This window comes from Strix uralensis, chromosome 7 (genome assembly GCF_047716275.1).
Source record: "Strix uralensis isolate ZFMK-TIS-50842 chromosome 7, bStrUra1, whole genome shotgun sequence".
Classification (NCBI taxonomy): domain Eukaryota; kingdom Metazoa; phylum Chordata; class Aves; order Strigiformes; family Strigidae; genus Strix; species Strix uralensis.
Window position 1 is genome coordinate 38,239,198 of NC_133978.1, and position 65,752 is coordinate 38,304,949.

Here is a 65,752-nt window from a genome sequence, read left to right on the forward strand (position 1 = left end):
CACAAGGCACACCATGCTGTGGTGTAGACATGGCCTTAAGGGCTTGCAATACCCAAGGTGATAGGCTGGATGGCTTAATGGACTATCTTGACACTCGTCTCTGGGAAGCTGCAGAGGCACTACTTGAACTAGTGTCATCTACGGCTCTGCAAAGGCAGAGCTGATGTGTTTTCAGAGCTCAGCCACCCCTGCGTGACACCAAACAGTGGAAGTGCAGTGGTGGTTGGAGATGTGTCACTCCTCAACTGGATGTAGATACCTTCTTCCACCTTCAGTCCCATGATCTTCTGCAGTGGGGACAGAGGGACCTGAGGCTTTGACTCTTGGCCCAGCAGTAGGCTTATGTTGGCCTGACAAAGGGGTCTTGGTCTCTGTTCTCCCTGAGGTGTGTCCAAAGTGAAGGGCATGAAGGTGTGGAGGTCCCTGTCTGAGGACCCAAGCTGACAAACCTCTTTTGGGACAGGGAGTGGCTCCAAGGTAGGATTTCAGCAGTACATCCAGGTCCAGGTGAAGAGACTGTCTCACCTTCATTTCCAAAACTGTACAGATGAATGGTGGAAAACAAAAAGGAAAACATAACTTGTCTAGGTCTCCACAGAAAAACAGCTGGAGAGAGAGGAATAGACTCTTGCAATAGAAAACGTGCTTGTGTGGACATTCATGGGTGAGGAACCTCACATCAGTGGAGCCTTGAGCCAGACAACAAATACAACATTAAATATTTGTGTCTGATAGACTCCAGAGGAGATCTCTGTGTGAGTTCTCTTTCAAGGCCATTAAACAGTGTGCCCCTACTTTTCCCCCCAGATGTCCCTGTGAATTTCAAATGCTTCTTGCTAGGTAGTAAGTATATTACTTGTACTCTTTAGATGAAAGGTGCTATAAAGTGTGCACAGATTGACCATATAAACTGTGCTTCTCTTGAAGCCTATTAAGTTACCTAAATTTAGAGTGCACTGTAAATCACGTAAAATAGAAATTACATGGTGATTATGCATCCTGTGAAAAATGTGGGTGAGAAATCACGCCTTTGATTATAAAAGATGAAATGTAAACTGTATGCAGTCCGATGTAGCTTGGCTCATTTATATTGCCCACCATCCTGGTGTGTTGGTTATGAAGAGGGAACATATGAAGCTGAGTGCTGACAGAGGTGACAAACTGCATTTCCAGAAACAGTACGGCTGCCTTTATGGGCATTAGTCAACAAACTGAAAGGCCTACAATGAAGGGGAAATAATAATAAAGAAAAGACGACTTGGCAGATTAAAGACAAGGCGGCTTCTCTGAATGTGACTCAAAGCCTGAGGAAATCCAGACCAACACTTCAGCACAGTAATGAGGGGAAGTTTTTGTACTGTAGGCATCTTCCTCATCTGTGCTGAGGTGTGCAAGGCTCAGAAGTCCTTAAATAAACCTGGGATAGACAGTTTAAAAAAAAAAAAAGAAAAAGATACATATGTAAAGCATAATTTGTTTTGGTGAGAAGTACCTCTAAGCAGATGTCAAACAGTTTATCTGAGAGTCTGAACATTGTCATTTTCTGAAGGATAGGCTGTAATAAGTCATTGAAATTAAACACAGTAACCTGGTGACTTTAATGAGTTTTTAAATCAAAGGTGCACAAGCTACCTGCAGCTGAATTAATATTCAAAAAAAAGTCACAGAACATGCTGGATGAGGCACCAGGCCTAACCAGAAGAATAATTGTGTTAGAGAGCAGTACTGGGAAAAAGCATAGATTATGAGTAACAGGTAAAAGTTCTGTGTGCTAGATGTCATTAAGGGAATAAAATGAGAAGTAACAAAAGTCAAATTTTGGGGAAGGATTTTAATACAAACAGCAAAAGCTTGTTTAGCCAGGTAGCTATCGAAAGGAAAGAAGATAGATTACCATGCAGAAAGGATATTATAGAGATTGAAGATAATCCATATAAGGCCCAAATTTATTGGAAGTTCTTTTTTTTAGAGATGAAGACAACAAACACTGCAGAAAAAAATAAATTAAGAAAGTGAATGAGGGTATGAAAATGGAAATTACTGCATCAAACTGCTTCATAAATGCAAATTATATAAAACAATTTGCATCAGAGAAAGCCAAAGAAACTGGCCACAAGAAATGACATCTGACACCAATTATTTCTAAGAAATGCATCGAATTACAGGCTGACAACTGCAGATAAAAAAATAGCAAATAACATATAATGAGGAAAGGGGAAGAAGTAGTGAACTTAACTTTTCCATTAATGCCACTGAGAAAAAAAATGTCTATTTTCATGTTAATATAAGACATAATGACATAATTCTTGAAACAAAGAAGCAAACCACATTACTAAGCACTGTAATTTGCTGTGTGTTTGGATGCACTATATGTTGCAGTACCTGAGGATATGAAAAGAACTTTGCAGATGGCACCATTCCTATAGATGTGCACAGCAAAAGATCAGTGTATAGTTTCTTTATACAGCCAAAAATCGCAGATATTCACAACTCTTATCGATGTGCAGGTATGAAGCAATTGTGGAGTCCAACAGATCTCTCTTGTGCTCAGCATATGTCCTCTCTTAGAAATAAGCACGAGTTATGATTCCAGCCAAGCACACAATACATGGAAAAGCTTTCATAGAGATGATAGGATCCTTTGAGTGAGTTTGCTGGTAGCACGGCTGAACAAAATACAAATGCCACACAAGTATTAATAAATATTATGAAACTAGCCACAGTTCCTCCCAGTATAAGCACATGACAATTTTAAGCTGATCTTTCTCATTGTAACTGTAAGAGAAGGGGAAGATGGAAGTCAACAGAGTCATGGAGTGAGATATTACTTATCGTGGCCATTGTAAATGGTTTCCCCAGAGGCTGTAATTTCTTTGAGGAACTTGCTCATTCTAATTCATTTCACACACTAATCAAGCCTATAATTTATTCTGCAGATATCTGCACTTCTGTGGTTTGCTTTTGGACGTGACTAATAGTCCTCTGGGGTGGCATGTCTCATGGAGTGTCCCACTGGGAAACGTGAGCCTGCCCAGGTCCTGCTGAACAAGAGCAGCTCAGCACTTTTAGGACTGTGCTTGGGGATACCAACTTCTCTGTTTCCAAGTGGGCAATCATCTGATGGATGGGAGGCACTATAGTCTGGATTTTGGATTTAGCACTGAACGATCAGTTATCCCAAGCAAGTCTTTCCAAGATGAATACTCAAGTACCTCTTACATGTTTTTCAGCAAACCAGTGGAGAGCAGATGACTCACTGGGGAACTGGTTAAGTAAAACAGAGATTTTTGGGATCCCATTCTCTTTTTTGAGAAGAGGCCAACATTGAGTCATTTCAATGAAATTTCCTGAAATGGAGGTACGGAAGATGCAGCCTTCTGTGCTTTCCTGCTTGGTACTTTGGCAATTACTGCTGCCCACTGGGCTCCCTGGACTTTACTGCATTTAAAATGGTGGAGTGATCTTTTCCTCAAAGTCACAATGTGGTGTGATCTGACGGTATGGCAGGGTGTCTGGTGTGCTCTGGGCATGCCTTACAGCACATGAGCACTTACTGAGCTTTAGCAGAAAAATAGATGCTGATAATCCAGAGGCATATGCAGCTCTCTGCATCCTAATACCACCCCAGAGACCTTCCCAATCACACAGGGAGATGCCCAGATATGAGCTCTGAGAGCAAAGGGTTTTCAGCTTGCAGTTTTAGATTTAGGTGCCAAATTCCACCTAAATCCTTATTTAAGTAATTTAATCCTGTATTGAATCTAGTCTTCAGTTGTCTCTGCCTTAGTTCACCTGTAAAGTATTTTTGTCCTGAGGCTGGAAGCCTTTTGGAGGTAGTGCCTGTTGCCTTCAGTTTGTAGAGAAATTAGTATAGCAGGGCCTTGAGATGATTTCACGACTTCTTGGTATGAGCTAAGCCAGGAAGACAGGGTCAGAAACACTGATGCCTTACATTTGTGCAATATGAGTATAAAATGTTATCAAATCAGAACATAACAAATGGTGTGGCGGATTACTTTGCAATGAACAAAGGTTTTTACCCATTTGCAAGGGTAAAAATGCCCTTCAGTGGCTCTACTAATTGTGAGACTATTTTACAGTCGGGGAATTTTGCCCAAGAATCTTCCAGCCATGTAAGAAACACAAAAAAAAGGAAAACAGGTAAGACTGAGTATTCGGGACAGACCTGCATCAGGAGCTAGGCTTGTTTGAGAGAATTAAAATCACAGTTTGTTCAATGTAACCAGACAGTGAGTATGCAGTCTTTGGCTGTTTATAACTCACAAATAAGGCAAGCAGACAGCAAATATGGCCAGGGGCCAGCCATAACAGAGCAGTGGAGTTTTATTAGCAAGCCTAGGTGGACATGTCATTTGATATATCCATGTGTGAAAGTATTTTTATCATCAGTATGTTGAAAAAGGTCACAGAAGCTTTAAATATTAAATTAAATAAAATTAAACCTTCCTGAAGATAGCCAGATCCCTCAGGCACTTGGAGTCTCTCAGTGGTTTAAACAATAGATGTAGAGAAAAGTGGACTAATCACAGGGGACTTCAGTCTACATGAAAAAATTCAACATAGCCAGCTTTACAATAGTTAGAAAAAGAAACATCGTTTAGATACATATGGCAATTATCAAGCAATAGAGAATAATAGCTGCTTAATTATAAACTTTTGCATGTAAACTTTCTGACATAGGAATTGAAAAGTAATTCAGTTCAGTTAAAACGTTGCAATCAGAATAATTACATTGGATCATATCTCGGTTCCATTGACCAGCTAATCCCATCAACTGGGTAATTAGCCAGCATTAATCAGTTAAACTCCAGCAGAGGTGTTAGTTGGTTTAAATCACCTGTATTTATGTCTTGCAGAGATAGTTCAGTGTTGTAAAAATGAAATAAAATGATGACATTTCAGGCATTTCAGTTTACTCTTTATTGAACTGGGTTTCTTCCTGGAAATACTTGCTGTGATGTGCCATGGTCTGCCTTTTTGCTGAAGCCCCAGAGGGGCTGTGACAGTCCCTGACTCGGCTGCTCTGCAACTCCTGCCATCCCTGGAGGAAAGCCACCCATCGCAGGAGAGCTGCAAGTCCCATGAGGGCCCCAACAGCATCAGCACACTCATCTTTCACTTTCAGAGCGGAAAGTTTCCATCCCTTTTTTTCTTTTGGCATGTTTGTCTTCAGTTAATAGCTTTATTTTTTATATATTTTTTTTTTTTTTACAAAATCAGTTTATGTAGGAAGCCCATTTTTTTTTGGTCATTTTTTCATATTCTTCATTAAAAAAATAATCAGTGGAAAGGTTTAAACACTACCAGTGGCAGCTGTTTTTTAAAACAGAAAAAAAATAATTTTCTTCTATTAAGTGCTTACAGACTAAAACTTTCAAGCAATGCAAAATAAGGGAAAAAATATAAATAAGTAGTAACTGTGTTTTCTTTGAAGGCACAACAGTAGCCATAACCATAACTCAGGTAACTGCCCATAAATGATTTCCTTGTGCCTGGGAAACTGTGGCTGATGGCACCAGCTGGGAAGGGACAAGGCAAGCATCCTTAAAGATACTGATTCTTTCAGACATTTCTTATTGCTTACTCATCCCTGTGCTCAATAATATATTCCTTGTGAGGCTTTCCTAGTTGTGAAAAAGTTAGATACTAGTAGCAACGGTTTAACCTGCCTCTCCATTTTACTGCATTCAAGTAGCCTGTTAGCTTCTATTACTGACTCTATAAAGAATTTACTCTTCTGCAGGGAAGACATCTATTCATTATTGTTATAAATCCAAGAAAAATTATTTCCCCCCAAAATTTCTCCTCGCTTTTTTTAGGTCTCAAATACCTTTTACTCCAATTTTCTTTATTTTATTTGTAGGTGTCAGTGAAAAGACATAGTTTCCTCTAGAGCCAAGTCAATATTAAACGATTGTTGTATTATTTTAAAATAACTATAATGACCTCCATGTTCTGCGTGCAACTTTATATTCAAGTTGCAAAGAAGTCTTGACGGAGTTCATGAAAAGTATACAACAAACAATTCATTAACATTATATTTCCTTCCCAAAATGTGTTGCTCAAATGTCCTCAATCTCTGCATGGTGTAGCAGGAAGCCAAGGGGAATGGAAATGTGAAGCTATGTAGCAAATCACCATAATGGGCTATTTTGCTCTGTGAGTTTTGTATTTGAATGTAATGAAATTGGGTGGACCTGGTAAAGGAGACTGGTGAACGAACTCGTCCTGGACTCTCTTACCCCTGTCTGCCTACTGTGCCTGTCAAGGGTCCTTAGAATAGGTCACAAATTATTGTTGATAATTGAAATTTGAAAAGATAAATAAACTGCAATGTGTGTGTGATAACTGTGGCAGCCTGTTGCTTCATTTAACCAAAATACAGGGGATGAAGAAGCTGAGAAGGAGAGCAGAGAAACCTTGATCGCTCTGGTATGGAAGAGTCCCGTGGGTACAAGCAAGGTATAGCAGGATCACGGATCACTTGTTCTGTAGCTCTTAATGTAAATTCACATTGTGTATACTTTCAGAATAGAGTCGATGATTTTCTTCTTGTCATTGTGTTTAGGTTTTTTTGTACTAATGAGTCTGCTCACCACTGTCCATTGAAAGCCCACATTTCCAAATACTCATATGTTAAGTATTTGGATTTAAAATTTCCATGACAGAAGTCACTTTTACAAGGACATTACTACTTGAAGAAAGAAACTTGAGTTTTAAAAAAAGCCAATAAAACTTCCTCTTGCTCAGTGTTTTCCCTTTCCTTTTTAATCTTTTCATCTATGTCCCCTTTTGATTTTTATCTTGCTGTTGGGAAAGACAGTAGGGGGGCTGAGCTCTGATAAAATCAAAAGTAACTGTTTGTGTAAGCATTTGAACTCATCTTACACTTCAAATGCAAGGAGAGCAAGATTCCAACCTTGTATTTCTACAGACACTGCTAAGAGAGAGAGCAGAAAACCTTGGATTGGAAGGCAAAGATTTTATGTTCTTTCATTTTCCCTTGTGCTGGAGAGGAAAGGTCTTTCCTACAGACTGATGCCAAGACTCATGCAGCTTGTGACACAGGTGTTTTCTCACAGACCTCTGTGCTCTTCACCTTCTACAGCAACATGAAATGAAACTCTTCTCATGTCATCAATATTAGGGAAAGCTGTGGTGATTATAAAATTGGGAGAAAATTAATTTCAGCCGTCAAAACATAACCTTTCTGTGTGCCTTTCTTACAGAGAAACCTGGAAGAGTACAAAGCCCAGTGAAGACTCTGTAATTCTTATTTTCATTGCAGCTTTTGATCTGAGTTTTTCTGGGGAATGTCACGGGGTTTTTTACATTTTTAATTACTCCAAGGAGAAAAGTTTTCAAAATCTCATTTGAATGACAAAATCTCATTTGAATGACAAAATAGCTTTCAATTTAGCTGATGTAAATTAATAACTTAATGGGCAAGAGTTTTCTGTTTGTTGATGAAAAAAGCAGTTTTACCTTCTAGAAACAAAACATTTAAACCTTCATGCTTTTTGCAAGACTTGCAAATACCCAAGAATGTTAGTCTTAAAAATGCAGACAACAATGCTGAGAGAGAGTGAAAAACAAGTTGGGTAAGAGTACAACAAATATCACTGAAGTAACACTGTGGAGTAAAATGTTATTACCCATTTTAACGTTTCATTAACTGTCTGAAGGTATATATTTTCAGTTACCTTTCCTAGAGCAGCCATCTGTTTTTCTAATCTGAATTAATCTTGCTTATCATTCGTCTTCTTAAAAACAAGAATAAAACCGGGACTCATTCTTAAAATCACAACAACCTTTTGAATTGCTCCATTTTCAGTTTCTTTAGAGTAATGATATTCATTCAAATTCATTCAATTTCTTTCTTTTTTGGAGCAACTGATGCAGTTCTACTGGAAAATATTTATTCCCTTGGCTAAGGACAGTGTTGATACCTTCTTTAATTTAGGTTCTATTTTGTCAATGGCAAACCATAATATTTCCAACATATAAGGAGTGGTTGCTATACACTATGCTGCATAAACAGGCATGAAAATAAACCCATTCATTCAGAAGGAAAAGAAGAGGTGGGGCTGAAAGAAGGTTTCCAGCCCTCTGAGCCAAATATTCTTCTGCTTAGGTCAAAAAAGCAGCCCCCGCCCTCCACCCCAAACAGAAGCAGTCTCCTTGTGTATCGCCCACAAATACTTGTCAAAATAAATTGTATATTATGTCTTTAGGAGAAAAGAATAACCAAGCAATTACAAACAGCTCAGGCTAATTTTAACTCTCTTAAACAGAATTAATTAGTCTACCTCAGAAAAATACAAGTCATCAACTTACTAATTTTTTTTCAAATATTTCTATAACTTAGTAAGAGGAAAAATTCCAGAAGAGCAATCCATAGCTGCAGATGCAGCTGCCTAAAACATGAAGAATATAATTTATTTCTATGTGCCTTTGACATTTTTCTTGGGTGAGAAAGAAAGATTTTTAAGCTTCACAGCACAAATATCAAGACTGTAGGATCTACATATATCTGTGATAGACTCATTGTGTATTTCACTCTGTGAGATGAAGCAGAAGAATCAGGACAGTCTTTTTGGCCCATCCTTTATGTATCCTTGGTAATTTTTTTCAAGAGTAATGGTTTGTCTGCTTTCAAGTCTAAAAATTCCCCTGCACATACCATCAAGAGATTTTTGCTGCTTTGCGCTGACGATTCAAGAGATATGAGAAATCCATCTACTTGCATAGCAGAACTCAATGGTGTAAGCAAGGAAGAAAGGGTAAGAAAAAAGGCATGCAATCCTCTTTTTTATCTTAGGCACTTTTTGGCTGGCTACAAACTTACTGGAATCAGATGTCCAGATTGTGTCATACAGATAAACTGAAAAATTTTATACTAGATTTATTTGCAGCCTGGATGTACCTGTGGGTTTCCATTGTAGAGAACCAGTCTACAGACTGCACCATGCTTGGAGAGAGTCCTTACTGCTTGGAGTAAGACCATGTGTTGTGGATCCTGATTTAGGATCCTGCCAACTATGCCAATTTGTTGAGGATGAGTGTTTTGATCCCTTAAAGAATTACTGTCAAAGGTATTAGCAAAAGCAATGAATTTGTAAAAGTGCAACTTAAAAGAGTTTGATGACAAGGTCATCTGACTACACAGAAGAAACGTACAAAGGAAAATTGAATTAGAATCAATTTAGAATGTTTTACACAGAGATCAGAGATGCAAAAAGGTAAGGGAGACCCTCCCATTGAGTCACGAGGTTCAGAATGGACCCACTTGCTTTCTAAACTCCTTCTCAGAGAGGAGTCTAGATGCAGCTGGATCCAAACTTAGTCCCAGACTTGGTCAATGGTTTATGGTTAGTGGAATTACCTACGTGGATTTCACTAGACATTCATTCAGCATGCTATCAGTCACTTACCGGGGATCTGTTGTGAATAAGGGCTCTCCACCTTGGGTAAGGAAGGATGTCTTAGTCTCAGGTAAGGAATCTCAAACCTTGATGTTAAAGAAGTGCCTTCTATCCAAGTGTCCGGTGTCAGTTCACTCTGTAGTTTGAACCCCAGGTTTCTCAAGGCAGAGTCTCAGGCATCATATCTTATAAAAATAATAATATAATAGAGTGGTACAGCAGCAGGATCAACTTGAGCTGGGTGCCTCCGGAGAGGAACCCTGAACAAAGAAATCCCCAGGCAATTATACCCTTACAGACTGTTCACCTGTCCCTCACGCACTCTTCACACTTTCTTCATGCACTTTCCATGCACCATTTAATCCAACAGTGGTTCTGGTCTGAGATCTTCTGTTCTGATTCCTTCACTGTCTCCAGACAGGCTGTTATCTTGTCTAGTTGCAGCTGTTGACAGTTGTAGCCTTGAAGCCTCCTTATCTTCTGGTTTGTGCTGGCTCTGGAGGCCCTGTTTTGCTTAAGTAGGTACATGATCAGTAAATCTAGGTGAAAGTTTACAGCTTGTGGCCTAAGGCTTCAGCAAATCTAGCTACTCATGCTAAGTAAGTAAAGCTAAGCAAACAGCATGCTAAATCGCACAATATTATAACTTTAAGTGATACATTCTATTTAAAACTTACTTATTTAAGCTAAATGACTAATATCTCTTAATATTGAGAAGTGTCCCTGCTCAAGGGGAGAGTTGCCTGGTGTGCAGTCCAGTTGATGTCCAGGGAGGGCTCCAACTGGGCTCATTCAATCATCTGTCATTGGTAAAAGATCTCGTTGCTTCGAGGAGCAACCCTAAAAGATGTTCCAGCTCAAGAGGACATCACCCCTACGCAGTCATGCTGCCTAGAAGGGAGACCTCAAAGGCAGCTCATTTAGGCTGTCATATTTATGGGATAAAGTGGTTGGTTTGTAGTCAAACTGCATGCAATGGAAGAGGCGTGCATGAGACTCCTTGTACCCACAACTTTCTCTGTTCCTCAATCTTGGAAAAACCACCCACTTTTCATGTGTTAATTGTATGATCAGTGTTCCAGTATGCATTGGTGCTTGCTGTGTTCTGTTTCTTTGTGGATTACCCAGAGGACTTCTTGTCTCAGCTGTGGCCCAGGCCTTTACCTCCTTTGGAGCCTGTACTGAACTGCTCCTAGTTTGATTAAGGCCTGTCAAGTGCATCTGTCCACTGTGGTGGCTCTGTGGAAGGGGAAATCAGAGGAGTAATTCTGTGCAATATCTCTGTGAGACCAGAAGGGTCCATGTGTTAAAGTCTGCACTCCAAGCTATGCCAGATTCCTGGACTGTTGATCTGTACGCATCACAACTCCTCTGGAGTCAAATGAAAAGGACCAGAGCTGCAGTGAGTTGTGCAAATCACAGCTTGATACTCTTCCAGGCTTGAAACAAGGAAGACAGTGAAAATATCACTTATTCCCCAGAAGTCTGTGTGCCATATGGAAGAGCTGAGATCATGTCTAGAAAGACCGAAATGGGAGCCTCCAGCCAAAAGAGAGCTGGAGAACAGCAGCTCCTCTAAATAAGAAACTGCACAAATGTGTGGTCTTGACCACATTAGGTGATGTGAAGCATCCCACAGACTGCTCCCCACACTGCTGGGCTTCTTGGTGTTTGTCTGGACCACAGTCAGGGTGGTTATTGCCTTCTCTTTCTCACTGAGCTGCACTGGCCCAATTGGGAACTGGGAACACAAAGTAGAGTCCCCAGCACATGAGTGGGACAGAGGGGCGAGTGCCCAAAACTTCAGTGTCTTCTGGGGACTTCTAACAATAATTCCTTACTGCAAAGCCCAGTTATGCACATTGTTATCTCCTCCCTGTTTCCTTTGCTCCAAATGAGCCTTCAGAAACACTTTCTGGGAAACTAGTAATGAAAATGCATAGTGATACAAGAGATTATCAGAGTTTCTTTTTTGTAAAAACGTTCTTATAAATAAAAAAGGTCACTTGCACAAGTATTCACAAAGACAGTATAGGAGGAATTACAAAGGTGGCCTGGAGGAAAATACTATTTTTATTCGGGTAAACAGGTACAGATATTTTTACAAACTGCACACAGCTGGCATTGTGCTTGTGTATATATATATGCTTGTGTGTATATATATATAAAAATAAAAGAAAATGTGCCAATGCCAACCCTCAAGCACACTGAGGACCATTGTGTCAAAAATGTCCTCATGAAATGGAAAGCAAGGCTGGTAAGAAGCAACAACAATAGCTCTTGGTGAAGTTCCTGAAGGGTTTGATTCCTATTTCTGATCACTGCTATGGCAAAGCACCTTTTTCTTTTGGGTTTTTGGTTTGTTTTTTTTTGGTTTTTTTGGTTTTTTTTTTGTGAGGGTTTCCTCGACAGTCATTGTCTATGCCCTTAGATAGACTGCAAACTCTTCTGAGCCAGGAATCTCTCAAAATTGGCAATATCTGCTGTGATGAGGATTTGATTTCAGCCATTCCTCTGCTAAAATCAGTACCTCCTGAGATACTGTCCTGTATTCCTCAGATTTCTGGGAGTCCAAGGCAACTGGGGAGACAGTTCTTCCTTTGGAAAGGTTGTTGGACCAAAGCTATAAGGAATGGTATATCCAGCAGTATTGCTTCTGTTTTCATGGGTGTGCTGATAACAAAGTTTTGTTCTAATGAGAAACAAAATGACTCAACTGCAGTTGCCGTGTCTACTAGCACATGCACCCCAGGGATGTGTGACTTGTCACAGCATATGGAGAAAATCTGGGGGAGCCTTCTGGGAAAGTGTTAGTAGCACCTTCTGGAAGATCTTGTAGGACCCCACTCTGAAACATCCCACAAACACCACTGGTAGTGGGTGTCTCCTGGACTCACACACACATGTCAAAAGCCACATGCTATAGCCTGGAGGACCTTCAGCTTCCTGGGAGCACTTCCTGGGAGGATATAAATAAAGAAGGCATTTCATCCCAGAAATACACATGAAATAAAGATACTTGATAAAAATAATTTACAGCAGCAATAAGAAAATATATGTGATAAAAACCCATTCCAAATCTAAACCATTCTCCCAAACTGAAGACCAACCACAGACAAAACAAATAACTAGAAGCTATTTACAAGGAACCAAAAACATCATGAGAATAGGGGAATAAAATATATTTTGAATAGAACAGTATAATGTTATTGGCAACACAATGGCATACAAGCCTCTGGAGGTGTCATGCTGTCTTCTTTGATTAAAAGCTTGCACAGAAACATGAGTATTAATTTAGAAAGACTGTTTATATCTTCTGTCTCTCCAGAATATTATTAATTGAAGTATGCAAAATTAGGTCTTCAGAGCTTTTGCAAAATATTGTAAGCAGAAAGTCTTTATGTGGAAGTATAAAGCAAGGATTTCAGAGAGTATAGGAGAAGTAATTAAGTTCTATTGCTTGCAACTTTATTCATTTTCAGGAAGAACTTCCCCATAGAAGTGGACATAGGTACTTTTCTTTGTTTTTCTTACAAATATTTCCTGAGGGAAGATTAGCAAGATACTTGAATTAATCCTAAGGAAGAAACCATCTCACTACTGTAAGTGACCTGAAAATCTGAACTTGCTCTCTTGGATCCTTAAGCTATACAACTTCAGAAACAGTAGTGAGACAAGCAGCTTCAGAGGGGGTGTCACCCCATCTGAAGACAGGGAATAGTTGAAAAAATGTCATCTACAACAATTTCCTTCCTTCAGCTGGATGTGGAGGTAAATTCCACATTTAAAATAACTGCACGTAGGACAGACACATACCTCTCTGACCATCTTTTCTTTAGTTACAGCATGGGATCCATGATGAGTTTTATTTCTAGGTTTTTGGTGGTATGGGAATGGATAAACTGTTTTACATTTCTCCTTTCTTTTAGGGTCTGAAATCAACATCCACCATTGCTTCTCTACCTTTTTAAATTTTAATCCAAACCCATCCTTTACATACATCTTGCTACTTTTAAGAGTTACAAATCTGGGACACAAAGACAGAAAGAAAAAACACTGCATGGTTTATACCGTGGAGCTAACCTACTCTTGCTCTTTGTAAAGTCATTCTCTTTGACCAGGCATCACAACCTGGCCTGCAAGTTTTTAAATGAGTAAGAACCTGCTGGTCAGAGTCATTAGGCAAATTAGTGGAGTTAATAAGTGTATTGCCTCTGCCATGTAACAGGTGAACACAGTTAGCATCTGGTTAGATATATGACTACCTAAATTATGTGACTTCCCCTATACAACTACTAAAGCAGGTATCAAGAAAGTGTGGTTGCCAGTGACAGACCTGGCCTAGAGAAGAGGAAATGCATGAAAGAGAGAATTTGGGAGCTGCAGTTTCTAACTCAATTTGCCTGGTGTTTACATTGGAGAGAGACTGGCTCCAGGTAGGCAAGAATTTCTACCATTCAGAGGAACTTCTCAATTGGCAATAAAACCAGATTTCACGTAGCAGAATTGCTAGGCTTGGTGAAAAAGAAGAATCTCCTTTTTTTTCCCCCCTTTCTTTTCCCTGTTTGGATAAGCAGTAACAATATTTAAATGCCATTTTTTTAAAAGTCTATTTATTTCTTATATGAACAGCCACTCATTTAAACTTACAGACAGGGACATTTGGATATCATCTAATATTTTGATTTTTAATATCAAACTTTTAATCCTCCTTCTTAGGAAGAGAGCAGCTTTCTCAGTACAAGAGAACAGAGGGATCTCCTTTGACCCTGATGTGCACCATCCACAATGATAGTCATGAGAGCTGATGCATGGACTCCAATCCTTCCTCCTCCTCCTCCTCCTTCTTCGTAAGTGTTGCTTCAGATCTTAACAAGAGCTACTTAAATGTTAAAATGATTAAAATACCAGTCTAGAAATCAAAGAAGCATGCCACTGAAATCAGGATGCTTTAAAAAGTAATTGAGGTCACCTTGTGGTCTAAGCACAATTAAATTATACCCTAATTTTCACAGGACTCTCTTAAGAGAGGCTTAAACTGTCAAGCTCTACAAGTCAATCAAAGTGATGGCATTCCCATTATCAGTGTGAATAAGGGTTAAAAGATTGAGGCACCAAATGTGCAGCTGATCCTGAGCAGAAAAGCAATGGATGGAAGCATGATATATGCCCAACTTCTAGCTAAAGTCATTACACTGAAAGTAAAGTAGCTCAGGGAGTGCCCATTGCCCAAATCCAATTTTCATACCAATGTGTTGCTGAGAGTACAAATTACTGAAAATTTGCCAATCCAAAGCTAATATTCAGAAAAGCCTTTCCAGTAAAATTGAAAACAGCCTTTCAGTTAGCAGTCCTGCTCTTCCAATAAAGCATATGTGAAATAAAACCCACATAATTTCAATAAATAAAACAAACCACAAAGAAAACTGTTGTAAGAATACTGGTAGGAGGAATTGTATTCTAAAGCTGAGCACACAGAAAGAAACTCTTTTTGAATGCTTACTCTCCAGCTAAGTAAGAAGCAAAATAAATCATGCAGTCAAGGACCAATGGATTTCTTGGTGGGAAGAAAGCCAACTGGTTGAGTTTTACCAGTAGAAAGGGGAAAGGTGGGAACGCTGTGGAACCATAAATCCTATCAAAGCATAGTTTTTCTGCTGAAGTTACTTTCCCCCACCTAATAATTTCACTTCCCAGCTTATCTGACATGTTTACCTGCCTCCTTTTCTGCCAGATTCACTTCCATATTTCTTCCTGTCTATTCCCATACGAGATGATTTGACGGCTCAGTTCTCAGTTATCCCACATGTCCCACGTGGAAGGCTGTGCTGGTGGTGTGCCCTGAACGTGCCCTTCCCCTTGCCAGCATCCTGAGGTCATAAAATTATTGCCTTTGATACTAATTAGTGATTAGCTTTCTAAATGTGATATCCCAATGCATAACTACGTATAACCTCCCTGGGACGTGTGTGTGTAAATACCTGATTACTTGCTTTACCCCCCAGAAGAAAGCAGTTTTCTGGCACCATCTGGAAGCTGAGCATGTCCCCCAGCTCCAGACAGAATCTTTTCTGCGATCAATAAACAATGCTATGAAAACAGTGTTTAGGCCCTTTTTGCATTAATCCTTATAAGTGAGGTCAACTGTAATCAGGTGGCTAGCACAATTAATTGCAGTAAAAAAAGAACAAGATGACAGTGAATAAGTAAAAACAGGTTAGAGAAAGTTTGGATAAACTACGTGTTTTCCAGTCACCAGGTCCTGATGATTTACTTGCTGGAGACCTTAAAGAACAAGCCAAATATTTCTCAGGGGAAGACTGTTGATGCACCAGAGCAGATTGGTTAGTGCAAGTCTGGGATCTCCTTGGTCAGGGACCTTTTGGCATATGTCTGTCAGAAGGGCTATTTGTGCCATAGGGCAGGAAGAAGAACTGCATAGTCCCTTGAGATCCTTTCTAGAGATGTAACATCATGTGGTATGATGAATAATTTTTTGAGGATATTTTAGTCTATATTTGAGATTTCCTTTGTAGATCAAAAGTGGAAGGATTGATCTAAGAATAGGGCTTGAACCAGGGATATGGTTATAAAATGGGCATTATCTAATTCTTGAAAAAAAGGCAACTACCTTGAAAGAAAAATTAATTAAAATTCTGATTAAACCTAGTGTTTTCATATGCAAAAAAATGTCTTTGATGTGATTCAAACTGATAAATCCGAGTGAATGTTTCTACTTTTGCATATGCCAATTCAGGTGGGAATTCCAGAAATGAGGAGTTGGTTCCATGCAGGTGGTCCAGTACTGAATTCCAGCCTGGAATTACCCAGTATGGCATTTGACTGAGTTGTTAGGTATGATATCTGTTCAAAAGGAGAGTTTGTTTGGAAAAGCATATTTGGAAATCAAGGAGTTCAATGTAAAAGGAAGTCTTATTTCTGTTGGTGCAGGTTGATTACTGAGAGTGAATTTGGTGTCTTATGAAACAGGAAAAATCATTTCTGCCTCAAGAAATGTGCACATTAACCAAATATTATTTTGAATATTTTAATATTCTGGCTGACACAGCTGATCCAAGTAACTACAAACTTCTCTTTAATATGGTAGTTGATAATATGGCTATTGGCAATTTGCAGCTGATGGAGGAAGACTGAAGATGATTGTTTCAGAGGAAGACTGTTTCAAAACATGATTTAAATGGTACCCTGGGATTTATAATCCCCAAATGGTCTCAGTTCTAATGCTTTTGTTTCTAAGCAGAAAGAAAGTGTTGACAAGTGGCCAGCCTTGTGTACTGGTCCTGGGCTTAGGGTGGGGGGCACTGGATGTTTTTCTTCCTGTGCTATCAGGAAGAATTAAATCTCTGAGGGCCACTGCAGTGCACATGTGGTGCCACCAGATTTACACAGATGTCATTGTCTGCAATTCGGTAAACACTACGTTTGATGATGCCCCAGAAAGAGAATCTAGTTCACTCCCTCCAGGCTACACAGAGCTAACTGGGATGGAAAAGAGTAAGCAAATAAGTGGAAAACAGCCAGCAGAGGCAAAAGAGTGGCTGGCATCCCCAGCCTGCTAGGAAAGCAGAGTGCAATGCAAGAAAGGTTTTCCTGAAACTGCCAGAGCAGAGGGCAGCCAGCTGAGCTTGTTAAATGCACATTTTCTGATGAATAAATATTGTGCTTGTCAGTTGGAGAGGTAATTTTTCCAAGGGAATGCTCCCTTCCCCAAACACGGCCCGGCAAACAGGAACTGAAATACTGTTAAACCCCTGCTGTGTGGCCAGGGTGTATCAGGGCTATGTAGCATTTGCTTACTTCCCCACGCTAATTTGAAAGGACGTGATTTCAGTGTCTATACGGCCGGGTATTCCTCTGCAGTGTGCACTCAAGCATTCAACCTTTCTGTTACAGTTTGAGTCACTTCACGATACCTCTATTATTAACAATACCTGAGCAGAGCAAATAGAGCACATCCTTTTAGTGGAATTGTTTTTGCACTCAATCTATGGGTTTATTTATTTGTGAACACTCTGGCTGAAGGAACTTATTAAATAATAATGCTGGGATACAATCCTGAAACAGCTGGCATGGTGTATTCTTAAAAATCTGACAGCATCGCCACACTGCCATAGATTCAACTTCACCTTTGTAATGGATTTAAAAAACATGTGATTTTATATGGATTATATTCGCAGTTTGGCAGGTTTCAGTTTCTTCTTCGTAATTTTGCTTATGGTCTTGCTCAGCACGGTAGACCTGACTCATCTGATCACTGTGCAAAGAAATTAAAATTAGAAAACACTGGATTTCTGTGGCCACCATAAACAGCCAGAGAACATGGGAGGAGGGCAAGGCTGGGCAGCTGTATGCCAGGACTGGTGAAGGACTTTCTGAGTTATTTTCTCTCCTGTGCACTGTCAGATCTGCACATGGCAGCAGCCACGGGTGTCTGGAAGAGAGAAGTGCTGCCAGCCCATACCTGGCATTCAGCATGCCAGGGCCACATTTGGGCAGGGTGCAAGGGGCTCTAACCGGTTGTGTGCTGGGGGAAGCCAGGTTGTGTGCAATATGAGAAGCATTCAAGACCACAGACATCTGCCCCTTCCCCAGCTAAGGGACTCGTGCAGCTTCACCCTGCACCAACTCACTGCTGCTGGGAGCTGCAATGATTTCCAGGGGTGTTGTCATTGCTTTGCTAACTCAGCAAGAGGCTTCTCCTTTCAAAAATTACTATGTTTATTTTTTTGCCAGCACAATTTCAAACTATGGGAGCAATTTGGGTGCCCAGACTAAGCACATGTGCTATTTCAGTCCTTCTGGGCTGTCTCTGCTGGCCCCTGAGCTGCCCCACACCACCAGCACCAGGCCTGAAGGAGGTCTCAGACACCCTGAGGTGTGAGAATAGCACTAGATAACCTGTGTTTGAGGTCATTAAATATACTCTGGCAGCCTTGTTTACACACTGGAATTGAGTAAAAATATGAGAGAAAAATAAACTAAACACCATTGAGGCTTAGGATAGACATGAAAGTCAACAGCTTTCACCAGTCTGGGGTAAGGGACAATTTACTGAGATGTCCCCTGCAATTAGCAGGCTTTTCTCCTTGCTGTGAAGCTCTGGCAGGCAGCTGAGATGAGAGTTTCTCTGGTCTGGGTGATTTTCTGATACTTATGACTTTTTTTCTGCACTGTCTTTGTACAACAGCTCATCCCTCTGAGTACTTCTCCTTAATAATCTTAGTCATATTAATTTCCACAACTTAAACAGAGGTAAGGGGCTGGGACAATCAAGGCAAGAACATGCTGTCTTCAACATTAAAGCTCTTTGTTTTCCCACCCAGCTTTTCCTAAACCATAGCATTTGCTGCCTCTTTCAAGGCCTGCCTTATAACACCTGTGCTCAGATAACACATCATACCTTTCTGTCCCAAAGTGGTCTCTCTACATGAAATAAAACAGTCGATTGCCTGTTGCATTTTCACAGTGGCAGCACCTTCTTTTCTGGCAGCAGCAGGGAGCTCCAGGAGCAGCACCTGCACAGCTCACCACTGCAATGTTTCTCACTGCACCTGCAATGGGACCCACCTCAAATTGTAAGAACCTTTCAAGTATAAAAAAATCTATCATCGCTCTCTTTGCTTAGGTTGGGATTTTTACTGGAGCTTCAGACACCCCAAATCTGCTACATGCCAGTAGGATTTGTGTGTCTGATTCCCTTCAGCTCCTTTGACATAGAATCATGGGATCATTTAGGTTGGAAAAGACCTTTAAGATCATCGAGTCCAACCATTAACCTAACACTACCATGGCCACCGCCAAACCATGTCCTTAAGTGTGTCTTTTAAATACTTCCAGGGATGGTGATTCCATCACTTCCCTGGGCAGCCTGTTCCAATGATTGACAACCCTTTCTGTGAAGAAATTTGTCCCAATATCCAATCTAAACCTGCCCTGTTACAACTTGAGGCAATTTCCTGTTTTATCACTTGTTACTTGGGAGAAGAGACTGACACCCACCTTGCCACAACCTCCTTTCAGGTAGTCCTCTCCTTCATTCTTACTGCAGCCAGCTCTCAGCAGCTGTAAGCCTTTCATCTAACTTGACAATTGCCTCACTGTTAGCATGATTTCCCTCAAAATTTCATCCTGCATCAAGCTCCTGACAGAAAACAGTATCATAATACTTCATAACTTTGTATATACTTTATAAACACTTGCTGTCAAGATAAAATGATTCACAGCATCTTTGGGCAATCTCACCCTTCTGTAACACATACAATAAAGTTATTATGGAAGTCTTTAAAATAGGCGTGTGTATGTTTAAAATATGCTTGCAAATAAGCAGAATTTATGAACAAAATAAGCCTTATGCAGAAATATATAGCCTTGCAGATTTAAAGCAACATCACTTAGAGCTTACTAATATACCTCTCCAACATCTCTCCTGCATCACTCCAGCTGGCTGGCTGCAGAGTGATTTTGCCAGAGCCCTCCCCACAGAAGATGACCAGGTTTTGGTGCTCTGCTGTGGGGTGTAGAAGGCGGAGCTGAAAATCCAGTGAGAAGTGACAATAATGAAACCTGCTGTTAATGAACTGATCTGCACTGAGCAGTGAGACGTGCTGCTGCCCGCTCCTCCCAGCAGTCCTGCTTGCTGGTGTGCAGCCCTGAGTGTTTCTGCAGAGTGCTCCCAAAGAGAAGAAATTCAGGCAGGGAAAAGTAAAGTCATCCTCTCTTATGCCTCATTATACTTTTCCTTTGACATGATGCATATTTACTGCTACTAATCAGGCAGTAGCTAGGCTTGGGTTTGAAAATCAAGTCCCCTCCCTGCTGTTTCATCACCTCTGCATAGGGGTTGTTTTCTCCCTGATGAGTATTGCTTTAGTATTGCCTGTGGGCTTTTCATCACAGATAACAAAAGGAAAGTTGTGGTTTTCTGAGATGGGTCAGCAGTGAAAGCCCACCAGCTCATGCTCTGCTCTCCAGATTGACTTCTACAAACAGCGTGTTGGGTCTTTGCCCCCGAGCTCCTCATCAGCTGGGGCCAGTTTGTGGAGGGGACAAAAATCTTCATTCTCCCTTCCAGTATCCAGACCTCAAAGGTTACATACTTTTCTTTATTGACCATCACCTGTCCCAAAGGTCCATAAGCCCTGGGATTTTGTGGTCAATAAAGCACTGAACTCAGGCCGTGAATCCACCTGATACACTGAGTGAAAACCAGCTATTCTCATGTAGTCATCGTAGGAGAGAATTACCTACTGATCTTGCTCACTGAAGTCTGTGGCTCACCACAAATATGAGCAGCAAATCATGGCCTATTTCTCCTTTCTTTCTGTATGTATTCTTGAAGGATCAAGGACAACAAGCAAGGGCTTTATAAGCCACCTCTGTGGTATGAGGCCAGAAAGGACTTTTCCATCCCTGGTGTGAGTTGGAGCAGCCTCACAGAACAGTTTTCCTCCAGTTTTGTGCTCTCTGTAAGCAAGGCACAAGAATAGGAAGCTAATAAACAGCGAGTAGGACCAGATTGGAAGGGGACAAATGCCTGTGCCTGGCTAAAGCCAACCGCACCCATCCAAAATCTCTGCAGGCACCTCATTTCAGCTGGTGGTATCTCAGTGTACTGACATGTCTCCTCTCGCTCTCTCCTCTGAAATGCAGAGCTTGCATCTGTGTGGCAGGGCTGGAGGCTGGGTTTGCCCCAGGTAGGGTGCATGGGGATGGGGCTTGCCCTTGTCCAGCACCGACAGGGATGCATCCAGCACTGCTTCCCACACACCACCGGGAAAAGGCTCTCAGCTTGCAGAGCTGGCAGAAGTACCTTTAGCAAATCTTCAAAAGTTGGCAACAGCAAAATGGACTGTTAGCTAAGAGGTTTTCTCACAGCTATTCTTGCCCTGCTCTCCGTTAGTGATTAACACTCCTCCATCCTGGAGAAGGGTTAACAATTCCTTAGTACAGGTTGACATTTCCCAGTCTCCATAAGTTGCTCCATCTAGGCAGAATGCCACAAACAGTTAGATTTCCTCCCTTAAGTGACTTGTCACCGAAAGAGCAACTAGGGCAACAGGCAGTCAAGAGACTTACCACTTAGAGTTACCATGTCTTCCCTCCTATTTCTATATCTAAAGCCGTCCAGATCAATCTAGATCTCTCTGACTTGCTCTCTCCCTAGGTTTCCCATGATAGCCATCTCTATTGCTCTGCGAGTGTTTTCAGCCACAGGTAGCAAATAATAACTAAAAAATGTATTTCTACCCAGTACATCATATATTTATACTACCTACACAGGACATATTTTGCTTGTATTGAGTGATCTTGTTTGATGGCACACAATACCTGTTCTTTGCTGTGCTAAACTGTTGCTCTCGTGTACTGTATTACAGGAGAGCATGAAATGCTGAGTGCAGCGCAATGTTTTTCTAACACTTTCCCACTTCTTGGAAATAACCTGCAGGCAGTTACAAAGATGCTGACCTCAAGACTGTTTGATACACATATTTTAAAGTGACTTCATCAGAGTTTTTCATGTTTTATACTGCAGTAACTGAGGTCAAAAATAGGCCTTTGCTCTTCTGAGAGTGGAAGGATGCTCTGGAATCTCTCCATGTAGGAGAGAAGAGCATGAGGAGGAGCTGACATACAGCAGCTGTCCTCCCCCATGAGCAGCCAGACCAGTGCCTCCATGGAGCAGCAGGTTCAGCAAGTCAATGTTTTTACAGTGCTTGATGCACAAGCTAGCTACCACCTGAAAATCCCAGCACATCTCCAGGAGACTGAAGAAGAGCCTACCAGCACCCATTTCTGCAGTTTGGGCAATGTGACGCCTACCTTCGGGGGCACTCCTGCCTGGGCATCACGTAGCTTCGGCTCCACTTCGCTCGTTGCAGCAGCACCTCCCTGAGTCTGTGATTAATCAGTGAAGTCCATGCCCACTGTCTGGTGCTCTGCCTGGACATATCTCTTGATCTTTTCCAGGGAGAACAGTTTTTGAATTCTGCTGAACTCATATTCTGAGACGCTTCTGGGTTTTCTGGGTAATACTGCATTCCTGGAGTCTTTGAGAAGTATCACACTTGTGACTTATTTAATCGCAGAATCATCAAGGTTGGAAAAGACCTTGAAGATCATCTAGTCCAACCATTAACCTCACACTGACTGTTCTCAACTACACCATATCCCTAAGCGCTATGTCAACCCGATGTTTGGCACAGCAAAGAACCCTTTTAGGCACTGGAATGGGCTGCCCAGGGCAGTGGAGGAGTCCCCATCCCTGGAGGTGTTTAATCTGTATATTTGTATTTGTAGTAATATTATGTCAACTATTACTGTCATTCCAGATATACACAGTATTTTCATATCTGTACCCAGCTGCTACATCCCATCTGATGTTGCACCAGGATCTTTACCCTCTTTATTTTTCAGCTTTCTGTTTATTCCTTAGCACATTTTAGAGTACTGTAAAAAAATAAAATAAATGGAAGATAAGGTAGTTTTCAAGTATAGCAGATGACAGGAAGCAAATCCAATCTGATTTTTATTTAAATTTATTTTCTAAACAGGGTGTGAGAGGTTGCTGTTATTTAGAACATGGTGTTGGGGTTGTCCAGATTTCTGGTATAGACATTCATCCAGTTAAATTTATTTAATGTGCTAAATGAGCTTTTAACAGTGCTTTTTGATGTCATGTAGAATATCAGGAACACGTTTTAGAGCAACAACAATACATATTCTTCTTCTTTGTTATTTTTGTTATAAACTAAAAACCAAATCATGTTTGAAATATTTATTCTAACAGTTCTTCAGATCAGCTACAATGGCCGTTTAAAAAAAAAAGAAGAGATAACCATCTTCAGTCCTTCCAACCTATCTCAAGCGTTAGAAGAAATAAGGGACTAGCTGAGAATTGATCTGTAATTTCACTTATTTGCCTAAAATTTTCATGTACTTAAGCTGAAGTGACCTAGATATTAGTCCTAAATTCTTCTCCAATTTGCTTCTAGGGTTGAAAAATACCTGGAGAGTATACACAGAACACTAAACCCTACGGGTGTTTAAGACGACTTACACTGGATGGAAAAGCTTTAATCTTTCAGAATATGGAAGCCAAGATAGACATAGCAGAGAGAAGATAGATAGGCAAAATAAAAAAAAATTACACCAGGCAGTGCCCCAGGGTGCTGATTGAGTGTTTTTGCATTCCTTTGGAATTTTTTTCCTTTTTAAGTAAAAGGCTTTTTTTTCTAAATCCAAACAGGACAGTATTCGTTATAGGAGCTCATTTCAAGGAAAGGGAAAAAGCTGAGAAGAATGGAAAATCTTCAGTGACAGAAGTTGAGACACATAAAAACACGCAAGGGCTGTGAAATCCAATCATGCCTCACAGCCCCACAAAATCAGCTTCGCTTGCAGCTCCTCACACCATTGCTGCTTCCTGCTGTGGCTTTTGCAGCACGTAATGGTGGAGCAAGTACACCTAATTTGTGACTCTGCTTAGCGGTGAGCTCTGTGACAAATACAATATTGCCAGGATTTGCTAGTTCTGCTATACAAGTTGAAAGCTCAAACATGAATAAAAATGCCTATGGGGACGAGGAATGTGCAAAAGTGTGATGGGTGACCCAAACAAGGGAAAGGGAGGAAGAGGTACAAAAGGGCTGAGAGGGATGAGGAAACTGGGGGGTTGGTGTTTGTGTGAGTGCAAAGACATCCACTAGGTGTTGGAAAACATTGTTCCCAAATTTGGGAAAACCTAAATAGTGAGCATCAGGTTTAAACGAAGCATACAGATCAAGGGCTCAAAGCAATCAGCGGGACGTTTTCCATAAGCTCAAGAGGCAGCTGGACTGGGCTCATCATCTTAGTAAGTTCACGGTGCTGTACAGTAAGGTGCCTCATGCCTTACAGTATGCTGGAAGTCTCTTTTTTTTTCCTCCCATCCAGTATTTTATTGCAGTGAAAAAAGAATGTGATATGTCAGATATAATTGTACATTTCAACAGATATTTAGTGAATGGTGTAGATTATAGTACTATGTAATGGAGTATCCACAGAAGAGGGAAGCACTCACAAATATTATTCTTCAGTATCTATAAAAGTCTGTAATGTTTTAAGCTCACATAGTCTTCTGTACTGATTAATCCTTCAATACAAATTGGTGGATTATGCTGACAATTAGTTACTTCAACTCTGTTTTATTTCCTTCAATTTAGACAGTTAAATATAGATACAAAGTTAGATAATTACATTCCAACTGGGAGATGTATTATAAACAAATGAGATACAGTGTCTAAATTGATTAGTAAAACTGCATAAAGCTTTCTTTAAATGCAAAATATTTTTTTCATTACTGTGTAACTATTCATTAAACGCCATCTGTTAAGAGTCAAGATAATAAAATGTGAAAAAGTGTAGGATAACAACCAAAGTCAACTCATTTCAAAATAATTTTCTTGAAACTGTTCTCTGGAAATAAATACATTTTATTTGAGCCAGTGAAACTTGTCACACAAATCTGAGGGGGAGAGAGGATAATGTTTGCTGAGGGTTTTGTTGTGAAAACAAATACATTTCCATTTCCAAATACCATTTTCATGTTGGTTTTTGAGAATCAAACGTAACATTTTACCCCAACTCTCCTAGAGCATAGTGATATTTAAGCTTTTAGCAAGTTTATGGGAAAGCAAAACTCGCTGCTTCTTTTCTGTGTGAAAAATTTCCCAGAGTTTCAATGTCAATTATTTCTCATTCTAATTTAAAACATAAAATTAAATGGATTCAATACATTTGACTGCTTTTTCCATATGGAATAGGATCACAGTGAGGTTTGATGCTGCCATTAGAAATCCTCTCAGTAATTGAAGAGGTAGGAAAATGCAATGGTGCGCTGCTCATGCAGAAGAACTTGTATCTGTATGTTTGAACACCCTTTAAATAGCAGAATCCTTTGCGTAGGGGGCATGCATGCTCATCAGCTGCCACAGGGAAGCTGCAGCTGGGGGCACTGAAAGCTTCTTGCTCTGGTTATTCAGCAGAAATATCACAGAACTGGGAATGATCTGGATCCCCTGCCCCTTCCCGAGGCTCCAGTCACCTCCCCTCTGCTGATCTGGCATTCGTGTCAAGCAGTGCCACTTTCTTCAGGAAAGCCAGGAGTTTGGGACATGGTTAATCCAGCTGCATTTTTCAGCCTTCCTGCTGGTTAAGCAACAAGGGTTACCATACATAAATATTTTTTCAGAAATCTGGTATTATTCCCTACTGCCAATTAGGTTTAGCATAAGCATTTTTTCCCAGCTCTTTTCCACTCCATGGAAAAGCCTGATGTTTTTCTTCCAAAGCCCAGCTGAAAAGTCAGCAAGCTGAGTGATTTGCAGAATGGAAAGTTGAAAAAAAACATGGATACGACAAAACACTTGGTTTTAACTTTTTAAACAGAAGCAAAAGGTCTGGATATGCCCAAGTCAAAGCATTTAATTTGGATTCGTTAAACTAAATCAAAGGTCTGCATTGCAGTCTTGTTTGACACAAGATGCCCACAACATCTGAATGTTGTTTCTCCAGACTCATAATGGTTCACAGACACCAAGCTGATTTCACTGTTGTTACTCCTTTTCAGGTTCAGGAAATAAATGATATTAAAACTCAGTTTTGTAATGTTACTCTCCCAAGCAAGTTACAGTAGCCACAAGGAAAGGGTAGAGTCACAGGAAGGAGGTGAGTTGCTTTGCTCTGTTGGTAAGAGAAGAACTAGTGGTTTTTAAACTAGTCTGTTTGCCCAGCCCATATTACACTGGAGATGATATTGAGGGCTTCTACCTCATTTTGAACCATTTGCCATGCCTTCCTAAGCCTGTTTTATTCTACAGAACTGGAAAGCTTTCCTTACATGCCTGTATTGCACAAACCACTTGGCTGTGTTCTTATCCAAAATGCTCTTTGAAATACCACTGTTATTGAATTCTAATGGCAGTCTATGCCTACAGTTTATTAAATATTGAATGATTACCTCGGCTACAGAATATCTTGAGGCTGATAAACTTCAGATAAGAAGCTGAATAAGATACGTATTTATAATTAAAGTAACTAAATTAACTCTAAAGCTTGTAATATATCTTATCTAGTACAGTCTTCTTATTGCACTTAAAATCACAACTAGAACAACAAGGGCCACACAAATATAAAAATCTTTCTGTTAAAGAAATAACTGCTGTTTAGGAAGCTTGTTCATGTTTATGAGCAGAAACCAACTTTTAAAGAATTAGAGTACTACAGAAATCCATGACTCTATATAAATCAGGTTGTTGGGGCAATAAATAAACTAGAAAAGATGAGAACACAACTACTTCCTTTCTGAAATGTGGTAAGCCATATTACACAGAAGATGGTAGGAACAATGTGCTTTCCTTTGGGCATTTCTTAAGAATAACATATCAAACTCTTAATAGGGGTCTCAGCGTAGCCTTCAAATTTGGATTAGACTTTACTTTCATATTGCTGAATGCATTTACTCAGCTAAGATGTAGAACATCTTATCAAGTTTCATTTTTGCTCTCTTTTTGAGGCACATGGTTGATGACTGGTTGCTGCCCCAGCTCGAGAGGCATGAACTTCTCCCCTGCTCCAGACTCAATCCAAAGATCACCTCGGCTGAATAACCACATAGCAATTATTGTTTATTTGGCTAGCAAAGTTATACCAGGAAGAAACCATCATGTCCTACTCTGTGAGCTCATTTTCTGCAATCAGGTTAGCCTTGACTTGTGGCCTAATGTGGTTTAAAATAGGCAGGAAAGATTAAGATTAATCTCAGAGGGTTGTGATGATCCCATAGTCAGGGTGCTTTAATTATACTTTGTACAGGGTAGAGCATAGTAATGGGACACAATTTATTTTGAGCAGGTACAACATACACTGTGGATTACAAGGGCCCAAGAGATGTGAACTAAGACTCATAATCTCCCCCTGGAAAATGCAAAGGTGGAGAGATCCTTTAGGCTGGCAGACTCTCTGCTGAGAAAGATGTGTTGGAAGTTGGTGAAGGCTTTAAATCAGGGTTTGGTTGTCACTCAACTTTCATTTCAATCCCATCAAGAGACAATAGTGGTGCAGGAGTCCAGTGCAGAGGACAGTGTGGAAAGAGTGACAACCTGTTCATGTTTCAAGCTTTTACCTCCTCTACATACATGAGCGGATCTTTTGTATGGCTTCTACCTCATTTGCCTTTAAAGCAGATTAGTGTTATCTGCTATAGTTAGCTAGTTCCTGGTCAATCACATCATAGACTACGCAGTAGCAAAACATCTTTGCAGTTCCATGCAGAACTGATTACTTCATGTGCTGGTTTATCTACTTTAGGATGGCTGGGATCATCTATACCTTGGTGCTCTCATACCAGTAAAGGTCATGGGAGGTTCATCCTTGAGATCATTGGTACTCTATTGACTCTCAGATCTATCCAGACCTGCTATACTTTGTCTTTAGCAAGAAGCATAAATCGAGTGATTGTGATGATCAAACAGATCATACACTAGTGTATAAAAGACAGCATCACACCATGACATAAATCTGAAATGCAAACATCTCTTTTGTGGTTAACATGAATCACAGCTTTTCAGCCTTTTTTTTTCATGAATGATTGACTGGATGTGAACTAACTGTTGGTTTACTTTTTCATTTTATTTGGTATAAATATACCTAATGGCCATGCTTATAGTTTCATGACTTGATGCCTGGTCTGCCAGTTTGGGATGTACTCACAAGTAACCTTTCCCAAGTAATACAGGAAGGCAACTAAAACCAGTTATTTTTGCCTATTTAGGAAACTTTTCCCTGTTTTTTGAAAAGCTTAACAAGGGTTAATTAAAAACCCTCAGAGTCTTTCCACTAGTCTTTCCATAATTCTTTCTGCTATCTTCAGCAAGCTTAGGATCAGGCCTTAAATACTGTATGCCATAGAGATGGAAGTCTAAAGCAAATAATGAAAAGAGAAGTGACATGAATGAGAAATAATGCTGATTGTGGAAGAAAGAACGTTCTAAAATATCAAAACCCAGTAGACTTGTGTCCTGACACCTCCTACCCATGCTGCAAATAACAGCAAGACACATAAGTAATAGTCTTTTATCTAATCTTGCCAGAACTGCTTAAGAAATGTCTTTTTCGGGGATTAACTGTTCCTGAACAGTTTCTTCAGCATATTAGTTGAGAAAGCCTTTTTTCTTGTCATGTCTTTCTCACCTATGAGATTTTTCTTTGGAAAAAAACCAGCCTTAACCCAGAAACTGTAGTTTTTCAGAACCTATTAGAAAACACCACATTCTGCTTGTCCCTTTTATCTTGCTGTATTGAGAAAACAAGTAATGCTGCCACACTCATCTGGAAACTAAATGCTAACGGCTAACAGACTCAGCAAACTTGGAAGGAGTAGCTTTAGAGAAAACAGTACAAGGATACTGTTCCTGTTAAAAAAAATCCAACCAAACCCTTTCAACATATGTTCAGTAAATCACCGAAGGAGAACTTAATAATGAGGGCTATCTTTTAAAGAGTCATCCTCCGATAGAGACAGCAGCAGATAAATAGGGTGATTTCTGCAGCTGCAGAGCCTGGCTGCACTCAGGAGAGATCCCAAGTGATCCAAGTATGTGGTTAGAACATATTTTGCTAGCATGGCTGGAAGTCTGAGCAGATAATTGTTTTTGTAAGGTATGTCACAATTCCCAATTCCCACTTTTCAAAGCCCATACCCACCTATATCTACAGGTGCTCACATAAACCCCGTCCTTAGAATTCATGCTCCTTTAATATACATGCAGGCAAAATCCTTCTCTTGATTTGTCTTGGAGCTAATATGATACATCTGATCCAGGAGTTACTGAAATGATATATTCTATGTTATTCTGAAAATCAGATTATCAGAAAATGCCTCCTTGGCTTTCTATATGCAAACTATAACTTATTGCAATGGTGCAATAAAATAATTGAGGAAATGAGACATAGCACTATGTTACTAGAATCTCTTAGAAGATTTAAAGTTCTGTTTGGATAATGTATTGCCTCTTCAAATTTTTATTGCAGGTCCTGTGCTTTTTTCACCCATGTTATAATACAGCTTTCTCTGGTAAAAGTCATCTAACATAGAGCTTAATTAAGTTGTAGTAATACAAAATAATTTTTACTTAATAAAGTAAAAATACAAGTAATTGTATCCTTTGGTGGATAAGTGTAATATCCTGGAATATTCATGGATATTATCTGCATCTCTATCTGTATCTCTGTCTATCTATATATCTCTAGTAATTTACCAAGCAAGAAAGAAGAATTTACCAAGAAATTACAGAAACAAGGGTTGTTATCATGCTCAGGAAAGAAATAGTTATATTTCTATTAGGAAAGAGAGAAGTGTAAGAAGAATGAACAAGATTATAAATCTGGTTTTCTTGTTATCAGTTCAGGAATGGAAGACAGAAGCTATTTTTCTGCCTTCTTCATTGTGGGATTTCTGTGTATAACTGAGAGCAAGGTGAGGCCGTAATGAGCCTCCAGTCCCTTCTGGGACAGTAGAAGGACAGGGCTGCACTGACCTCAGCCCCTACCTACATGATCTGACCGAGGAAGAGGTAGTAAATGCTCGCTGCTACAGCCAGGGACACCATCCACACCAGAGTATCTTCAGACGGGTGGTTTACACACTGCTACATCCTCTTTGCCACTACAGACTGGACCATTTTATTTAATGCTGGAAAACCACGCAAACTCTTTGCTCAAATTCCATGTGGGTTAAACCCTCATGGGATCTCACTAAGGCAAAACAGCTTTTGAAGAACATACATGTGAAAATCAGAGCATTAGTCTGAGATACTGTCATTGCATGTTTGTGTTTGCAGTGCTATAAACTTGTGCCATCACTTTCATTACAGACCCATATTTTCAGTGATGTATGTCTTGTCAGAAAAAATTATTTTAAAGCTGAGATTTAGCAGTGCAGTCCTCATCCTGTGAAGCTTATAAAGAAAAAAAATCTCAAACCATACTTGAAAATAAAAATATTGATTTTAGCTGATTCATGACTTAGTGGATAAATATGAGCTTTTATCCTGCTTTGGGAACCCTGGGAATACATGGCTTGGATGTCCCTGCTGCTAAGGGAGATGGGCTGCCTCTAGAATTACCCTTTCAGTTCATTAGACCAAGCAAGCTGTTTGCTGATAATGCCCCAGAGTTTCCTTCAACATTGCTTTATCATCTCCTCCAGTTGCAAAGCCCATCAAGTCTTTTAAAGGCAGTTTTGCTTGCCCATAATATGGGTAAATTCTTGAGAATTTCTCTGGAAATTATACCAGGAACCCCATGGAATTAATAAGCAGAAATTTTCCAGCCTTTTGGAATCAAAGATTCAGATTTTCTGCCCTTTCAATCACCTTAGCATCTCTGAGCAATGCATAGGGAAATAATTCGTGCACATGTGAATAGAGATTGGTAACATACTCTCTAACTGATTTATATTAGATGCAACTAAGGAGACAGGCTGAGTGCCTGTAATGTGGCAACAGACTGCAAGCTGTGACATCTAGGATGGCTTCAGGCACGTTCTTTGCTCCTGGACTGCCCCACCGTGACAGTGTGGGCATGGGAGTTGCACCCAGAGCATTGACAAGGTGCCCTTCGTCATGGCAAGACCTCCCCAGGCCAAAGGCAACGGTTCAGCCAGCACCTAGAGTCCCTCCTGCACGGTGTTGAGTGAAGCTCTAAGAAAGGAGAGGATGCTTTATGAAATATATTTATGTATTTATAAAATATATAAAATTATGAACAACCCAGGGATGGAGGGTGGAGAAAAATGATCTGAAATATCACCCTTGCAAGAAAGGCATGCATGAGAAAGCTACCCTGCAGCATTTTCTGTGAGTATCTGTACACAAAGTGAAATAATATCATTCATTGTACATATTCCAATACAGCAGTTTACATACATGACACACACACAAACATGCTCACTTTTCCTCTCATAGTTCTTAAATTATTGAACAGAATTTAAATCAGTAGCTTAATTCCCTATCTACTAAGCAGACAGGTATTACTAAACATGATCTTCTGGCCTAACATGTGGATTAAGAGAACTAAAATGCATGTTGTATATAAAAATCAGGCCTTCCCGCAGTGCATGTGTAGCCTCCTCCCAGGACAGGCCCTTTTCTCTTTTGGCAGCCCAAAAGTCTGCTTTGGCAGGCAGCTGTTGACTGCCACTGAGCAAGGAGGACACAGGGTCATGAACAGAAGAAAAGGGCATGGCTGGAACAATAATATTTCAGGGATTTTTGGGTGTTATAGTGGTCTCCTTGAAACTGTAAGTGAGGCTTTTAGCTGGTCTTGATAGTAGGACCTTCAGTGCCAGTAGCCAGAGGAAAGACTTATACAACCTAAAGCACATGTTCCTCTCTCACCTCTTCCAGCATCTGTTCCACTTCTGGCCAAAGCTGCCTCAAAATCCATACCGCATGTGTCCACATATGTCTCTTTTATGGAGCACTCGAGTTCTCTTGGGCAACTCCTTTTGAGGTGTTTCCAAACATCACTGCGCATTGATGACCGCTGCCAAGTTCCTCCAGACCACAAGCATGGCCAGCAAGGTGGCTGTTACTCCAGGCATTTCAGACAAAATACCTTGCTGAGAAAATGCAGACAAGATTCAGTGCAGACATCCTCTTGTCTAAGAGACAGCATGCAGTTTGGTAGCTAGAACTGAAATGCTGTTTCCAAAGGTCTTTTATCTGAAAGGGGTCACTGACACTTGAATCTCTGCCCTGCCAATGTATGTTGGAGGTTTTCCTGAGGAGAAGACATGCAGTTTACACTAATTGGATTGAATTTTTTATTATCTGTGTGTCCTCTTCTACATAACTCATTGTAATGCTCTTTCTTTTCCTTAAGATAACACTGAAGAAAAGACAGACTGTCAGATGTTAAAAGGTCTGCTGAGAAAAAAATAAGGAAAGTATCAGAGTTCCAAGTTTGGGTGGCTTCCCTCCACTAACTTGAGAGAAAGGTTAGAAGCAAATAAATTCAAAATCCACCATGACATTACATAGCTGGTATCAAAAAGAGGGAGAAACCTATGTACAGAAAGGAGAAATTATAATAGCTGGAAATCCAAAACAGCAACACTGCTTGCAAATGAGGACATATTGCAGAGGATATGTATTAAGACAACTCAATTTCTCTGCATTTAGAGCCATTTTTGAAGACATTATTTGAGTTTAAAGAAAATTTACCTAGAAGGGAAAAAAAGCCTCAGCATCGTCTAGCTGCAGGGCTGCAGGGACACTTGCCAGTGTCTCCAGGCATGGAGACGCTCCTCCTGGCTGCAGTGCTTCCTTACCTCCCAGGGTCTGGAGGTAAAGGATGAAGAACTCCTTGAAGCTAGTTGAATTATACTGACTTAAAATAAAAAGAGAATAAACCTTTTGTTAGCAATAATTAAATTTTTTTCTTCTACATAAGAGAAAACATCAGCATTTTGTCAGGAAAGTAGAAACACATTTGAAGCTTTCTGTCCAAATCCTTAAGGGATTCAGCTTTCCCACAAATAACGAAAGTGGGGACTTTCTGTGATAATGTAATCCATCTAAAACTTGTGATGAAGAGTGGAAGATCCTCAACACTGTGAAAAGAAATCAGTCAGCAACTCCTTTAATTTTCTTTCTTTATAGCTACCAGATCAATGAGATACTCATGAATACAGAGGAAATTCTTACATGAATACTGCTAAAGCATTATCATTTCCAGAGCTTGCCAAGAAAACGCAGGTGTTCCTTGAGCCCTGAGTAATAACAACCCAGGGCTCCTGGGTCTGGATGACAGGTATTCATGACAAAAGGAAGTAATCTTTCTGCGTGGGAGATAATTACAGGAGATGTTTATTATACCTAGGGTTGATAAAAATCAAATAGTGATTAAGGACATAGACAAAACTTCATCACTTTCTTCTTTTTTGCCTTATAATTAGATTTTGTAGCTAGACTCTCAACTATCAGGTGAAATTTAATATAAGAAGAGTCAAAGATGTTCTAGAATATTATGATATAAAGGATATAACCGATCACTTCAGGGTCTCTGTCCTCACTTGCTCCTTCCACAAATCTTAAATCTTCTTGTGTAGTTCCTTTTTTCTTTTCTCATAGTTGCTCTGAACCTTTATCAGAAGAGTGTTTTAAAAAGACAAATGGATTAGCTAGTAGACATGGAAATAATCTATATGAATGTGGATTAAATTCACTTTTTCCATTGTAGGAAGGAACTCACTTGAGACGAGTCATGAGAAGCCTTGGTAAAAATAAACTGAAGCTGTCCCTGTTCGTTCACAGCTAATAATTGCACAGTACTACTGTGAACTGGGTAGTTTTCCAAATTGTTCCATCAGGAGCTTGCTGATATTGGACACCAGTTTGGCTCTGTTTCTCTGTATGAGTTTTACATAAGTCTTCTTTCATTATCAGTAACTCATATGGAGTACGCTGACTGGTAAGAACACAGGAGAAAGCAACCAATACTTGCTCTTTCATTGTCTGGGTTTATTTTACACATTTACTGCATTGAAAAAAACTTGAGATGACAAGGCAGAGACATAGTTGATCGAAAGGTTATGACTTTCAGAGGAGTTTTACCCACATGCTGTATGATAGTGGAAAGATGAGGCATGTTGTTAACCTATTGAACACAGACTGCGGTGGCAGCTAAGTGTCTTGGAAAAATATGAAACTCTGCATCAAAAATGGATGTCAATACTCTTTTGGTTGAGCAACTTAACAAAAGAAAGACTAATCCTGGTGGATTTTTCCCATGTTCATAGGAGAAGACAGCAGCATGGTGTTTTGGCTGTGCATACTCTGTAAGGTCCAGGTAGGTGTGTATGATGCCCTGTGTTTTGGTGGGAGCTTTCAAAATGGTTGTTGTTTTGAAATTAGTCACTTACTGAGCTCTCTCTTGGAAATGTAACTCCTGTTTCATCATGATTCATAATGTTAATCTAAGGAAAATTAACTAGTTTTTATAATTGTCTTGTTGCTTTGCTCTCATTCTTTCCTTCTGTAAGCCTCCTTCACTTCAAGACTAGCAGGAAAATAAATTTAATATATGAAATATATTAAATATTAAATATATGAATGCTTTGCCACTGATGTGACCAAGAGAGGTTTCAGACCATCTTTCATTTTCATGGCTGAGACCTAACTTATAAAGGCAGTGTGGATGGCTCAGTCCTCTGTCTTTGGGTCATGATGAGAAATGGATCAAAAGAAAAAAGGGTTTAAGACTCTTCATCAAGTGATTAATTTTTTCCTGAGGAACAGAGTAACCCTTCCAAAAAATGCTAATACATTAAAAGCTTTCTTCGTCATTAGGCAATTTTAAAGAGGTCTTTTAAAGTCTAAGATATTATTAATCAATCGATAACCGTATCTTTTATTAACTATGCACATAAATAATATCTAAGCTAAATGAAATTAAGCAAGATGAAATTAAAGAAAACTGTCTGATACAGTTACCCTATTTCTTAGTAGACACTAATCTCCAGGCAATTTAATGCTTGATCTGTAGCTTTCTGATCCATGCATCCACACACATTGTAGCATGTGTGTGCCCAACAGAAATGCAAAAGGATTTTACTTAATTTTTCAGGGATATCCCTGTCCAACTTAGTGTGCTATCAGCAGGTTTATTGCCTTGAATTTTCATTTTGCTTAAATCCATTTACAGTCCTGCAGAGTGTTCTGACTTCTTGACATGGGTGCCTCTGTGAGCTCCTGTAGGTCAGATACATCTCCTGCTGCTCTGGGCAGGCTGCAGCACCTGCATATGTCAGCTACAGCTACTCACTCACCAACTAATTTTGCATTTGTATTTTTTCTAGAACATGCTCTGCTCTAGACCTGAGGAGATCCATCACACGTGATTTGCAAAAAAGATGAATTTCTTGCTTGCTTCCAGCTGTAGAAAGAAACCAGTGGAACTACAGATGGAATATCTCAGGGGTAAAGTTCTGTTCAGTATCAACAGAGGATTGCAGAATCAGCTCTTTCAGCTTACAGTGATCCTAAAAATTTGATACAAGGCAAGAAATTTTTCAAACAGAGGTTGGTGATCATCTTTCTTGATTACAAAGAAGATGACAGTACAGCTACATTTGTAGCAATCTCTCACATGACAATCTGTCTAAGAACCTGCTGGTTGTGGTCAATGGTCAAATGATTGTTTTGAATTAGCACAAAACCCAAGTATGGTTACTATTCACCTCCTTTTTACCTTCCATTTTGCCTGTAAAATGTTGACTTAGGTTTACAGGTTCTAACTAAAAACACACTAATAACATTTTAGAACAAAAAGGCAAAACTGATAGCAAAGGGCATGCCATACCTCATTAATAGTGCTTCCCAAACTACGGGCCTGGAAATAACATTTCTATTTTGAAAAGGCTGCCCGGGCTTATTGAGGAGATTGCATAATTCCTTCATTACCATGGTAAGCCAGTTAAAGCAATAATTAAAATTAGAATTTCAAAGTCCTTAAAGTTAGTAGACCTGTAGAAAATCTTCCAGTGAAAAGAAGCCTTATAAAACATTATCAACATGTCACAAATCCAAAGGAATCACAAACCCAGAAGAGCTGTTACAGGGAAATAACTTAAGCCTTTAATAGACTGCTTTGCAATGAGTCTTTTAGTCTCTTAAAGACCTGTGAATTGAATGTTACCTTTCCCGAGCTGGAATGGCATTAATAAGCTTTCCAGTATATTTAAAACAGTTAAGCAATCAGGTAGAGAGTTTGGAGGTGAGAGATAATTAGTTGAGCTCCGAAGTCCACAATTCCAGCACAGTAAAGGGGGCAAAGCAAAGACAAGCTGTGTAAAAAATACATATGAACATGTAAATTAAAAATATTTTTGAACCCAAAGTCTTCTGCCCAGCCTGAGGCAAAGATTCAAATATTTTTTGTTAATAAAGCAGAGGTATTTGGTTGGATCATCCCCATATGTATAATAGCCTCCTCCCCTGCAGAGCTTATTAGAAAGAGCAGAAATCATACTCTGCTCAATAGAAAAACAAGATGCAGAAGTAATTTATTTCAATCACAAGATAACTCCTTTAATAACAGACATTTAATCCAAAGAAGTGAATAGATATGAATAACCATGTAAAACTGCTATAGTATAAGCAATTATAAAAAATAAAATACCTAGATAATTGCTAAGTGGAAGTTTATGAGAGTGCATGCTTATGTATGACTTTTTATATAGAAACAGGCACTGCCATCTACGTATCCTTTTAAAAGCCTTCTGTTGCAAGCCTCTATTTTCGTCTTTGCTGAGAGAGAAGGAGCCAGCCCAGTTTAAAACAAGGAGGAAAGAGGAAATTGAAATACTGCACATGTGAAAAAGAGCAAGTGTGACAAAAGTGATTTCTGCTCTGACATTTTGAAGAACTAAAGGGTAAAGAGAACAAATTCTGCCTAGAAGAGTGTGGATGTGACAGATGTCACTTGGTTATCAGAACATGGCACCCATATAAAATGTAGTATCTAGCAAATTCAGTCCTGCCTTTCCTCCACAAAAATTGGGAATTAATTTGGTTTACTTGTCTTCAGACACCCAAGAATATTTTTGGTCTTGTTATTAGTGGATATGGGTCTCTAAAGCTTTTCTAGTACTTGTGAAGTCACCTGCACAAGCTCAAACTTCTCAGGGCAAAGCTTTCCTCCCACATATATGTAGATGTAGCTAAAATGAAGTGCCTTCGGATTTGTTGGAGACCTCTAGCACTCCTACTGCAAATTAACCACACAGCAAGATGATCACGAGTCTCTAAAGATAATGAACAAAGACACAGAAAGGCACGGCTTGTGCCTTAAACAGTCATGAAGAAAAAAACCATCCTTGTTAGCCATAAACCTGTGATGGACCTCTGCCAGCAATGAGTCCAAAATGCAGCCCTGCCTGATCTCAGGTTGCTACATCAATTCACACAGCACTTCTGCTTTTCTGAGGGACTGTGCCACATCCTCACGGCAAGCTTGGAAAAGGAAAGGACATCACCATCAGCTGTGACAGCTGAGCTCTTGTCAAGACAGTCTCAATATTTGATAGAGTTCTTAGTATATGTCCTCATGGGAGAGGCACTCATGGGTACTCACAGATCCCCTTTCACATGCACATCATCTTGCTCTCATCCTTATGACAACATTGACAGGAAAACATAAGAGTAACTCAGAGCAATAATAACAGTTTTTTAAATTCAGGTGATATTTGACTGGCATGTTTTCATGTGAATGACATCATAATAGCTATGCAGCTTGCAAAGAATGATGGCATCAGCTAAGTAGACTTTCAAACGCATGCATCCCCTTTTCCCAATTTTCCAAAGGCAGTTCTCATTCAGCTGGTGCAAGTAGCAAACTAGATAATGTTTCAACAGTTCCTGGAGGCTAGAAATCAGCCTTTCTAGAAATACCTTCTAAGGTTCGGGTCAGAAAGTGTGTTGGGGTGTGCTGAGTAATTCTAACCTCTGAGCTGATGGAAAAATTTACTTCCTCTCTCCAAAAGTACTGATATTATTCTAAAGGCTTCAATAATATGGATATATTAATTTAATTTTAATTTTAAAAGGGTTTTCTTTTGTTTGTTTGATTTGAGTTTTTCAAAATCTCTCAAACAGAATTATGTTAATTTTCAGATTAGATATTCTTTTATTCATTTGCATGAAAGAAAAAGGTGAGAAGAAAAACCAAGTTGAGAAAGAAAAAAAAAAATCAGAAAACTAAAAGTTTCTTACGTCTTCTGAAAAATTAAAATATAACTAATTATTCTTTGCTAATAAATATATTTTTTGTGAGAAATGGTAGTGCACTTAAAATTTATCAACCAGTCTTTTCCTTAGGCGTTCCATGTTGTCTTTATAGATAAACCAAATAAAACAGGTACATCCATGCACTCTCTCCTTTAAATGAATACTATTCTAATATAGCTGAACGTGAAGATGAAGTGTGACTCAATATCAATATATGGAGTGATTCCAAAATATAAATTGTGAACCAAACCCCATGCTGGAATATGTCATTTAACATCTTTTGTAGGAATAACACAGGGAGACCAAGTTACTCTCCTACTCGCACCAAGTGACTGAGCTTGCTCATCCACTAATTGGTCCCCAGGAAGAAATCTCTCACCTGGTTCAGAAGCAGCCCAGGGAAAGGGAGAGCTGTGCCTTCCACCTAGACACAAATCCACCCACAGAAGTCCCTGACTCAAAGGTTCACATGGCTTGCTGCTGCTGCTGGCTTGATTTGATTTCCTTAGCTGCCCTAAGAGCCCTTAAAAATCCATCCAGCAGGCAGAAGTGCCAGGAGCATCAGCCATGTGCCTCAGGACCTGATGTTTCTTTAATTCCATGAAGCAAACTAACAGTGACAACCTGAGCATGAATAATTCACCAGGAGGGCTCCGGTGAGCAGCGTTGCTGTAGCTGTTGTGGCACTTGCAGCACAAGGGCTGCATGGCGAGGCAGCAGAGGGTTTTTCTCCTCAGTTCCCCAAAGCAGTGGCCCATGAGAAACCATCTGGCTGGCCAGTAACCCCCACTTAGTTCCAGTGCACCATCCAGGATTCACTGTGTGCAACACACGGTACCTGCTGGAGAGCAAGGAACCAGACAAGAAGCCGCTGTGTGATTATAGTTGTTTGGGTCTAGGAAGAGTGGGAGCAGAAGTAAAATAAATTTTGGTCAGTGAAGGTGACAGAGAAGGTGTAGCAGCTACCTCTGCACCATGAGATCCTGCCAGGCAGGGCCTGAGAGGGACGGAGCTGCGACTTCCCTCTCCACCAAGCAACCTTGCCAAGATTTTGCATGGTACTGGGCTGAAGACAGACCAAAGTCAGCTCACGCAAGTGCTTAAAGAGTTTCCTTGCTGTGCCTTCTCGAGCCTCCATCCTGGCACGGCAACCAAAGGCTTGGATCACTTGCCACGCAGTGAATCAAAAGTTATGATTTTGCAGACATAGAGGAGAAAGTGTTCACTGCTTCTGACGTTGTTAATGGAGCAATGAGCTACCACAGCCAGCTGCCTCGTTAGGTCTGTCTACCACCCTGACAAAGTATGTAGACATTACACAAGTCATTACTCATGATATACATGTATGGTGAAACTCTGATGGCTGGAGTCAGTGAGACTTTACTATCGATCCAGCAGAATGATGATTTCATGAGCCATTATCTTACTCACATAAAAGAGGATAACACTTTGTTTTTTCCACTGTGACACTTGACCTTCAAATAATCAGACCAAAGATACCGCTGTTAATAAAATTTAATTTGATTGACAATAAAGTGAAACGACCCGATTCTACAATTCATGAATGTATTACAAACTCTACAAACAGCTGTGAAGCAAAAAGTAAAGGCTGATGGAAGCAAGAGGAAATACCCATGGGCTGTCTGCAGGCACACTGGCTTCCCAGGGGAAATTGGTTGTCTTTGAACTGGCTGAGACACAGATAAAGGAGAAACCATCTCTTCCATGTGTCAATACTCCTGTTATTAAAGTCCTGCAAAATTTGTACACTGCTGATCAAAGGAGGAAGGTGAGACAATAGGAGAAAGAAACTGCAGTGAAAGCATGAAACTGAGATTTCCCAATTTTGACAGAGAAAATGGAGAGCAAGAAACCTCAGTACAAAGGAAATGCATCAGATCTCAAATGCATTTTCAGGATAGATTTTCAAGTAGTTTTCTCAGTGTTGTAAAGCCTTAAACATTAGTTTCCTGTGAAATGAGTGTCTTAGATGTTTTAGTTAGGTCATCAGAATAGCCTCCTATCTAGGATATTTAGGACATAACTGAAAATTTCATTTATCCCAAGTAGCTATTTCATCGTCTCAGTGGGACAATGTGCCAAGAAAATTTTTCCTTTCACGAACACCCCAGCAAAGACAAATCTTCCATCATGTGTCGTGGACTTTTTGAAATTGAAAGACCAGCCCTAAATATTGAAGATTTAATCAGCTTCATGCCTTTGTCCATTGCCAAATATAGACAAAAATGTAATAAAAATTACTACAGGGAGAGTAATAAATTAATCTCTTATCTAGAGGAGTTTCACATTGTTGCAATATCCCTTCTGTTGGGTGCAATACATATCTCCATCAGGGTAGACTGGTATGCATGTGGTATGTAGGCCACAAATTCATTAGCTATAGGCCGTCCTAAAAAAAATGGCAAGAGATTTCAGTGATCCTTCTAGAAGTGGTCATTTGTGGATAAAATTCATCATTTGATTAAGATAAGGCCTTTAAGATAAAGATCAGGGCCTTATTGTGTACAAACACCTTGCCTTTGTCCCCATGAGTTTATGGGACAAAGCAGATGGAAGAGGTTTGGTGAACTGATGTCCCTGTGGTCACATAGGACTCAGATCTCTTGGTTACCAACTCTATCTGCTTGGCCATGCTGCTTCACAGGGTCACCTCTGCATTTAATATTTATAAAGTACAATAGATGTTCTGTGGTTTTGTGTGCTTGATAATGGAGCAAATGCCAAACGACTACCGATCTTCTAAACCCAGACCTAGTGCTGTCAGACTTCACTGGTGAGAACTGATATTTATTAGTAACGCTTATTGCTAATTCATAATGTAGTCTGTCATTGAAATATTACAAACCAAACTTGTAGTGCCTGCCATTAGGGACTCACAGGCAACACATTAATTTCCTCTACAGTGATAAAATATGCACAGCATATTCTTTCCTCCTGATTTGTATAAAATGAAGCTATTTGATGGGTCCATCATGCTCCCTTAGGTATGCATGATAAATAAATCCAGAAGCATTCAGTAAATATCCTCAGCTGCAGAGATTACCAACAGGGGAATCAATTACGTAAATTACTTGGGCCTTTAGTTAGACATACATACTGAGACTCAAATCAGTCACCATGAGAAAACTTCAGCTTTGTCCTGAAATCTAGAAAGCTTTTTCACTTGATTGTAGATTTAAGCCCTTTTTAGCTGCTACATTTTTCCTGTAAACACTGGGAGTTTAGCCTTACTGATAACAATGTTTTCTTTACCTGAAAAACTTGTACAGCACAAAATAGCTTGATAGGAGAATAGAATAGAATAGAATAGAATAGAATAGAATAGAATAGAATAGAATAGAATAGAATAGAATAGAATAGAATAGAATAGGGCAAAGCAACCAGTAAACTATGAAGCATAGACTAGGAGTGTTTCATTCAATTAGGCCAACAATTATTGAAGTGCATGCCAAACTTTCTGCTTTAATTTAGCTTTCCCATACTGATAGGAACAGTAGTAATGCTTACCGAACTCTGGAAGAAAAAGGGCTGGGTGAAAGGAGGGGAGATTTCAGGTCTTGGAAGAAGGAGCTCAGAGATCATGCAGAGGATACAGTGGGTCTCCTCTTGACCGTCCTGCAGCTATCCACTCCTGTACGCTTCTTCACTCCCCTGTAAAGAGTAGAGCCCACCCATAGTCCTGCTGGCCTCTCCTGTCCTTCAAGGTATTTCCACCATTACGCTTTGTTCACTGTTTCCTCCACAACACCAGCTCCACATTTACCCCCTCAGGACATGTCCACTACAGTGTCTATCCCATGCCATCCCCAAATATGACCTTTCGTATTCCATCACTTCTTCACTGAACCATCTTCTGCCTCCTATTATCTCACACCAATCCATCACTTTGGGAAAATCCTCCTTTCCTGACTGTAATCCCTAGTCCTTTATCTCCAGATGCAAACTTCGTCCTTCCCTATCCATCCAGGCTTGACACTGATGCCAACCCCCCTGTCACACCAGGAAATTACTCAGGAGCAGAGTTTTTGAGCCCAGGAGGCAGCACAGCTCACCAAAGGGTAAACAGCACACTGCTTCAGGAAACTGTCCTGATAAACCCATAGCCTCCTGTGTTGTAAGGCAAGATAAATGACTAAATTACCCAGTGCCTGGGCTGCTGGTCCTTGAATGATTTCTGCAGCTGGGGGCCCTGCAGGATTGATTTAAGCCAAGCAGGAGGCTGAGTGTGTGGAGGAGGAGTTAGGTATCACCTTGACACCAAGCAGGCATGAGATTTTCCTCTACCACTGTCACAGAGTACCTGCCTCCTGTATGTCACCAGGTTTTCCCCTCCTTTTTCCCTGTCCTTCCTAGTCTGCCAGCAAGTTTTGCCACGTTTTTCTCCTCAGTGCCTCCCAACTCATACGGCTTCTTCCTGGGGACCTGCAGCTCTCCTTGCTTGCTGAGCTTGAAGTTGGCATCATACTAGGTCCTGTAACATGGACACCCTGCTCAGGCTGCTGATGCTGGGACACTTTTCTCAGCCAGGGATGTTGCTTCCTACCCAAGAAGGAAACTTTCAGAGGTTCTGGTGTCTCACAGCAGGAGCAAGATCTGCATCTTCTCTCATCTCCTTAGCCTACCTCCCCTAAGTGGGTAAAGACCCCTCTCATTTAAAGAAGGGGTCACCTTTAAGCTTTTCTCATGTGGCTTTGTATCACTTCCTCAGGAAAAGACCAGATACTGAAGTCCTGCTCCTCATCCACCCAGCACGAGGACATATACTTGTGTTCTGGAGACAGGCAGCTCTCAGGGTTCACGGACAGGCCTGGGTTCTGCACCCTGAGTCACTCCTCCTCTGTTGAGTGTGTGCATGGAGGCTCTGTGCACCCACCTAAACTGTCCTGGGGACTCCCAGATGTATTTGATGACAGTCTTCTGTCTCTATTAGACCTTTAAAGCCTGGCTTAAGAAAATGAAATAAAATAAAAGTGGAAGAGAAGGGCCCTTCCTACAACACACGAAGTTCTGACACCGTGCACAGTGGCAGCTCTGCTAGTGAGAGGATGAACCCGAGTGTCTGCAGTGAAGAGCTGCTGTAAATCGAGCACGCACAGCTCTGGCATGGGCTGCGAGCACAGAGGAAAAATCCGCCTAAGCATCTAGCTCTCGCACACGTGCAGAGGCACTTACTAAGCCACAATAACTGTGCTGCAGGGTATCTTTTGCCTTCTTATTGTGCAGGGATTAAGGCTTGGCTGCCTTGATGAGAAAGCTGTCCCAATTGCTCGCAAAGTCTCAGCATTCCCAGTCAAAACTGTTTTAAAGAGACAGGAAAGGCAATCAGAAAACAGTTCCCACTCTATCCTTTAAAACAAATTCAATTTTAACACCTAATTATGTGCAATATAGACTCATTCCTTTGCCAAGCTGCTTCTCGGTTTTGATCTCACAGGGTGCTTACCCTCACAGGGAGGGAGGCTTTGATTAGGAAGAAGCAAAGGGTGTTGAAGGGGAGAAAACATGACTGAATAGCAAGACCAGCAGCACATTGCCGTCTCTGCCACTCACCTGCTCTATGACCTTGGGCATGTGACAGTGGCTTTTGGGGCTTTAGTTTCCCTGCTTTTAAAGGAGGACGGGAGGCAATCATTCTCCTCCTACGCATCGTGCTTGGAGACACAGGACTGCAAAGTGCTAAACAAGAGCAGTAAAACCATTCTGGTAGCCTAATGACAGCTCCAGAGAAGTAGCAGAATACATCAAATTTTCCCCATCTTTTTGAGCACAGCTAATGAAGAGAAAAGAAAGCCCCTGCCCTGGCTGTGAGAAAGCAGCAACTGTGAAAGTGATGCACTGAAATGTAGGAAACACACTGGAGTGCAGGAATTCGGTTACATGGCTGTTTGCAAATTAATGGCTAAATCAATTAAATGAAAGCATGGGATTTCTCTTGAGGAAAGTCTAGTCACAATCGCAAGGAGAAGGGGAGGGGTTGTGGAGTGAGGATGACATAATCACGTTTGCGAATCACCATCACTGTGCATGCTTTAATCCATTAATGGGGTTTTTATCTGTGATCATAAAAAGCAGGTTACATTCAGCCTGGAAGGGAGTGAGGGTTGGAGGAGAGGGGAGGGGAGAGAAAGAGCAAGAGAGAGAGAGAGAGACAGAAAGCAAGAGAGAAAGAGAGCACAATTCAGTCGGTGAATTGCTTGCAAGCTTTGGGCTGATAATTAGGGATCTCAGGAGAGCAATTTCTCAGAATAACCTGCTCTCCTTCGAATGGACCAAGTGGAGACAGTGGTTCAGTCCTGCTGATATTTTTTAAGCCCTCCTCGCAGTTTGATGGGCATTCCCAGTGCTTTTGTGCACGTCTCGGAAAGCGTTGACGTGGAAAGGAGCAGCGAGGAGGGGGAGGTTGGAGAAAAAACCGGCAGTTCTTCTAAAAATACGGAGGGCATGCAAGAGTGCGAGCAGGCTGGGGAGGAGGGCGAGGTGAGCACGCCTCACACCATGTTCCCCGGGTGCCATCACGGTGCAGTTTCGGAGATGTCCCTCCTGTGACTGGACGCACCATGAGCATCTGGGAGGTGATCCTGGCTTTCGTGGTGGTGGTGCTGATGCTTGTGGCCCTGCTGGCCAACGTGCTGGTGCTGATGTGCTTCCTGTACAGCGCTGACATCCGCAAGCAGGTCCCGGGATTGTTCATCCTCAACCTCACCTTCTGCAACCTGTTGATGACTGTTTCGAACATGCCCCTGACCTTGGCTGGGATCATTTACAAGAGTCAACCAGGAGGAGATCAGATCTGCCACATTGTGGGCTTCCTGGAGACTTTTCTCACCACGAACTCCATGTTGAGCATGGCAGCTTTGAGCATTGACAGGTGGATTGCTGTCGTCTTCCCTCTAAGTTATCACTCCAAAATGAGGTACAGAGATGCTGCTCTTATACTGAGCTACACGTGGTTACACTCGGTGTCGTTCCCGATAGTGGCAGCTTCTCTCTCTTGGGTGGGTTTCCATCACCTCTATGCCTCCTGCACCCTGTACAACAAGAGACCAGAGGATAGGACACAGTTTGTGATTTTCACTGGGGTCTTTCACACCCTCAGCTTCCTCCTCTCCCTTATAGTCCTGTGTTTCACATATCTAAAAGTGCTGAAGGTGGCACGGTTTCACTGTAAGAGGATTGACGTGATCACTATGCAGACCCTGGTGCTGCTTGTGGACATCCATCCCAGGTAAGGTGCCTGTGTGTTCAGCAAGTGAGATACTCACTGCAGGGGAAGCCAGGATGGGGTTCAGTGTTATGTTAAATACGGTCTGATCTGTATCACAACAGGGGATGGGGAGGGGGATAAAACAAGCATCCTTCTTGCCAGTTTCTGTTCTCTTGCCAGTTTCTGTTCTGCATGTTTCTTTTTACTTGTGTTTATTTTTCTGGTTGCAGAAACAACTCTTTCTTCTCATACTTAATGTCTTGTTTTGGGAGGGAGAGCAAAGAAACAGGCAGTTTTGGCTGAGCATGCACTTCCCTTTGAGATAGTGATCAGATCACTGCCCTTTGTCTCCGAAGATGGATTTAGCAGTCGATAGATTTACATTTTTTGACACTGTCAGCCCAAAATGTTGCTGGATCCCTTAGAGGGAGCAGGCTGAGGCTGCACATGTCCCTTCAGTCGGAGTTCAGAAGTGAAGCTGGGTGCTGCGTGCCACTCCTTCACTCAGCAGTTTCCCTATTCCTGTGCTCTCTATAACTTTATCTTTCCTGAAGGCAGAATTGCAAGGGAATAACATCTGCAGAATGCATACACTTGAGTGCCTATGCTTAAATCTAAGTGAGAGAGACATCAGTAGCAATGTTAATATGACAAGCCAGGGATGTATAAAGTTCATTTCAAATGAGTCTTTAAGTACAAGAGGAGAAAAGTCTCTGGGGACTGGGGGGATAATGGGCTTGAAGGCAAGCACCAAACAGGTATGAATGTGTGCTGGGATGTTCTGCAAGAGAGTCACATCAGGGATTATGCACAAACTATAAATCTTGCATGAATAGGCTATGTCTGGATCTGTAAGGGATGCAGATTTGGCCAGAGGAGGGAGGGTGGGAGAGACAGCTTTCCTTGGGACAGTAAGGGGATCATAGTGGCAAAGCTGAAGGAGAGAAAACCTTGCTGAATGGAAGTCCAAGGGTGGTGCTGGGCAAGCAGCGATCCTGGCGAGGAGCTGGGGAAGGTGCCCGGTGCACGGGGGAGGAGGATGTCAGTGTGTGCTGTGAGTACATGATGGCTCTGCCCACAAGAACTGAGAGGAGGAAACAGAGAGGACCAAAACAGGCACAGCTGGAAGGACGTGGGATCAGGCTGGTGAGAAGCGAGCAGCAGGACAAGCCAGAGTGATCTGCTCAGGAAACAGGGATTTGGGAAATGAACCTGCACAGCTGTGGCAGGACAGAGCAGGACAGGGTAGCCGATGGATCAGTGAGTCCTGGCTGAGGGCTGAGAAGCTCTGATGAGCTGGGGTGGAGGGGGCTGAGACCCAGCTATGACTGGGACGGGACAGCAGAGTCAACGGGTGACCTCTGCAAAGGCATAATCAAAGGCACTGGTCACAGTGTGGAAAGAAATCAGCCTGGTTTGCTCAGAGGCTGTCTTAGGGCTTAGTGTGGATGGAGTGGGTGATTAGAAAGGGAAGGGTCTGATGTGTTTGCCTGGAAAAAAGGGGTGAAATGGTCTGGCTAAGTCGGGTGACAGAGCAGCTGTGAGGGATGCGTGTGCTGCTTGGGAGACAGTCAGAGACAGGATCTTAAGGTTTAGACTGTCTCTGTCAGAGACTGAAGGGAAATGTCTTTCAGAAAAATGCTGGCAGCTGGCAGTGCAGGAAGGTATCTGATATGGGGGAAAAAAGTCTGCCTGGAAGAAAGTAAACCTGAGAGCAGTTGAAGAGGGCAGTCCCATGCCAGACATCCCACCTGATCCCCCTTGCTGTCCTTTGCAAGCTGGAAGCAGATACCAGCTCTCTCCATTTGCAGCCAGCCAGGATCAGAGCTGCAGGAATGAAAGCACATGTGGCTGTCCTCAAAAAAAGGTCATATTTTGGGGATTCCTAAGCCTAAGGCAAATAAGTCTGAAAGGATCAGGGAAGGACAGCACACTGTTAGAGGAACAGAAAAATTTGCTCAAAATTCTCCAGTTAAGCTGTTTGATCTGTCTCTTGACCAAGAATGCAGAGCAGAACTTTGGGCAAGTCCTGTTACTGTTCTTGAGAAACACGTGTAAATCTTTCCTTATCCACCAAGTCACACAGAGGAAAAAACACCCTTCTGCCCTATGTGCTGTCTGGTTGCTAAACTGTGCCTTGACTGGTCTTAGCTCCTGCACACACTATGAGTTGTGGTGGTCACTCCTGGGACAGTGCCATAAACACACTGGGACTATTTGAAATAGCAATCATTATGCCTAATGCTTAAAGTATGCCTGGACTGCACAGCGAAGTTTAGAAAAAGGGCAAAGATCTCAATGGTATTTCTCCTCCTCTGCATTTTTTCTGGTCTAGTTGAGGGTGCTCGTGCATTTTGCAATCATCTCACCAAGGGGTGGATTCAATGGGGTTGTGGGAATGATAGCTCCTTTCTTCAGAGGGGACAGAGTTGTACAGGCAATTTGCTGTGAGTAACCTGTATTACTAACTCTTAAATCTCTCTTGCACCGGCTTATTCTAGTGCCTCTCGCTAAGAAAGGAGAGTTTTAGCTTCTTTTCTAGATTATGGGAATGGTGGCTAATTTGACCTATGGCGGTGCTGCTTTAACTGGTGACAGCTACCGCTGCTGAAAGGGTCAGACCTTGGGTTGCTTTCCCTGCTGTGAGAGCTGCACGAAGGCTGCAGGTCTCCTGGAGCAGTCAGTGATGTTCATAAAGCTCTGACATAACAAAAGCATCATTTGAATTATGTAAGTGGTATATATACAGGCAATTTCAGTGTTTACTATGGCACCTAATAACACAGACATGGATGCTGGGAGAAGGCACATGAGAGAACAAAGTTTGCAATCCCACCTTAGACTGCCCTGACTTTTCTGGCTTTTTGTACAGTCTAGTTTCAACACCGAGAAATGTGTACAGACAATTTGCTGCTTCCTATGACTCAGAATCTACCCGCAAGGGGGTCTAGCGACAGGCATTATGACAGATGGCTTTATTACCTGTGACTTGGAAAGACACGAGTGATCTTCTGAAGATCATTCAAGACGAGTACAAAGAAAACCTCTAAATACCACACAAAATCGTGTGAGTGTTTAGGGCACATGTCCTTTCAAGTTAGCTTAGGCATTTTTACTGGATAATGCTTTTTCTTGACTTTGTGCTTAAGACCAAGGTATCTTTGGTATTGTGGGAGATTTGGGCAAGACTTCACTTAAGTGCTTAACCCATGTGTTTCTTCACCCAGATTATCTATACTATTTTTTTGGTGTATCCAGCTTTACAGATCTTTAGGTCCAGTATCTCATAAACTTTGTTTAAAATACCAAACCTTCAAAGGGATATATCTCAGATTTTCCAGGATATTAAAATCTTTAAATGAAAGCTTAGACAATAATCCAATTCTATTACTAGTGTCACTACTGGAATTTTCGTATATGTTCTTATCTTAGTGCATAAAAGTGTGTGCAAAAGCAAAATACTCATCTGTGTACACTGTCTATAGGAAGGAATGAGATAAAATACCTTCCTCTGTAATGTGGTAATTATTAGCTACATCTGGAAAGACTGAAAAAAAGAAATTGGTTGAAGTCTATCAGGACTTCCCAAGCAATGTCTGAGCTCCAGGAGTCAAAGACAGCTTTGTATGTGCCAGTAGGAAAAAGATGTAACTGGGGAAACTGTTAGAGACAAAAAATACGCAACCTTCTACACCCTAACGGCACCCTAATTGAACCTACCCTGGAGATTTCTTTTCCTATATTGCTGTGTGCCTGGGATATGATGAATTTAATAACACAGGTCTTAAGCAAAGCTGTCAAACCTCTAAGATCATCTGTCTGCACCTAAAAATACTTCAAGTTCTCCAGCTCTTGCAGAACTGAAAGCACATAGGTTGCCTTGAAAAGGTGGATTTTTTTCCTTCTCAGCTGTCATTTCTAGCTGCAAATAACTCAGACATAGAACATGTAACACTTTTAGATGTGGTTTAATTCTACTTAGGCATATTCTTTAAGAGCAAGACATTGTTATTTCAAGGGGAACAAACTTTTCCTCCAGTATTTATTTCATTTTGTAGATCATGATAGCTGCTCTTGGGACTGGCAGTGTAAGAACATATGTAAAATGAAACAAAAGAAACACATTTTCTTTTACACAGCCAAAAGGTAAAACATTAGAACTCACTGCCACAGAGGTCACCAAAGCACACTGAGATCCTCAGGACATAACATGCATTTAGATGATGGACAAACATTTGCAGGTACAGCAAATAATGTAAGTGTAAGGCTATGGCCATAAACCTCACAGCTATTAATGTATGTGAGTGTGGAACCTAACAGTGAGTCATCAATTACAAATTTACAATAAAAAAGGAGAGACCAGTGCCAAGCAGTTACAAAATGCAGCACATGGGCCAGTGTTTGCCCGAGACATGATCGCATTACTGTGAGGCCTGTGCGATGAGTCAGCACGTAGCAGCGCTGCTATGTGCGTAGAGAGGGGTTTCAGGACTGCAGTTGGGCTTTGGTTTTCCCTTTCCCAAAGGGATTTGCTCAGGTACAGATGAGCCTGGTTCTCTGAGAGATACAACCAGTACTGTCTAGCCAACCTACCTGCCTGGAGAAGACAGTAACTCATCCACTTCCCTCGAAATGCACAGCCCGCACAGGAGTTACACAAGCTGGTAGAGAAGGAGGATGGGTTTTCACGTTATCACTCTTTTGGCAAGCAGAGGTGCTGATTTCAAAGGAGATTTCCTGCAGTGGAAGTGTGGTCTCAGGCCCGTGCTCCCATCACCTTGCTGGCACACCAAGGCTCTCAGCAGCTCTCTGGTGACCTGGTGAGACCTCCACCGGGAAAATGAAAGGAGAAGCTCTTGTCCTAAAATGTCACAGATAGGAAAAAACCCCAGGGTGTCACTAATTTGTAACTGTTTAGTTGGGAACAAGGCTGGTTTGAGGTGAGGAGTCAGAATATCACAGCACTGTGGATTTATTGTACAATTCTTGACTTTGCAGAGCGTTCAGCACGGCAGCCATGCACAGCTGCAGAGGCTGCCAAAAGATTTACAGCCACATGGTTGACAGCTATGGGATACAGTGATTGCTCCAACGTTGGGCTGAATGTTTTTCTTGTTATGATTTTATTGTGTCTTACTGCTTATCTTGCTGGGAAGTTTCTCCTATCTAAGGTAGTGGTGTTGTAATTGCTGTTTCTAGGGAAGTAGCATCCTGCCTACCCCACTCTGGATATTTTCCAAATCTCTGAATATTATGAGGCAAACTCTGGCCTGCAAATACAGCTTACAGTAATTCAGAAAGGAGCTGCAACTGAATTCAAGGCTGAATTCCACCAATTTGACTATATATAAATTGATATAATGAGGGTGTGTGCATATAAATATACAATCATGTATTTCTCAGTAATTGTTTTTGGAGGGTAAGATGATCATATAATGCATTAATACTTGGTATTGTCCCATAAAAATACAGTGCACCTGGTATTGGCTTATGTGAATACAGCACTTACTGGAACGATTGATTTCCATCATTCCATAAGTAAAGCCATTAAAATCTGCTACCTGATATTATGATTCATGTTCTTGTTTGTGTTGAATGTCACACAGTGTAAGAGAGCGTTGTCTAGAAGAACAAAAGAGACGGAGGCAGCGAGCAACAAAGAAAATAAGTACCTTTATTGGTACTTTTATACTTTGTTTTGCACCTTATGTAATTACAAGGTAAGTGTGAACCTACACAGTGGAAAAGACTACTGAGATGCATTCTTAACTCAGAGAAGTAGGGCATGCTGAACCAGAAAATGATTCAAGTCTCCTGTGAAAATTTTATGCACCGTTTCCACTTCTATGACAGAGATTGCATTTACTGAGCTAACAAAACTGTACAAAATGTCATAGCACTTATCTGATACAATCCTGATGCAGTCGGTGAGCCAAACTCTGTTCAGTCAGCCTAGTTGAGATGTTGGACACATGGGAGTGATTTAGGAAGTCAGTCCACAGGATTTTGCAGACTTTTTTTCAGGTCAAATAGTCACGTACTCCTCAGATTGCCTCCCTGATTCAGGGGGTGATCTGCAGGGAAATACACCTGGTTGAATAGGTCAGACTAAAAATCTGGTCAACAAGATCTATCTGAGGTGAGAACATGGCCCACAGACTTAAACAATAGTTTTGTCTGACTGGATAGAGTTTATTAGTCATAAACATCAAATATCAAAGCTCTTCTGGCTCATAACTAAAAACAAATTCTTGTGATTTATGGTTAGATGTCCTTATCTACTAGCTTATCTTTGGAAATGGCTCCTGTGGGAAACACAAAATTACTCCTATGAAACAAAAAGTATTAAAAAGTGAGTATATCCAGAAAATTGTTACCTAGTTGAAGGAAATTTACAAATTGCATTCCTTTTTAAAAGACTCTGGAGAAACTGAAATGCTGCTATGCAGAACATAGAAAGGAACAAATATTTTTAAAGTATCTCCTATTCCAATACTATCAAAAAAAATTATTGGGGCTGACTTCAGTCAAACTCAAATCCATCATAAAAAATCATTGAAAAAGCTAGACTCAGTATGGGCATGTAGCCAACCACAAGTTTTTTCAATTCAGTATAATATCCTGAACTTCTATTTCTAACAAAACAATTCACAAAAAGGTCTTGTAGTCTCTTAGTAAAAATGGAAACCTGCATGTCTCATTGATTATATGTTCATGGTAATAATAATAGCTAATTGATTCATGCTGTTTATTTGTAACAATGCTGCAAATACATTTGTAACAGTGTTACTATATTTACCTTTACTTTCACTCAGTAGTCACAAGAAGACACTCCATGCCACATATACTAAAAGAGCATGAAAGGATTTATAATTATGAACATTTAGCCTTAGTTCTCACACTATAGTATATCAGAGTATTTGTCTCATTACAAATGGTTATATTTCATTATATGCTGGCTCTCTGAACTTAGTGAAAATCATCGCAGTCACAGAGTAGCTTGCAGCTCCGTCCCAAGTGACACCGAATGCTCTAACCAGAACTGTCAGAAGTACTTTTGTTCTTCTCCACAGGTATCTCAGCCCAGCATTCAGGCACCACCTCCCCATCTCCTCTTAAGTCTGTGGCATCCTAATTTGTGTCCTAGTAGGTACAGCAGAGGGGTTGGAAAAATCCTGGTCCTCCTCCCTTGGCTACATACAAGGATCACTTAAATGTTCTCCTGAATCTTCAATCTGTTGAGGACTAATAGCTGTGCCACAGGGTGACTATGACAAGAGTCAAGATGTAGGGTCTTGAATGCATGAAGAATGCTTGAAGGGTTGGGCACTGGCCAGGCATGCTAGGTGGGGAAAAAGTTATCATTTTCCTGGCCTTTTCAGTTCTGACACATCTAGGGGGATGGCTGCACAACAGACTATGGGGAATTCCCTCTTCAGCTACTTGCATCCCCCTCAAGACCTTGTTGGACACTCTGCTGCACGGACGGGTACTTGAGGACATGTATTACTGTGCTTCCCTATGCATCACACAGACAGCTGAGGGTGTTGAAGTCAAGGGGATTAGGAGGCTTTTGAACATAATTATGTAAGCAAGTATTATTTTCTGGACTATGCCCAGTGCTTTGCATGCACAAGATAGAGGCAGTCAATCACTTTTCAAGGCAGTGAACAGAAGATAGCTGATGAAGTGTATTGCTCAGCCTCTCATTTGGACAGCCAGCACTAATCAGCAATACACTTAAATTAAACATGCTTTTAAGTACTTCATGAATTGAGGCCTGAAAGCAGCAAATCACAAGGCTTTACTATAACAACATCTTTCTGCTTCCACACTAAAAACAAACAGTTGTCTCTAGGAATTCCATGAACCAGCGAAGGAGTTGTGCTTATAACCCCAGCCAGAAAAATTCTTCTTGGAGTAAACCAGAGTTTTTCAGATTACATTAAGGTAAAAATCAGATTAGGCACCACTTTTATCAAGAAAACACCCTTCTAATTAGTTCAGTGGCTGACTGTAAGTAGTTTATCAGTAGAATCTGATTCTTCTTGATTTGTTTCCACTGTACCAGCATGACAGATGTATTATCCTATATTATTTATTTCTAGGTAAAACTTGTTTCTTGGTTTGTAAAAATTCTATTAGTACATATCTCTTCTTTTGCTGTATTTATCATTATGTGATTAAATAACATTGTTCAAAACCTATTTTCTCCAAGGAGCTTTTTCATAAGAAATTAAAATAAGTCACACCAATTTCTAATATTAATTTCCAACTCCAGGCATTTCATATTGGAATACAGAACTTTGATCATGTAAGTTAATAAGTGCTGTCAATGTGTAAGGAAATCAGCTTTAAATTAAAAATCCTGAAGTAATATCAGAAAGAAGTTCATAGCCCCAAGCCCTTAGGTTACAGAGGAGGATGGTAGAACAGGCAGAAGAAGATTAAATTCTCTTGTATCATCTCTGGGGGACAAGGGGTAAACAAACTGTGTCTTTAAAGTGATTGCTTGCCCTCTGCATGCAGATCCTTCTCAGGTAGACAAGCAAGTGCAGAATTCCTCTGCAAGTTGTGTTCTTGCCTGTCTGTGCGTATAAATGATTGCATGATTTCCCTATGCATTCCTAGGTTGACATATTTGAAGAAAGTGACCTTCTAGTCTTTGTCAAAAGCCTCAGCTGATGTGAGGTAGAAATATTTTCCTCCTGGATGGAAAAACCTTTTGGTACAAGCTGGACAGTGCTGCTTGCTATCATCATATCTCTGTGATGTCCTGCTATCCTCGTATCTCTGTGCTAACAGGTGGTTCCTGCAGCTCTGAGTAATAGCAACAGCTAAAAACAATGGTTTGCAAGATTTGCTACAAGGGATTTGCAAGATTAGCTACAAGAGTCCAAAAGTCTGCTTCCTTACAGAAACTGGCCAGTTGTAATATATATGCACCACTTAAGAGGCAAAACTGGCTAAGAGTAAATCAGCTGACAATCACTGCAATGCCACAGAATCACAGAATCATCTAGGTTGGAAGGGACCTTGAAGATCATCTAGTCCAACCATTAAATGCCATTGTTGTGTCAAGAAGCAATCACTAAAATAGGGCTTTTTTGCTAGCAAGGCAGCATACAAAAGATTCAGTCTACCAAGCAATAAAGTGAAAATAAAATAAAATCAACATCAAGATAAAACTCATGGTCAGCTTATTCATATTGTTAACACAAAAGAAACAACTAAGGTCCAATTCTGATACTTGTGTGGGGAGAAAAAAAAGAATTAGACACAAACAGAAATGTTAGGAATGCAAGCTTAAAGAGTTGATCCAGATTCTTGGTGAAAGGACCGAATTTCTTCTTGTAAGAACTTCATCATCTAACAGCTCCAAAATGCAGTGCCAGCTTTGTTTCACCACTGAACAAGAAAACATTTTAACATGTTTGAGACTCTGGTCTATTCAGAATTTTCTCTATAATTCAGTTAAATTCTCAGGTTTAAGCAATGCACAACAGATACGTTGCCATTGTAGTAGGCTCCAGCTGAACGTATGCATATCAACTGAAGTGATAAACTGCACATGTATATGAAGTGTTTTCAGTGTGTATTATCTGCATAAAAGACCAAGATCTTAATCTTCAACACAGCAATTTCATTTGTTTACTGAAAATTAAATAAAATAATTGGATAGCCATTTGACGGGACACAAGCTACAGAATCATAAGTTTCTAAAATATTAACAAAGTATCACAGCAAAACAGCTTATAGCTTTGAAATAAAAAAGTATTGAAGACGAGACAGTAGAAGAGTGGCTTATGAAAGCAAGATAGGGAATTAGGTAGCACTGAAATATTAATGCTCCTTCACTGAAAATGTCTTCTTTTTTGCTGAAACTTTTCATGAGCATTGAAGTTATGCATATAATTTCCCTTATAAATAAGAAATGAAACCCTCTTTCAAAGGCCATAAAGTATGTGATATGCCTTGAAAGACTCATATTTAATTGTTTGTACATGAAATAGAATTGCATAGCTTAGGGTTTGTCTGCATTTCTGTGTTTGCTGTTTGATATCTGCAAATGTAATTTGCTATAAAAAATAATACACAAGAACTGCAAAATGTGTAAATATCAAGGACACTTAGGGAACATAGTGAAAGAAAATATTTAAAATTCTGTCGATAAAAGTGTAGGCTTTTTAGTTGATCAGTCAATGAAGGTAAAATTAGCAAGTCTAGGCTTGCAACCTTGAAGTGTCTATTTGGTATGCTTTAAATGGAGATTGTTAACATCTCATAGAACTGATTGACAGAGACTCAGACACAAATTTGTCATATTTTGGTCATTTAAGGCATTCTCTGAATTTAATTAAACTTAATCAAATTCATATCTGCAAAGCATTTGGTAAAAGTAAATCAACGAGATGAAATTCAACATGATGAAATTCAAAATGCAAAGAAAGCATCAGATATGTGAAGTGAAGAATAGTAATAAGAAGGATGGCTCATGGTAGATTACAAAGTAAATATGACTCAGTAGATGATTAATTTCCAAATAGTCAATTCTCATTTTAGAGCATATTAATGTGGGTGTCATAAGCTACATTTTATTAAACAAGAGAGAATACACCAGATGAGACCCCCCGGCAGCTTGAGGAGATGATAATTATGTCTGGGTTTGGAAGCTACTTTGTAAGAAAGATATCAACCATGAGTTACAAGGAGAGGTTGAAAGAACAACATTTATTTAGTCGAGATGAAAGGAGAGAGAAATGGGACAGATGGCGGTTCTTTGGTATCTGAAAATTGCTTACAGTTATCAGCTGAGCCAAGAGGCACGAGTGGAGGGGCAAGAGCAATTCCCAAGTATTTTCATCTAACATAGCCTGGTCACCTCAAATGTCTCACACATCTGTGAGCCCAAAGAGCACTTTGGTTAATGTCACCACCCCTAAAAGCATCATTTTACAGGTGCGCCTCACTTCCGATGGAAGTGATAACAAAATGATCAAATTGCTAGCACAAAGCACAGAAAACTATTCTCAATATTAGAATTACCAATACTGTGACAGTGGCTAAAGCCCCAGCCCTGGCTGCACACCCATGGTGCTCTCCAGGAAGAAACAGTGGTTTTGCCATGGAGTTTGCAGTCTAGGCAAACCAGAATGGAGATTGAAGACAGAAGCTCATAGTCAGTGGTGTAACAAATTAAGGCTCCTTAGTCCCACTTTTGTGCTTAGATGACTGGACCATACCATCTGCCAGTGCTATTTTAAACAACACGATGTAGTGGAAGTTTATGGAATGAGAATAAAATGACTGAGGAAAATATACTCATCTCTAAACTGCTTGAAGTACCAACACTATTGTAATTGCTGCTGCAGGGACCACACTTCAGAATGCTCCTTGGAAATGGTGCTGTTTCAGAAGAAACATTAGCAACTGAAGTATTTTTCAGGCAGGTTTAAAAGCACCCACTGCTGTTTCAGCAAAGATCTTATTTGCCATTGCATAGTGGGGCTCTCTAACAGCACATACGGCTGTTCATCCTCTAGAAAAATCAATAGTTTCTCAACAGCTGTAGAGACATATTGAACAGAACTGCCCTTCAGTGTTGCTCAAAGACATGGGGAAAGAAAACCTTGTGGAGTTATCAATATTTCAATGCCAAAATGCTCTGTCTCAGTACAAAGTGAACTATCTGTGCTAGTGTAGGTATGAGGAGTATATAAAGCTCTTCCTTGTCTCTCTCCCTCCCCTGAGTTACAAGTTTTGCCTTGCTAAATTTGTTGCAAATATATAAGTTCGGCCTTTAAACTGACCAGTTTTTAAATTCAAGACATATTATACTATCTCTCAATGATGAATTTTCCTTCCTTGTGCACTTCTACAATCCAGACAAACTGTTTAAAAGGATCAAACTCTCTCTCTAAGAGCTGGACTGACTAAGAAAGCTAGATAGCCCTGGTGAGGTGGTTCCTTAGATATTCTAGAGGGGACCTGGAACCACAAGTTCAGACTAGATGCTGGATTTTTAGATAGTTAGTGGTAGGGGAATATGACAAAGCAATGGCACTTTGTGTCCCGATCTCAAACTTCAGTGCTCAAAGTATGGCTTTTCATCAATATTTAGAAAATTATGTTAGGCTATGCAAGAATAATTTTTTACAATATTTGTGATTAAATTTGCTGTGCATGATGGATTCAATGGTGACAATAAGTGTGAAAATCATCAGGAAACAGACCTGGGGAGATTATACTCCTTCCATTCCCTTTAGAGCTATATTAAGTCTGTGATGAACTTCTGCTGCCAGAAACATGATCTTATGACACACGCTACTAGAAAAATGCACAAAACAAAAGCAGTAAATGAAGAAAAGTGAAATGTCACTGTCTAGCAAGAGATCTTATTAGGACTGAAATCCACAGAGTCATCACAGAAAGTAAGACACATTGTCTGTATGGATAAGTTTTGGCACAGAGACTAAAAGTGTAAGAGTTGAGGTTATGTTATGTGGTAAATGATTTTATGAGTAGATGCTGCATGATATTTTTCATCAGCAGTAAACTTTCCATGATCTGTTGACCTGCTTACCACATAATATTTATGATCTCAAACTTGGTGTTCACTAGACAGTAAAAATAGGGCTAGGCTACAGTACTCTAGAGAGAGGGGTGCCCTTTACTAAATATCTTGATGGCTTGAGTGAGCCAGATGAGTTGAAAACCCAGCTCTACATCAGAGATTCAGACTCAGTGTTTAGTCTCTAAAAAGGGTATTCCAATAACAAATAAATAAGCTCTTTTGAAGACTGCCTCATATCCTGATGGAGCTATTCCATTTGCACTAAATTCTTCAATGTTTATTGAGGCCAATGTTCAAGAGAGCTTTTTAGGAGGCAACACATCCAGGGTCCACTTCCAGCCTCAGTAAATGTACAGCTAAATGTACAGAGTCAAGAATGCCTTGAAGTTTGGAGGTCAAGACACTCTGATAGGAGCTGAGTAGTCTCATCCTTGGGAAACACCTCAAGTTTACATTTGCAGTCTTAGAAATGTATAAGGGAAGGACTACATTCATACTTTCATGAGTATGGCTTTCTTTTCTTTTGTTTTCTTGCAATTGCCCAGGAATAAATTGGGGTTTTGGGGCGGTCATTGGCTCACAGTTGTGCTGTTGCTCCATTTTTTTAAAATGAATATTCACTCTTTCAACCTTCCTCTTTCCACAGACTTGTTGAATTATCCTCTGTGGTCCACATCAATTCCCACTGGGGAATCATTTCCAAGTGCTTAGCTTACAGCAAAGTTGTTTCAGACCCTTTTGTGTACTCTTTGCTACGGCATCAGTACAAGAAGACGTGGAAAGACATCATAAACAAGATCCTCAAAAGAAGCTCCATCAATTCCTCTGCCCTCACGAACGAATCGCACAATCGGAATATATTGCAGCTGAATGAATGAGGAGCCTGGTATGGGACCTACAAGACACATAAAATGATATATGGGAAACAAAAGTAACTGGCCTATCCCTAGTAGCTATCCTCAGCTGTCAAGGTTTCGGGAGGCAGTCATGGACAGGTTGAAACCCAGCCTGTGTCCCTCCAGTAGCCCATGAAACACCTAAGGGAAGCAGGCGGCTTTGTACCTCCTGCCTCCGACTAAAAGAGCGCTATTGATCTGTGGTCCTGCAGGCTTTGCAGATACAAATCTCCCATTGATTTCCATCAGCAGTTACACATACATGTAAGGTAAAAAGCTAGTCCTCAGCAGGACTCATGAAAGTAATGGGAGCCTTTATGTCTCCCAAATCAGAGCACCAAACCAGTGCCATCATAAGATTATTCCAAAAAATGCACAGGGATATCTGTGCTGTATTTTTCACTAGCTGCAGGTAACATTCTCTCTGGTGGAGTTGCAAACCTGGCTTTACAAAAACTACCCCAACCTAGTTGCTTGAGTAGGTCCTGTATAGAAAAAATGTTAATAGAAAAATCTTTCCCTAGATACTCATACAGTGCCCAACATAGCTTTCAACCTCTTCTGATGCATACTTTTTGAACAATCCTGTAGAATTGAAGGAAGAGAAAAATATCTTTTGACGTATGCTACAGGCTGGATTCAGTCATGTCTCCTCTAAGATTTTTAATTAACTTCCACAGAATCCCATTAGTTTTCTCCCCATTAAATTTCAGAAAAATAAAAATAGTAGACAGGATGGAAAGGTCAGGATACCTCCTGCCTACCTTCCAGTATATCTGAGCTATAAAGAGATGGATTTTGCCCAAAGCTGCAGAATGGGTCCTGTGCTAAGGGGAAAAAAGATAAAATCTCTTTTTCTGAGGTGTTCTTTTTCCTACAGATATGTTAGTTAAAGGAAAGATGAGCCTAAAGCTGAGTTTAAAAGTATGATTTCCAAACCAGGTGGAGCAAAAATAATAGACCCTCTCCCCACCATGAAAGTGCAGCCACTAATCTGAATCCACGTCTGAACATACAAGTCTCAGAAGGTTTCAGTATAGATCTTTATAGCTTTAGATTGCAGTTATGCACAGCAATGTCATTATCATTTAGCATACATTCAGTTCAGTCTGCAGCTAACATAGGCCTAAATACCAATAAAATTTTCAAAACCTGGACAATCCTGCATGTCACACTTCCTCAGACATCACCACAATATCTTAATTTTGTAAACATTATTTAGTTCATTATAAGTACAACTAGAGCTGGTAGATGGCTTCACAACTGTCACATAGACACGTGATGCTGAAGCCGTCCTCCAGTGACTCATGAAGAATGACTTTCCTGGGTAATTTTCAGCGACTTCTCTCTCAATTCAGTGAAAACACTACGAAATCAGACAGTTTTTCAAGTGTTGTCTTATTAATTAAGCTGTAGAATATCAAAAGCAATAATTAATCAGTTGTCATTTCTGTTGTTATGATTTTTAGGAACAATCGGTTTCTAAAACTTGCGCCAACAAAGTGTATTGTCCTCATAATATCTCAAAATTATATTCAGGTGAAGAACTATTGGTTTCAAATGTTTCACATTTATACTTTGATTGGCAAAAGACTTACTACCAATTCTGACCTTAATTCTACACACATTTTTCTCGAGAAAATTACTTGAAGTCAATAAGACAACAGCAAGTTAACATCAGAAATGAAATTAATTTTTGCTAGGGAGGTCAATAAAGCTTCTGTCCAGTGGCCATAAAGTACACCGTTTCTTTTGTGAGGTTAAATGGGGAATACATGCCCAGATTTTGAATAGTCTTGGTTAATTAGGCTTCATGCAGGAAACAGCAGCTTAAATAACTGCTGATATAGCTGGCTGTATTACTGCCTATCCTTGCTCATATTCTGACTGTCAGTATCATATTGAGAAAATATGCTTAGGGTCATATTGAGAAAATAAAGTCCTAAGTACTAAAAATGTGTGTTACTTTTTAGTTACAACCTCCTGTGTTCCCCAGGCAAAGGGCACTTTTTGGTGTCTATAGCTCTGCAGAATCCCTGATATGCTAATGCTAATGAGCTAAATTAGTACATTCCCTATCACTTATGCTAAATGATCAATATCAGTCATTTTGCAAACATTAGCATGCTCCATTTTGCAAGCTCTACCATGAATATCAGTCTTTGTTAGAATAGACATTATGGCAACTACAATCTCATACTTTGCAATCAGTTGAAGCTGCTGAAGTTCCTAGCCAGTCATTCAAAGCCCAGAGAGGTAATTCAAAGTCATTGAACGTGGGGTAATACCGCAGCTGTCAGTCTGAAGAGCCTTGCTTTTTAGCCCTCACTCTGGCATGGCACTACAGCTGCAAGGACCACGTTAATCTATAAGTTTACATTGTTACCTGCTATATAAATGGAAGCATTAATATAATGAAGATCATCAGCTACCATGTAAATAAAATGTTTCAGTTTCACTATTAATTTTAGTTATTAAAATAACATAGTTACAATAAAATATACACACAAACATAGTCACAGAATTTAAGTAAGTTTTTGCAACACTGTATTCAAAATTAGTCCTTAGCCAGATTAAAAAGTCTACCTCAATTTAATCATTTTACTTTTTAGGCTTAACATAATTTTCTCAGGTGCAATAGATAAAATCACCCAGTTCAATACTTGTTTCTTAAGAAATTCAAGTAATTTTGATGACTTGATTGTATCAGGATACAGGATATTAGGAAGTTGATTATTAGTTAGTTTAAAAAGATAAAAAGCTCTCTATCAGATTGTTAAACATTTTACTAAGACCACTTTTACTTAAGTAAATTGCCACAGGATGATTGTTAAAGTCCATAGCTGTTGTTAACTTTTACGTGGGGCTGCTGCCAAAGTCAATGGGAGGTTTGTATGTCAATAAACCTAGTCCCAGAAGGATTTCAGATTTTAAATCGGTTATTCAAATAGAGTAAGATAATTTCCCAGGAAAAAACATTGTACATCTAGGATGGCTAGTAAAAGGTGAAGAATACAGCATTGAATTTGTCTCATTATGCTTGTGTATCACAGTCACTGATTGATTTATGTGTCACCATGAGCAATAAATCTCTCGCCTTGTATGTGTTTAAAAATTTGTCTTTCTTTCATGGTGCCTTTCTTCTAGAATTAATCTTATAACAGAGAATAAATATAATTTCCCCTTACATCAGCTCTCTGACACATTGTCATATTTCTACCATCTGAAGCAAGCGAGAGTTGTAAATGCTGGTGCTTGACAAACTGACTCAGTATACAAAATAAAAGTAATACCCTAACATTTCCTGATGACATTTTATAAGATACTAGAAATATGATACTGTGGCTCGTTAAGTACTAGATATTCAGCTGAATTCTTATAGGCAACTGGCAAAATTTTCTAAAATGTATGTCTAAGTGATGAATGTAGATGTGAGTAACTATCTGTCTGCTGAGTATTATATGTACTATCCAACACTTTGATTCGAGTGAGTTAGAATAATGATGGTAAATGTAATGCAGAATACTTTATTATCTCCGATCATGAAGCAGAACTGTTCTCTTGTCTAACAAATGTGCGTGTGTGTGTGTGAATTTCCATTTGTTATTTAAATATTTTTGAAAAAAGTTTGTAAAGTATGGCTACAATGTGTGCCCAAAATATGGAAATGCATGTGCAAAAATTGTGCAGCTGCTTAGGCAATGTGCAGTTTTCTGTTTGTTGGTATCTGCGATCCACATGCAATATCTATTTCTCACATGCATGTTCAATTAAAATTTTCTTCATAACTTGTAAATTTGGCAGGCAGAACACTGGCAGACGATTAAGAGAATTTAGTCCACTATGTCATTTTGCAGATTCTGAGCTTTTTCCTCTGTTCACTTTACAGTTATTTATACAATCTCAGAGCCCTGACTGTGAACTAGGATCCTGTTTTATGTTATGTTTTTGAGCCAGTTTGAATGTGAAGATCTGTGTAATTGCATTTGGCACAAACTTTGAGAGACTGATAAGAGTTTTTGAATAAATAATAAGTACCAGGTCCTCTCCTGACATAAATCAACATAATAGTTGGTTATTTCACCTGAGGATTGGGTCCCATTAGATAACTATATCAAGGTTTTATAGATCTGTCTTCTAAATGTGTAGGGCTGGGTTTTCATGGTATTTACAAATGGAAAGATGCAAATGGGGTTTAGTGAGTTCCTCCTGTGTGCATGTACCTGCTTGCAGTGTCAGGCAACTGCACAACTCTTCTCTAAAGAAGTTCTATCCCTCTTTTTACTCCTTGAGTAAAAGACCCCAACAAACTCTTTTCAGCAGCCCTTAATCAGACTTTTTATAACCTCTTTTATTTCTGAAAAAAATTTGATCTAGATATTAAAAATGTTCCGGACAAATCCTTATGAAGCCTGATGACTGCTGCAGCAGTTGCCACACATATTGCAGCATCACAGGCCATCTGAGGCTGGAAGGGACCTCTGGACGTCACCTTGCCCAGCCCCCAAGGGACACATCACTGCCTTTTCTTGTAGTTTACCATCTCAATTTTGCCAATGCATCTGTTTGTTGTGCAGTAGTGCTGTGAAGTGATCTTAGTTTGCTTCAGGTCAACAACAAAATCTTCCTGGAAAGTTTTTTTCTAAAAAAATAATTTTGGGAAGACATCTTAGACTTAGCTTCAAAAACAGCTACATTAGAACAACTTTAAAGGTTACAAAACTGGGGCAGAAATAGATATGAATGGGAGGCTGAGGGTCAGGAAGTTTGGGAACTATAAACTGCTGCCCTTGCAATGATATTCATTACCCTGACTGCAGTGAGGTTTTCCTAGTGACCTATTTCTACACTGAGAGCTCTCCAGGTCTCTTAGACATCCACTTATGTCAAAGAGAAAGACAAAATTTCTGTCAAAGCCCAGTAGCTGCCATAGAGTGGGCTGAGGTTACAAGAGCAGCACAGCATCCATAGGAGGATCCTTGTTGGGTCGGGAAGACGCTAATGTTTTTTGGATGGGCTATATGGAAACTACTCGTGTTGTTTGAATGACCATAAACCACCTACACCTGGATGAGCCTCAAAGGCCGGCACATTTAGGTAGCTTGCAGAAAGTAATTTTTTCTGGACCTACATGCCTAAGGTTTCTTAGTTCCCTTATGCCTCTTAATCCTAAAGGAAGAAGGCTCTGAGGGTTCTGAATATCTTGTCCTATACATTTTTATGCAACCCTTTGGAAATTGCTTGCTTTTCACTACTGTTAGAGCTATCTTCTCCCCACATTAAATGTTCTTGTGACTAAATGAAGTCTAAAAGCAAAGCCAGAGACTTCACACCTATGTCAGTTCATTGTTACTTGACCCTAAAAAAATCACTAAATATTTCAGCACATTCAGCACAGAAAGCTCAGTTAGATCCTGACCCTGTGGTCACTATGTGTTTGCTTCAGTGGGTAGCCCTGGATAGTTAGGGCTAAGCATAGGCTTATGAGTTTGTAGAATCAGGGATTATATCTCTGTAATTTACCCAAGCCTGAATAAGTGAGAACAATATCATTTTAGCCTTAAATCTATTTTTCTTTTAAATTTGCTTTTTATGCTTTTGGCATTCAGTATATCAAAAATCTTTGATCGGTGAAGTTTCTTTATGAAAACCATCCTGCTCAAAAAAGCAGCTGTCCCTGTTGGGGGATATAAAAGTTTACATGGAGAAAGAGCTGCTGCAGTCTTTGTAAAATGTCTACTTCTTACCTGTAGTCCCGGTGTGTATCATGTAAATATGTATTTAAGGTTGTTGGTTTTTAAGGAAATAATGCTGATCTAATGAACTAGAGAGGTTGCTATAGTTTACCATATATGTCTATATTTATAAGAAAGATGGTTAGCCCTATAGACTGTAAGTGCACTTCAGAAATGTGTGTATTGAGAAGCAAATGCATCAGGTATATGACAGCATGCATGTGCGGTAATTGTGTAGTAAATGTGATTTTTTTTTGTTGAAGAAGTACTATTGCACATGGTTACAATGTACCCAAAGGCACGAGTCCATATGGCTGATTAATAATATACAAAGATATATTAGGAAAAGGATGTCCATTTGGAGTTATTACAGAATCCTAGGAAACTGTTTGCTAGTAACTGTAGTTATACAATTAGAGCTTTAAAGCAAACCTTTTTAAAAAAATCATACAAACAGCAAAAAATGGAAAGCCTCCTGGGATTTGGATCCAGCAAGAGGTCTTAAGGAAAGAGAAAAGCTGTGTTTTTGAATGAAATGTCGATGCATCCTAGTGAGATATTAGTGGGAATGCAACATTGCCCAGGGTGGAAAGCTGGCTATTGCCTTCCTCTTGCTGACCATCCCAGGTAGTCCTATCCAGTCATATTGCACTTACACCACCTTGATCTCTTGAACAAATATTTTAAAAAGCCCTGTTGAATATCAAAGCGTTTTACCTTACCTTCTGACCATGAAATCCTTATGCAAAGACAGGTAATTTCTAATCCTCCTGCTTTGCTTATGTGGTCAATGAGATACAGAGAAAAAAAAAATTCTCATTAATTGAATGACTTTTGTTGGGAAAAAAATGTCAGTAAAATACTCGGTGCCCTTAGGGTCACACATCAAACATGTGCCAAGGCTGGGGACATATTCTCCATGCTCTACCATCCTGTCCAGCCTCATTCAAGTAAAATAAAGCTACCTGTGTCAGCCAGAGTAAAGAATGGGTCTTTTTATAACAGAAACATAGGGCTTCCCAGATAAGA

The 65,752-nt window shown here is 40.2% G+C and overlaps 1 protein-coding gene across 1 annotated transcript; it reads left to right on the forward strand.

Annotated features, from left to right (window-relative positions):
• Positions 1–44,516: 44,516 nt before the first annotated feature.
• Positions 44,517–59,022, forward strand: GPR26 (G protein-coupled receptor 26). The gene is made up of 3 exons (XM_074875489.1): positions 44,517–45,539; positions 51,125–51,238; positions 58,739–59,022. The coding sequence occupies exons 1-3, from the start codon at positions 44,872–44,874 to the stop codon at positions 58,968–58,970; spliced, it is 1,014 nt and encodes a 337-aa protein (XP_074731590.1). The 5' UTR covers positions 44,517–44,871; the 3' UTR covers positions 58,971–59,022.
• Positions 59,023–65,752: the final 6,730 nt, after the last annotated feature.

What these genes read in the sequence shown, in the direction of transcription:
- GPR26 (XM_074875489.1), top strand. Translation starts at nt 44,872, where the DNA reads ATGAGCATCTGGGAGGTGATCCTGGCTTTCGTGGTGGTGGTGCTGATG. An exon ending in CTTGTGGACATCCATCCCAG is followed by an intron (nt 45,540 to 51,124) that starts GTAAGGTGCCTG and finishes AATGTCACACAG; the next exon opens with TGTAAGAGAGCGTTGTCTAG. An exon ending in GCACCTTATGTAATTACAAG is followed by an intron (nt 51,239 to 58,738) that starts GTAAGTGTGAAC and finishes CTCTTTCCACAG; the next exon opens with ACTTGTTGAATTATCCTCTG.